The following is a 71,223-nucleotide window of genomic DNA, read 5'->3' on the forward strand; positions in this document are numbered from 1 at the left end:
GATGTGCATGTCTTTGGACTGGTTTCCTCCCACAGTCCAAAGGTGTGCACGTTAGGTCAATTGGCCATGCTAAATTGCCCATAGTGTTCAGGGATGTTTAGGTTAGGTGCATAAGTCAGGGGCAAATGTGGAGGAATAGAGTAGGGGAATGGGTCTGGGTGGGTTCTTCTTCAGAGGGTCAGTTTGGGCTAAAGGGCCTGTTTCCACACTGTAGGGATTCTATGATTCTCAATACCTTTATTCACCCATTGCTTCTTAATCTTACCTGCCTCATTCTAACAGGAACAGAACTACTCTCAACTCTCATCATCACATTCTTGACAACCTCTCTCCCCGGACCTTGCTGAGTTTCCCCAGCAACTTTCCATCTTTGGCTTTCGGTATACTTGCCTCATGCTCCAACGGTAGATCACGGGTCTCGTCTCTTCCTCTGGCTTCCTGTGATTCCGATCCCAATCCTGCAAGAGACCCGTCAACATTAGGAGAGGAGACCAGGCCGACAGCGGGAGGTGTGACAGCTGACTGGAGTTGGCCCAACTGCCCTGCCTCTTAATAATACAGGAGTCCCCCATCCTTTGATCAGATCCCAAACCGTCCCTCAGTCATTGCGGAGCCCGAGGGTTGAAGGAGCTGGGAAAGCAGAACACAGTGACTCAGTGGTTAGCATTGCTGCCTCATAACACCAGGGACACGGGTTCGATTCCACCCTTGGGTGACTCCACTCTGTGGAGTTTGCACGTTCTCCCTGTATGTGCATGAGTTCCCTCCAGGTTCTCTGGTTTCCTCCCACGGTCCAAAGAAAAGATTTGCAAGGATATTGCCAGGGTTGGAGGACTTGAGCTACAGGGAGAGGTTGAATAGGCTCGGGCTGCTTTCCCTGGGTCGTCCGAGGCTGAGGGGTGACTTTATAGAGGTTTTACAAAATCATGAGGGGGCATGAGTAGGATACATTGACAAGGTCTTTTCCCTGGGGTAGGGGAGTCCAGAACTAGAGGGCATAGGTTTAGGGTGAGAGGGTAAAGATATAAAAGAGACCTAAGGGGCAACATTTTCACGCAGAGGGTGGTACGTGTATGGAATGAGACCATAAGAGACCATAAGATATAGGAGTGGAAGTAAGGCCATTTGCCCATCGAGTCCACTCCGCCATTCAATGGGCATTTCAACTCCACTTACCCGCATTCTCCCCGTAGCCCTTAATTCCTTGAGACATCAAGAATTTATCAATCTCTGCCTTGAAGACATTTAGCGTCCCGGCCTCCACTGCACTCTGCGGCAATGAATTCCACAGGCCCACCACTCTCTGGCTGAAGAAATGTCTCCGCATTTCTCTTCTGAATTGACCCCCTCTAATTCTAAGGAGCTGCCAGAGGAAGTGGTGGAGGCTGGTACAATTGCAACATTTAAAAGGCATCTGGATGGGTATATGAATAGGAAGGGTTTGGAGGGAGATGGGCCAGCTGCTGGCAGGTGGGACGAGATTGGGTTGGGATATTTGGTCAGCATGGATGAGTTGGGCTGAAGGGTCTGTTTCCATGCTGTACATCTCTATGACTCTATGTGCAGGTTAGGGTGGATTGGCCATGCTAAATTGTCCAAGTTAGGTGGGTCAACTATGGTAAATGTAGGGCGGGTGGGATGCTCTTCAGAGAGTCAGTACACACTCAAGAGACCCAGTGGCCTCTCTCTGCATGGATTCTATGAAGATTTGGCTGGAGGAATAAATGCTTCGACTATTTTCTTAAGAGCAAGGGTTTGGAAAGCTGAAACACAAAGGGACATGGGAGTCCTAGTTCAGGATTCTTTTAAGGTTGACACGTAGGTTAAGGTGGCAGTTAGGAAGGCAAATGCAATGTTAGCGTTCATTTCAAAAGGGCTAGAATACAAGTCCAGAGATGTTATGAGGCTGTATAAGACTCTGTTCAGATCACGTTTGGAATACCGTGAGCAGTTTCGGGCCCCGTATCTAAGGAAGGCTGTGCGGGCCTTGGAAGGGAGGGTCCAGATGAGGTTTACAAGGAAGATCCCAGGGATGAAGGGCTTGTCATTTGGGAGCAGTTGAGGACTCTGGGTCTGTACTCAATGGGGTTTGGAAGGATGGGGGTGGGTGGAATCTGATTTGAGAAGGGGTTTCCACCAGTTGGAGAGACTAGGACCAGAGGGCACAGCCTCAGGAGTGAAGGGATGGACTTAGATGAGGAGGAATTTCTTCAACAGAGGGTGGTGACTCTGTGGAACCCATTGTCACAGAGGGCTGTGGAGGGCAAGTCATTAAGGCAGAGGTAAATAGATTCTGAGGAGGGTCACTACATCAGAAACCTTAACTGTTTCTCTCTCTATAGCCCCTGCTAGACCCTGCTGTGCTTCTCCAGCAATTTCTGGTTTTTGTTTCTGATTTCCAGCATCCAGAGTTTTTTGACATTTCAGATAGGTTCTGAATTGGTAAGGGGGAATCAAGGATTACAGGGAGAGGGCGGGATAATGGGGTTGGAAAACATATCAGCCATGATTGAACGGTGGAGTTGATTTGGTGGACCAAGTGGGCCAATTCTGCTCCTATATCTTGTGGTCAGAAGGTAACCATGACTCCAGGGATTAGTGGAGAACATTCAGTCCCTAAGATCCATTCTATCATTGAGGTAGATTTCTGCCATTGATGCCCAGAGTGAGGAAGGGGACACGGATTGGCATGTCAAAAGTCCTGCTCAGTTGAGATTTCCTTCTCAACACCGTGAGGTTTTCAAGGAGAATGGATAGGCTGGTTGATAGAATTTTCCAAGGAGTGGGAATCCCTTGCTGAGAGATTCCCTGAGCAACCATCTACCTAACAGCAGTGGGACTGTTCGAACTCCCCGATTTGAAAGGATCCTCTCGGAGGGTGGGAGACAGAAGGGGTGTTGGGTGCATTGTTTGGAGGAATGCTCAGTTCTCAGGGAGTTGTCTTGGAGTTCACAACATCAGGTGAAATGACAACCAGAAATCCCGGTCTAATGTTCCAGACCAGGATTTGTCCTGGAGATGTTCAGAAACCCCTCCTACCACCGCTCCAATGCCCGCAAAACGCATGAATTGGCTGCAATGATTGACTCACGAACACACACACCAGTCAGTCTCCTGCCTCTGACCAAGAGGAGTGAAGTAACCAGTGTGCACAGGAAGATCCCAGGGAGCAGCCAAGCTGCCATCGACGCCAGCCATTTCCCATTGCTGTAAAATTCAGGAGGTCCTTCACCTGGAAAGGAGGAAGAGCCATCAGATTAGACACAAACCGGCTCCAGGAAAAGGCTTTCTCCCAGCCTCTCCTTGCACATTGATGCCCTGAACTGGATTCAAATCCTGCTTGAGGTTTCGTTCCAGAGAGTGCGCTGAGGGAGGATTTGGAGGAGCAGAGAGAGGTTGAAAGAAAGGCAGTTATGTTTCCTACCTGTGAACCCCCATCTCTCTGTTTCCTTCCCCTCCAACCCTGACTTCAACCGTCATCCTCTCTGTTTCTCTCTGTCTGTCTCTCTGTCTCCCTGTCTCTCACTTTCTCTCTGTTGCTCTCTGTCTCTCTATCTCCCTGCCTCACTGTCTCTGTCTCTCTATTTGTGTCTCTCTCTCTCTGTCGCTCTCTCTCTCTCTCTCTCTATCTTCCTGTCTGTCTGTCTGTCTCTCTCTCTCTATCTCGCTGTCCGTGTCACTCTGTCTTTCTCCCTCTCTCTGTCTCTCGCTGTCTATCTGTCTCTGTCTCTGTCTCCCTCTCTTTCTTGCGCTCTCTCTCTCTCTTGCTCTGTGCTGTCTCTCTCTGTTTCTCTCTCTGCCCCTCTCATAGAGTCACAGAGTCATACAGTACGGAAACAGACACTTCGGTCCAACCAGTCCATGCCGACCAGATATCCCAAACTAAACCAGTCCCACCTACCTGCTACTGGTCTATATCTCTCTAAAACTTTCCTATTCATGCACTTATCCAAATGTCTTTAAAATGTTGCAACTGTACCCACTTCCACCACTTCCTCAGGAAGTTTGTTCCACACATGAACACCCTCTGTGTAAAACATTGCCCCTCGTGTCTTTTTAAAATCTATCTCCGCTCTCCTTAAACATATGCCCCTTCGTCTTGAAATCCCTTACCCTAGCAAAAAGACACATACTCTCTCTCTATCTTACTCTTGTCTCTCTCTTTCTTGCTGCATCTCTGTTTTTCTTTCTTACAGTCACACAGCACGGAAACAGACTCTTCGGTCCAACCAGTCCGTGCTGAACATAATCCCAAACCAAACTAGTCCCGCCTGCCTGCTCCTGGCCCATAAACCTCTAAACCTTTCCCAATCATGTACTTATCTAAATGTCTTTTAAGTGCTGTAACTGTACCCGCACCCACCACTTCCTCTGGACGTTCATTCCACATCCGAACCACTCTCGGTCTAAAACAGTTACCGTTTAAATCTTTTTTAAAATCTTTCTCCTATCACCATAAAAATATGATAGGGTTAGGATATTGGGCTGAATGGGCCTTTTCCTATGCTGTAGACCTGCACAGATGGGCTGAAGGGTCTCTTCCTCTGCTGCCGACCTGCACAGATGGGCCAAAAGGCCTCTCCGTATGTTGCAGATCTCCACAGATGGGCTAAAAGGCTCCTTCCTGTGTTGTACACCTCCATAGATGGGCCGAAGGGCCCCTTCCTTTGCCGTAGACCACCACAGATGGGCCTCTCCCTATACTGTAGACCACAGATGGGCCAAAGGGCCCCTTCCTTTGCTGTAGATCACCACAGATGGGCCTCTCCCTATGCTGTAGACCACCACAGATGGGCCGAAGGGCCTCTTCCTGTGCTGTCATCCTCCACAGATAGCCCCTAGTCTTGAAATACCCCACCTTAGGGAAAAGACACACACTCTCTCTCTCTCTCACTCTCTCTCTCTCTCTCAAGACTGGCACTCAGTGCATTCCTAAGGGAATCCTACCCTATTGGACCCATCTTTCAGTCTGTAACAATCTCCATTCACGACCTGCCTGCTCTCCTTACCTGGTCTGGTCTACACATGACTCTAGACTTCACAGCCAATGTGGTTGACTTTTAAGTGTCCCTCTGAAAGATTTTCCATTCAGGGGCAAACAGGGGTGGCCAATAAATGCTGGCCCAGCCAGTGACACCCCCACCCTGTGAATAAATTAAAACAGAATCTAATCCGCTCCTGAGTAATTGCTTGTAGAAGTTTCTCTACCACTGAATTTAAACTGATTGTGTTTGAGGGAAGTGACTAGAGTTGTGGAGGTCAGCAGCACAGAAAGAGACCCTTCGGCCCATCTATGGAGGGCTACAGCATAGGGAGAGGCCTTTTGGCCCATCTGTGGAGGGCTACAGCTCAGAAAGAGACCCCTCGGCCCATCTGTGGAAGGCTACCGTATAGAGAGAGGCCCTTTGGCCCATCTCAGGAGGGCTACAGCACAGAAAGAGACTCTTCGGCCCATCTGTGGAAGGCTACCATATAGGGAAAAGCCCTTCGGCCCATCTGTGGAGGGCTACAGCACAGCAAGAGACCCTTCAGCCCATCTGTGGAGAGCTACACTATAGGGAGAAGCCCTTCGGCCCTTCTGTGGAAGACTACCGTATAGGGAGAGGCCCTTCAGCCCATCTGTGGAGGGTTACAGCACAGCAAGAGAGCCTTTGGCCATCTGTGGTGATCTAGAGAACAGGAAGACACCCTTCGGCCCATCTGTGTAGTCTATACAAAACTAGAGTTGTCAGCCATCTGTGGAGGATAACAGCACAGGAAGAGGCCCTTCAGCCCATCTATGGTGGTCTACAGCATTGGGAGAGACCCATCAGCCCATCTGCAGAGGGCTATAGCATAGGAAGAGACCTTTTGGCCAATTTGTGAAGGTCTACAACATAAGGAGAGGCCTTTCAGCCCATCTGTGCAGGTCGACAGCAGAGAAAGAGAACCTTTGGCCCATCTGTGCAGGTATACAGCATAGCAAAAGGCCCATTCAGCCCAATATCCTAATCCCATTTTGCAGCACACTTGGCCCACAGCCTTGGCCTCCCAAGTGCACATCTCAACACTTCCTCAAGGCCTCTCCCACCCTTACAGGCAGCAAGTTCCAGACTCCCCGCTGTCCCCCCAACACCCTCTGGGTGAATCCCACCACCTTTTCTTCGGCGCTCGGGGATAACTGAAAAATCATCAATATCCACCCTCACTTCCTTCAAAACCCTCGGACACGGCCCAACGGGTCCCGGACTCCAAAAGGTATACCTGACGCCTCAACGATCAAAACAGTTCCGTTCCCCCGTCCTGTCTTAATCGGGACCGGTCGCTCAATCTGAAGGTGACAGTAATATGTCCCGTTGTCCTTCAGCTGGGTGCTGTTGATGTGCAACATGAAGAGTCCCGAGTTCCAGTTGATGGAGGCGCTGATCCTGTGGTGCCTACAGTTTTCAATATGGCTGTAGTTTTGCATCTTACAGGAGAGGATGGTGTCGTCCTCATTTGCCCATTCAAAGAACGCTTCAGCGATCTGCTGTGGGGTGTCAAGGCTGCAGTTTACATGGACATCAGCTCCTTCTTTCACAGTGAGAATTGAGGGAGTTTGGGAAATCAAGACGTCAGCACAGGCACCTGAAAACATAAGAACATTAGAATGTAAGAACTAGGAGCAGGAGTAGGCTGTCTGGCCAGTCGATGCTGCTCGGACATTCAGTGTGGTCATTTTTTTTAACATTACATTACAGTGTGGAAACAGGCCCTTCGGCCCAACAAGTCCACACCGCCCCGCCGAAGCGTAACCCACCCATACCCCTACATTTACCCCTTACCTAACACTACGGGCAATTTAGCATGGCCAAGTCACCTGACCTGCACACATCTTTGGATTGTGGGAGGAAACCGGAGCACCCGGAGGAAACCCACGCAGACACGGGGAGAACGTGCAAACTCCACACAGTCAGTCGCCTGAGTCAGGGCTGATCTTTTTTGTGGACCCAGCTCCACTTACCCGTCCACTCACCCTAACACACCCAGACACATGCACAGACCAGCTATTCAACAACAATCATCCTAACACCCACAAACGGGGCTGCATCAGCACATTATTTAAACGAGCCACAACACAATCACAAAGGCCAACCTCCCATCTATAGAATCCATCTCCCAGGCCCACTGTCAAGGAAAGGCTGCGAGCATTATCAAAGATCCAGCCCACCCTGGCAATGTTTTTCTCCAACCTCTAGCCTGAACACATGCACCAGCCGGTTTCGGAACAGTTTCTACCTTACTGTAGTTAGAATACTGAATGGATTCAGAAACTCTTAACATTCGCCTGTACCTGTGTTTTGTTTTTGCCACTGTTTACCTATTGTTTACTTATCTATGTTACTTAACTCTGTGATCTGCCTGTATTGCTCACAAGACAAAGCTTTTCACTGTGCCTCGGTACACGTGACAATAAATTCAATTCAATTCCAACACACTGCGGCACCCAGGAACAATGAGATGAATTATAAAGTGCATTTTGCTTCAAGCCTGGTAGTTTAACCAATTGATTTGCATCTGGAACACAATGCCTTAATACTTGCGTTTAAAATTTTTAAAAAGTTAGAGTCTTGACCACCTTCTTAATATGTTTTGAAAGGGTTTAGTCTGGTCTTTAACAGTGGTGAGGATGTGTAACTCCCTATCCAAAAAATGTATTCAGGAACAATGGGTATGCGACAAGCACAGTCCAAATCTAAACAAGAAGACACAACACTCCCAGAGACTCTAGCCACACTATCATACATTAAAAACATCTCAGAGATGATGACAAGACTACTCCAACCCATATGCATCGTGGTAGCCCACAAACCTACCAGCACACTGAAACAGCTCCTGATTAATCTAAAGGACCCCATACCAACAACCAGCAGAATGAACGTCATATACAAAATACCCTGCAAGGACTGCAAGAAACATTACACTGGACACTAGCCATCAGGATACATGAGCACCGACTAGCCACCAAAAGACACGATCGTTAGTATCCTTACACACAGAGGATGAGGGACTACAGTTCGACTGGGACAATATAACCATCCTGGGATAGGCTGGACAGAGACACGCTTGGGAATTCCTAAAGGCCTGGCATTCAAACGGGAACTCCATTAACAATACGTCGATTTGGACGCCATATACCAACCATTCAGAAAAGCGATTATCACCCACCAGAACAGCGCAGTGAGTAATACAGCGCAGTACAGGCCCTTTGGCCCTCAATGTTGCGCCGATCCAAGCCCACCTAACCTACACTAGCCCACTATCCTCCATATGCCTACCCAATGCCCATTTAAATGCCCATAAAGAGGGAGAGTCCACCACTGCTACTGGCAGGGCATTCCATGAACTCACAACTCGCTGAGTAAAGAATCTACCCCTAACATCTGTCCTATACCTACCACCCCTTAATTTAAAGCTATGCCCCCTCATAATAGCTGACTCCATACGTGGAAAAAGATTCTCATGGTCAACCCTATCTAAACCCCTAATCATCTTGTACACCTCTATCAAGTCACCCCTAAACCTTCTTTTCTCCAATGAAAACAGCCCCAAGTGCCTCAGCCTTTCCTCATACGATCTTCCTACCATGCCAGGCAACATCCTGGTAAACCTCCTCTGCACCCGTTCCAGTGCCTCCACATCCTTCCTATAGTATGGCGACCAAAACTGCACACAATACTCCAGATGCAGCCGCACCAGAGTCTTATACAATTGCAACATGACCTCAGGACTCCGGAACTCAATTCCTCTACCAATTCCTTGCATGGGACTGTACAAAACACTACATAGGACAAACAGGAAGACAGCTAACGATCCGCATCCATGAACACCAAGTAGCCACGAAACGATACGACCAGCTATCCTTAGTAGTCACACACACAGATGACAAGCAACATGAATTCGACTGGGACAACACTACTATTATAGGACAAGCCAAATAGAGAACAGCCAGGGAATTCCTAGAGGCATGGCACTCATCCACAGATTCAATCAATAAGCACATCAACCTGGACCCAATATACCGGCCACTGCAACGGACAGCTGGAACTGACAACCGGAAGCGGCAGATTCAAACCACTACAAATGCCGGAGGAAAGATCACAGAAGCGCTTCACAGGAGGCTCCCAAGCACCGAGACAGGGGACGTCTGCAACACAAATTTCCAGCTCGGCGAACAGAACCACAACAACGACCACCCGAACTACAAATCTTCTCACAAACTTTGAACTCAGAAAAAGAGCTGTTTAATCCTACTGTTTGCTTCCTGTCTGCCAAACTGTTCTTTATCCATTTCAATAGATTATCCCTAATCCCGTGCCATCTAATTGTGCATACAATATCCAAAATCTGAGTAAGGTGAGGGGTGGGGGGGGCGCGGGTGACTATTTCATGCAGAGGGTGGTGCATGTTTGGAATGAGCTGCTAGAGGAAGTGGTGGAGGCTGGTACAATTACAACAATTAAAAGGCATCTGGGTGGGTATATGAATAGGGGAAAGTGAGGACAACAGATGCTGGGGATCAGAGCTGAAAAACGTGTTGCTGGAAAAGCGCAGCAGGTCAGACAGCATCCAAGGAGCAGGAGAATCGATGTTTCGGGCATAAGCCCTTCTTCAGGATTCCTGAACACGGGCTTATGCCCGGAACGTCAATTCTCCTGCTCCTTGGATGCTGCCTGACCTGTTGCACTTTTTCAGCTGGGTATATGAATAGGAAGGATTTAGAGGGATATGGGCCGGGTGCTGGCTAGATTAATTTCAGATATCTGATTGGCATGGATTAGTTGGACCGAAGGATCTGTTTCTGTGCTGTACAGCTCCATGACTCTGAATTTCAGATTTAAATTCAGGTAATAGTGGGATTTGAACCTGCGAACCCTCAAATAGAAGATCAAAGGCTAATGGCATTTCTTAAAATCCAGATTAAAAGCAGTGTTTGATTTATTGTTATCACATGTACCTGAGTACACAGAAAAGTTTTGTTTTGTGAGCAGTGCAGGCAGATCATAGCAAACAGTGACATTCAGATCATCAGGGGTTCAGACAGAGTGAGGCATACAAGTTTACACCTGCACAGAAAGTGTACAAAGATCAGTGTTAGTTGAAGTTAAGAAGCTCCAGACAGAAGCCTAATAAGAGGCTGTTCTTGAACTGTTGGGAGATGTGCTCAAGCTTCTGTTGCAACATGCAACCGTTTAAGAATAGCTATCTTGTTGCAAACAGTTCAGGATTGGCCATACACACTGACTTAGCCAGTGACACCCGCATCCTGTGACTGACTGAGAAGTCAAAGGCTCAACACAAGGATTTGATAACACAGGAGAGATTGATTAGACTGGGACGATACTCATTGGGACCTGTGGAGTGAGGGGGTAGTCTTCACGAGACATGTTAAATTATGGAGGGAACAGAGAAGATAGAAGCAGGGAAGTTGTTTCCACTGGGGGGTGAAACTCGAATGAGGGGGTGTAGCCTCAGAATAAGGGGGAGCAGATTTGGGACTGAGTTGAGGAAGATCATCTACACCCAGAGGCTTGTGAATCTGTGGAATTCCCTGCCCAGGGAAGCAGTTGAGGCCGACTCGTTGAATGTTGACAGATAGATTTTGGAACAGGAAAGGAATTAAGGGTGAGCAAGCAGAGCTGAGTCCATGAGAAAGATCTAGCCATGATCTTATTGAATGGCAGAGCAGCGACAAGATGGCCTCCTCCTGCTCTTAGGTCTCATGTTCTGAGACCGGCTTTCAACTGAAATCGATTGCAATAAAAATCCGCCAGCGACTTTGATAGGCTTTGAAAACTCCATCGGCACAGCAATTGAACCAGGTATTATCCACCCAACAGAGTGCAACTGGAATTTCCTCACAGCGTTCTTACCTTGAAGATCCAAGGCCAGAAAGACGAGCAGGGCGGTGAAAGTATTTAAGACGGCTTCAAATCCCATTTTGGCTGAATTGGAGGGTTATCTGCCTCTGTTCCTGCCACTCTGCAGCTTTTTAAACTCTGCGCTGCATCCTCTCAGCGACTGAGATTGGACAGGATGTGGGTAGGTTCCCTCAACTGAGCGTTGCCGAGACATTAAACGTGAGATTTCGTAATAACTGCGCTTATGTTATTGTGTTCAGTAAGGCCGGGACATTGCAAATCATGAACTTTACATTTGATAGCACACATAGTGTGAGTTAGCAATCACACAGCTGGCTTGCAAAACCGTGAGAATGCATTCCGAAAACAGCCCGTCCAGCTCAAATCTTTCTTCGTCTTATACCTCAGCTCCAACTACACACACCTTCCCCCCCACATCCCCGATTAGGTGGGGGTGAGCTGGTACACTCTGTACAATGTAGGGGACACTTCCACGGTGTTGTTAGTGAGAGAGATCCCAGACTTGGATGACAGTACTGGAGGGGGAACTGTGAAGGAGGATGCGGAGGGCGCTCAGCGCGGATTCGGACAAATTGAGTGAGCCAGCAAAAGCACAGCAGACGCCATGCAATGTGGATCACCCGTGAGGCTATCCACTTTGGTGGCAACAAAGGAGAAGGCAGATTATTACCTGAATGGGGATGGATCAGGAAGGGGAGACGGGTGACGAGACCTGGGTGTCTCGATACACCAGTCGCTGAAAGTGAACATTGCAAATACAGCAGGTGGTGAAGGAGGTAAATGGGATGTTGGCCTTCATAGGTCCGAATACAGAAGCAGATATGTCTTGCTGCAATTGTACAGGGTCTTGACTATTGTCTACTGTGTACAGTCCAGTCTCTATACCACACTGGGAGCACTGTGCATAGTCCAGTCTCTATATCACACTGGGAGCACTGTGCATAGTCCAGTCTCTATATCACACTGAGGGCACTGTGTACAGTCCAGTCTCTATATCACACTGAGGGCACTGTGCATAGTCCAGTCTCTATATCACACTGGGAGCACTGTGCATAGTCCAGTCTCTATATCACACTGAGGGCACTGTGTACAGTCCAGTCTCTATATCACACTGGGAGCACTGTGTACAGTCCAGTCTCTATATCACACTGAGGGCACTGTGTACAGTCCAGTCTCTATATCACACTGAGGGCACTGTGTACAGTCCAGTCTCTATATCACACTGGGAACACTGTGTACAGTCCGGTCTCTATATCACACTGGGAGCACTGTGTCCAGTCCGGACTCTATATTGCACTGTGTACAGTCTGGTCTCTATACCACACTGGGAGCACTGTGTACAGTCTGGTCTCTATATCACACTGTGTACAGTCTGGTCTCTATATCACACTGAGGGCACTGTGTACAGTCTGGTCTCTATATCACACTGAGGGCACTGTGTACAGTCCGGTCTCTATATCACACTGTGTACAGTCTGGTCTCTATATCACACTGGGAGTACTGTGTCCAGTCCGGTCTCTATATTGCACTGTGTACAGTCTGGTCTCTATATCACACTGTGTACAGTCTGGTCTCTATATCACACTGAGGGCACTGTGTACAGTCTGGTCTCTATATCACACTGGGAGCACTGTGTACAGTCCGGTCTCTATATCACACTGGGAGCACTGTGTACAGTCCGGTCTCTATATCAAACTGGGAGCACTGTGTCCAGTCCGGTCTCTATATTGCACTGTGTACAATCCGGTCTCTATATCACACTGTGTACAGTCTGGTCTCTATATCACACTGAGGGCACTGTGTACAGTCTGGTCTCTATATTGCACTGTGTACAGTCCGGTCTCTATACCACACTGGGAACACTGTGTACAGTCTGGTCTCTATATCACACTGTGTACAGTCCAGTCTCTATACCACACTGGGAACACTGTGTACAGTCCAGTCTCTATATCACACTGTGTACAGTCTGGTCTCTATACCACATGGTGTATGGTCCCATCTCCATATCTCACTGAGAGCACTGTGTACAGCCTGGTCTCTATATCACACAGAGAGCACTGTGTACAGTCCGGTCTCTATATTACACTGTGTACAGTCTGATCTGTATACTAAACTGTGTACAGTCCGATCTCGATACCACACTACGAACACTGTGTGCAGTCAGGTCTCTATACCACACTGGGAACACTGTGTGCAGTCAGGTCTCGATACCACACTGGGAACACTGTGTGCAGTCAGGTCTCGATACCACACAGAGAGCACTGTGTACAGTCGGGTCTCTATATCACACAGAGAGCACTGTGTACAGTCGGGTCTCTATATTACACTGTGTACAGTCTGATCTGTATACTAAACTGTGTACAGTCCGATCTCGATACCACACTAGGAACACAGTGTACAGTACGGTCCCAATACCACACTACAAACACAGTGTACAGTCAGGTCTCGATACCACACTGGGAACACTGTGTGCAGTCAGGTCTCTATATCACTCTGGGAACACAGTGTACAGTCCGGTCTCGATACCACACTGGGAACACTGTGTGCAGTCAGGTCTCTAAACCACACTGGGAACACTGTGTGCAGTCAGGTCTCTATACCACACTGGGAACAGTGTACTGTCCAGTCTCAATACCACACTGGGAACACTGTGTGCAGTCAGGTCTCTATACCACACTGGGAACACAGTGTGCAGTCAGGTCTCGATACCACACTGGGAGCACTGTGTACAGTCAGGTCTCGATACCACACTGGGAGCACTGTGTGCAGTCAGGTCTCTATACCACACTGGGAACACTGCATATATTCTACATTATGGAGGTGGTGGACCTGAGGATTGTGACTCACTTGCATGAACTGAGTTGTTAAGCTGATTACAAAATGATTGACCAGACTGGCGCTCTGTCCTCTTGTTACTGGGATTACTGGGGAGCTGGTTCAGTCGAGAATCAGGGCCAGACTATTCAGGTGAGACGTTAGGCAGTATGTCCAGACACAGAGGTTGGGAGAGGTTTGGAACTCTCTTCCACAAACACCAATGGATGCTGAGTCAGTTGTTCATTCAATGATCGTATTCATTGGGGAGGTATCAGTCTTGTCTTATTATCTTGTTAATCCAAAAACCCAGGGAATTTTCTGGTTCAACTGCACCACAAAGAGTAGAGTTTGAATTCAGTAACTAAAAAAGATCTGGAATTAATATGTCAATGACGACCATGTGTTGATTATCAGGGTAAAACCCCTTCACTAATGTCCTTTAGGAAAGGAAACAGACATCCTTACCTGGTCTGGCCTATACGTGACTCCAGACCCACAGCAATACAGTTGACTCTTAACTGCCCTTTGGGTAATTAGGGATGGGCAATAAATTCTGGGCGTAGCCAGTGATGCCCTGTGAATGAATAAAAAATATTAAATCAGAGATTGATAATGTTGTGTTAAGCTAAGGGGATATGGATCAAAAAGTGGAGTTAGGCCAGGGATCAGCTGGTGAATGTTGGAACAGGCCTGAGAGGCTAAATGCCCCCTCCTTCTAATCATGCCAGACCTGCTGAGTTTCTCCAGCAGTTCTCTATTTATGTTCCCGATCCCCCGCAGTGTTTCGCTTCTGGGAGAAGGGGTGAGATGAAGAGGAGGTGAGGAGACACTGGACCAGGGGTGGGCACAGTGGCTCAGCAGTTAACACTCCTGCCTCACAGTGCCAGGGACTCAGGTTCAGTCGACTGTTGGGCTGGGGTTTGCACGTTCTCCCCGTGTCTGCGTGGGTAACCACCGGGTACTCCGGTTTCCTCCCACACTCCAAAGATGTGCAGGTTAGGGTGGATTGACCATGGGAAATTGCCCATAGTGTCCAGGGATATATAGGTGCATTAGTTAGGGTAGGGGAACGGGTCTGGCTGGGTTACTGTTCAGAAGGTTGGTGAGGGCTTGTTGGGCCGAATGGCCTGTTCCCATACTGGAGGGATTCAGATGGTGGAATGGCCTCTTTCTTGAGCTGCACAGTCCTTGCGGAGGGAGATCATGCAGATTCTGTCAGCAGTGGACTGCTTTTACACCCACAACTAAAGGTGCTGTCACCAAAGGTCTGGTCAGATGCAACTTTCAGTAAATCTCACAACGAGTTTTTTTAACACACGCAAGGTGTGAGTTCTGATTAACACCAACTACAGAGTGGGAAGCAGTCTCATGTAGAATTGTTCCATTCGCAGCAGTTAACTTCTCAACCACTGTTGAAGTGTGAGTGCTGGTTGCAAAGAAAAATAACTGGTAAATGAAAAAGCCACAGATTAGGCAAAACGACTTGAACATGATACTAATCACAGGGTCGGTGTGGACTAGATGGTCCAAAAATGGCTTGCTCTCACATTGCTGGCTCTATCCAGCAAGGCTGGGAGGACTAGCCATTAACAGTTCGCACATTGGATGCAACTCAGAGCAGACTCCAGAGACAAAGAATGTCTTATGAACAGAGACGGAGTGGTGTATACTGTCTGGTATTTAGAAGAAGGAGAGAAGATATAACTGAAGTCTATAAGATGCGAAAGGGGATTGACAAAATTGATGTAGAGAGGGTGATTCCCTGTGTAGGGCGATCTGGAACGAGAGGTCACAGTTTTGGGACAAGGGATAGCAGATTTAAAACAGAGAGGGGGAAGAATTACTTCTCTCAAAGGGTGGGGAATCTGTGCAATTCACTCGCCCAGAGTGCTATGGAAGCTGGGTAAATGTAAGGAGGAGACAGATTTTTAATTAGTAACAGGTTAAAGGGGCTGTGGTGAGCAGGCAGCAGTGTGGAATTGAGGCCAAGATAAGATCAGTCCTGATTGTGTTCGAGGCAGAGCAGAATTCGAGGGGGTGAATGGCCTCCCCCTGTTCTTACTTCTTAATGTTCCTCCTGAAAGCTTAACTCTTGAACCCTCTGATTATCATCAGTTACTAGTGTAGCTGAGAATTAAAACTCAGTGGACACAATCCAGAGACTTCCTGAGGGGAAGAGAAAGGAAATAGAGAGGAGAAAAGACTTTGAATTGGTATAGCGCCCTTCCGGAACTTTGTTTTGTCAACCATTCCATGCGATTGCTGTCAAGACCCCTATCCCTAACCGCAGCCCCTTGGAACCGAGTGGACCATCTTAGAGGGCAGTTATGTGTTAACGCCTTCAGGTCTGGAGTCACGTGTAGGCCCTGAGGGGGTGAGGGAGGGTGGATTTGCCTCCTGAATGGGAGGGCCAGAAGGTGGGGGGGTGACTTTTACGAACATTGACAGTGCAGTCGCCGTCAGGTTGGGTTTTAATTCAGGGCCTTACGCTCCAGAAAGAGTCAGGAACCAGATCCGAAGTCTTGGTACCGCCGCGGCACTGGGAACCGTCGTCATCTGCACAGCAAGATCCTACAGAGGGGTAATGTGACAATGGCCAAATCGTCAACTCTTGTGTTCTCCGTCCCTCTGGAGAGAGGTGGCTATTGGCGGGGGGACATTAATTCCCTTGTTTATCCTTGACATTTTCCCATGTTCCTCTGAGCCAAGTTGATCTTGCCCAGGGAATGCCCTGTGTGCCTCTGTCTGAGTGTATTTCATCTGTGCATCCCTTGCTCACTGTGGTCTGCTCGTAAACAATTCTTGTCACTGTACTTTGATATGCGTGACAATCAATCAATCAAGTTTACCTTCTCGCACCCCCATCCCCCCACCCCTAAGCTCTGCCACAGAGAGGGATTCGAACCTGCGACTCTGAAGCAGGAGTAGCTGAAATGGCAGAAAATGTCACAAGGGGCAAGGAGGCCCTGAGGGCAAGGACAATCTTCCCAGCGCGGGACGGCATGGTGGCTCTGTGGTTAGCACTGTTGCCTCACAGCGTCAGGGACCTGGGTTCGATTCCAACCTTGGGGTATCTGTCTGTGGAGTTTCACATTCTCCCCGTGTCTGCGTGGGTTTCCTCTGGGTGCTCCGGTTTCCTCCCACAATTCAAGGATGTGCGGGTTAGGGTGGATTGGCGGTGCTAGAGTATGCAGGTTAGGGTGAATTGACCATGTGACAGTGTGCAGGTTATGGTGGATTGGCCATGCATTAGTGTCCATGAGTGTGCAGGTTATAATCACAGAGATGTACAACGCAGAAACAGACTCTTCAGTCCAACTTGTCCATGCTGACCAGATATCCCAACCCAACCTAGTCCCACCTGCCACCACCCAGCCCATATCCCTCCAAACCCTTCCTATTCATATACCTACAGGTTAGGGTGGATTGGCCATGCTAAATTGCCCATAGTGTCCAGGGATGTGTGAGTTAGGTGCATTAGTCAGGGGTAAATGTAGAGTAATGGGGCAACGGGTCTGGGTGGGATTCTCTTCGGAGGGTCAGTATGGACTTGTTGGGCTGAAGGGCCTGTTTCTACACTATAGGGACTCTATGAAACTTCCAAGATCTGCGGTATAGCTGCAGTGGGGCCCGTCGCTGTTCCTTCTCTCGGTGTTGCTCCAGACTTCAGCTGGAGTTCCTCCAGCCAACCTTCTGCTTTCCCCGAGACAGAAAAAAAACTGCAGATGCTGGGATCCAAGGTAGACAGGCAGGAGGCTGGAAGAACACAGCAAGCCAGGCAGCATCAGGAGGTGCAGAAGTCAACGTTTCTGGTATTGACCCGTCTTAAGGACTCCCAAGATGCAGTGCGTGTGTGGCACGGAGCCGTGTCAGAATCAGTTAAAAGCTGAAACCTTTATTTCGACAACATGGTGATGATCAACCTCCTCCGAACGGGCTCAGAACTGGAAACTGACTTGAGTGTCTTTGCGGAAGGATTGACTGACCTCTTCCTGTGCTGTAAACATCTGACTTATAAGAGAAGGCAGAGACTGCTTCCTCTCTCTGACATTTGGGGAAGCAGATTTGCATCCTCATCTGTGCTCAGCTCTCACCAGTTCTGCTGAAAAAGCCCCTTATTTTCACAAAATAACCATGACGAAGGTCAGCAGCAACAAGGTTAAGAGTTGATGGCGTCCCCGGTGTGTTGAGCCAGTGCTGTTTGTGGACCCTGTCGGTATAAGAACGCAAGAGATCAGAGCAGGCAGAGAACATTCGGGAGCGATAGGAGTCTGGAATGTGCTGCCAGGGGTGGTGATAGAGGCAGATACAATAGGGGCATTTCAGGGGCTTTTAGATAAACACATGAATATGTGAGGAATAGAGGGATGTGGACCACGTTCGTGTGTGGAATGAACTTCCAGAGGAAGTGGTGGAGCGAGTACAGTTACAATGTTTAAAAGATGTTTGGATAAGTAGATGAAAGGGAAATATTTGGAGGGATAAAAGCCAGGAGCAGGCAGGAGGGATTAGTTTAATTTGGCGTCGGGTTCAGCACAATATCGTGGGCTGAAGGGCCTGATACTGTGCTGTTCTGTTCTAATCCTCACCGCCTGGATGAACACATTTCTCTTTGTATCGGTTCCTGTCCCCCCCGCATCGTTGTCATACAGTCCCACAGCACGGAAACAGACCCTTCGGCCCAGCCAGTCCGTGCAGACCAAAATCCCAAACTAAACTAGTCCCCACCTGCCCTGCTCCTGGCCCAAATCCCTCCAAACCTTTCCCGTTCATGAACTTATCCAAATGTCTTTTAAACATTGTACCCGTATCCCCCACTTCCTCAAGACGTTCACTCCACACACGAACCACTCTCTGTGTAAAACATTTGCCCCCCCACGTCCTTTTTAAAATCTTTCTCCCTTGTCTTGAAGTTCTCTACCTTAAGGAAAATACACCTGGCATTCACCTTACCTTTAACCCTTCTGATTTTACAAATCTCTGTGAAGTCATCTCCTATGTTCCAGTGAAAAACAAAATCCCAGCCTGTCTAGCCTTTCCTTATAACCAGCAACACCCTGGTAAATCTCTTCTGAACCCTCTCCAATATCCTTCCTACAACAGGGTGACCAGAGGTGCACAGTGCTTCAGAAGACACCTCACCAGCATCTTGTACAACTGAAACATAACATCCCACCTCCCACACTCAAAATTCTAAGTAATGAAGGCAAGCGTTCTAAACGCCTTCTGAACCATCCTGTCTTACATATGATGCAAACATCAAAGAATTATGTACCTGAACCCCTTGATCTCTCTATTCTACAACACTAGCCAGGGCCCTCATTTTAATTGTACAAGCCCTGTCCTTGATTTTACCAAAATTGAAGGCATGGTTAGTAACTTTGTGAATGACACCAACATTGCTGAACAGGGAGGAAGATTATTTAAGATTACAAAGAGATCTGGATCGTTTGTGTCAATGGGCAGAGTGGCAGATGGAGTTTAATTTGGATAAATGCAAAGTGTTGCATTTTGGTAAAACAAACGAGGGGGGGGGGGCTTGTACGATTAAAAGTAGGGCCCTGGGTAGTGTTCTAGAACAGAGAGGGACCTCGGGATTCTGGTACATGATTCTTTGATGTTTGCCTCACATGTAGACAGGGTGGTTTAAGAAGATGTTTAGCAGGCTTGCCTTCGTTCCTCTGACTTTTGAGTGTAGGAGTTGGGATGTCACGTTGCAGTGGCACACAATGCAGGTGAGGCATCACGTGGGGCGGCAGGGTGGCTCAGTGGTTAGTTAGCACTGCTGCCTCACAGCATCAGGGAACCAGGTTCGATTCCAGCCTCGGGCGACTGTCTGTGTGCGGAGTTTGCACATTCGCTCTATGTCTGCATGGGTTTCCTTTGGGCACTCCAGTTTCCTCCCACAGTCCAAAAATGTGCAGGTTAGGTGAATTGGCCATGCTAAGTTGCCTCTAGTGTTCAGGGATGTGTAGGTTAGGCGCATTAGTTAGGTGCAAGTGTAGAGTAATAGGGTAGTGGAATGGGTTGGGATAGGCTACCCTTTGGAGGGTCGGTGTGGACTTGTTGCGCCAATTGGCCTGTTTTCACACCGTCAGGATTCAATTCTATTCAATTTAAATGACAAACAAAGGTGGACCCAGCACCAATCTCTGTGGCACACTATTGGTACCAGGTCTCCAGTCTGGAAAGTGATCCTCCACCACTATCCTCTGTCTCTTATTATCGAGCCAATTCTGTGTCCAATTGGCAAACTCATCCTGAATCCCATGTGATCTAGCTCTCGAACTGGTGGACTGTGCAGAAGCTTGTTGAAGGCTTTACTGAAGTCCAAGTGACCAATATCTACCGCTCTGCCCTCATCTATCTTTTCGGTTACTTTCTCAAAAAGCTGAATGACAAGAAGTGTCTTTAGGAAGGATTGGTCCTGTCATTTTTCTCCTGAATAGGGCTGCTGTAAATCTGGTTATGAGATGTCTGCACCATAGAAAGCAAAGTAAATAGCTTTGGAGCTTTTAAAGACAAAAAAAGCATGAGTGGGCAGAGTCAGGCTCACACAGACACAGTGTTTTCTTAGAATCATAAAACACCTAAGTGTTGAAACAGGCCATTCAGCCCAACAGCCCACACTAACCCTCTGAACAGTCACCCTCCCAGAACCACTCCCCTACCCCATTCGTGCATTAGCCATTTACCCCTGACTATGGGCAGCACAGTGGCACAGTGGTTAGCACTGCTACCTCACAGCGGCAGGGACGTGGGTTCAATTCCCACCTCAGGCAACCGTCTGTGTGGAGTTTGCACATGCTCCCCGTGTCTGTGTGAGTTTCCTCCGGGTGCTCCAGCTTCCTCCCACTGTCCAAAAAATGTGCAGGTTAGGGTGAATTGGCCATGCTCCATTGCCCATAGTGTTAGGTGAAGGGGTAAATGTAGCGCAATGGATCTGGGTGGATTGCTCTTCGGAGGGTCGGTGTGGACTTGTTGGGCCGAAGGGCCTGCTTCCACACTGTAAGTAATCTAACCTTAAAAAGAAAGTAATCTAATCTGATGCACCTTTCCGATGAAGGACTCCTGCCCGAAACTCCTGCTTCTCGGATGCTGCCTGAGCTGCTGTGCTTTTCCAGCACCACTCTAATCTTGACTCTAATCTCCAGCAACCGCAGTCCTCACTTTCGCCTAATGCACCTAACCCACACATCCCTGAACAATTTAGCGTGGCCAATTCACCCTAACCTGCACATCTTTATCAACCCTCCCTGAATCATTGGTCCACCTCAATGGCATATGGTGCCAGTGCTTTCAATGGGGGAATGGTTAACATTATGATAACATCTGCACATTCTCTCTGCTAATCTCCCAATCACTGCCACCATGTCTCTGAACTCCCCCACTCTACTTACTTTTTTTATGTATACACAGGCTGCGGGCAAGTGGAACAGGAGTAGGCCATTCAGCCCCTTGAGCCTGTTCCGCCACTTACTGGTCGTAACCTTACTCCCTATACCTGCCTTTGGCCCAGGTGCCTTCACACCTTTTGCTAAACAAAACTTTATCGATCTCAGATTTAAAATTAACAACTGATCCACTTGTGGAAGAGAGTTCCAGACCCCTCTGCCCCACTTTGTGTGTGGAATCACATGTTTTTTTTTCCAATAGTCAGTAATGATTATCATTAGATTTTCAATTTCAGGTTTTGTCGCCCAGTCCCTAATTGCCCCTTGAGAAGGCGGGGGTGATCTGCCTTCTTGAACCGCTGCAGTCCCCTGTGGTGTAGGGATCCCTAACACAGGGCCAAACAGCAAGGGATGCTGGGTACACTGGCCAAGTGAAACTCTCAAGTCATAAAACCCACACGCCAGACGCAGCATCTCTTAGGGAGGGAGTTGCAGGATTTTGGCCGATATATTTCCAAATTATTGTTTGTTACAGACATAAATGATACGGATGAAAATGTGGAGGGAGTATTAAGCGAATCTACAGATGGCACCAAGATTGGTAAAATGGTGAAAAGCAAAGAAGATGGTTGTAGGTTATAGGAAGATATGGATGGGTCAGTCAAATGGGCAGACCAGTGGCAGATTGTGTTTAAGCCTGATAATGTTTCCAGGGTTGGAGGATTTGAGCTATAGGGAGAGGCTGATCAGGCTGGGGCTGTTTCCCCTGGACCGTCGGAGGTTGAGGGGTGACCTTATAGAGGTTTACAAAATCATAAGGGGCATGGATAGGATAAATAGGCAAAGTCTTTTCCCTGGGGTCGGGGAGTCCAGAACTAGAGGGCATGGGTTTAGGGTGAGAGGGGAAAGATATAAAAGAGACCTAAGAGGCAACTTTTTCAGGCAGAGTGTGGTACGTGTGTGGAATGAGCTGCCAGAGGAAGTGGTGGAGGCTGATACAATTGCAACACTTAAGAGGCATTTGGAGGGGTATATGAATAGGAAGGGTTTGGAAGAATATGGGCCGGGTGCTGGCAGGTGGGACTAGATTGTGCTGGGATATCTGGTTGGCATGGTTGGGTTGGACTGAAGGGTCTGTTTCCATACTGTACATCAATATGACTATGACTCTAAGTGCGTGGTGATGCACTATGGACGAAGAAACAAGATGATGGAGTATTTAATGAATGGTAGGACACTGGGTCAGAATAGAGGGCTCTTGGGGTAATTATTCACAGATCCCTGAAGACAGCAGAGTACGTGAATCAGATAGTTAAGAAGACGTATGGGACATTTGCTATCCCCAGTTGTCGCATAGAGTATAAGGAGTAAGGAGGTAATATACAGAGTGTTGGTTAGGCCACAGTTGGAGGACTGTGTGCAGTTCTGGTCACCTCAGGACAGAAAGGATGGGATAGCACTGGGGGGCTTACAGAGGAGGGTCACCAGGATTTTCCCTAGGATGGAGACATTGAGCGACAAGGAGAGACTAGATAGGCTTGGGTTGTTTTCTCTAGAGCAGAGAAAACTGAGGGGAGACATGATTGAGGTGTGTAAGATTATGAGGGGTATGGTCAGAGTGAATAGAGAGCAGAAGTTCCCCTGGGTTGAGGGGTCAATCATGAGCGGGTGCATTTTTAAGGTAAGGGTCAGGAGATTCAGAGGGGATTTGGGGGAAACACCTTTTCCCTCAGTGGGTGGTGGGAATCCAGAATGCATTGCGTAGGAAGGTAACGAAAGAATATTTGGAAGAGTACTTTCTTCAAAGGTCACAACATTCAAGGGTATGGGACAAGTGCAGGAAATTGGGATGAGTGCACTTTTAGTGGCGGTTATTGTCAGTGCAGACTTGATGGGCCAAAGGGCCTTTTTGATGGGCCTTATCTATGATAAGTTGGGATGGTGAGGGGCTCAGAGGGGAACTTGCAGGGGGTTGTGTTCCCAAGTATCTGTTGCTCTTGTCCTTCTCGATGGAAGTGACCATAGGTTTGGAAGGTGCTATCTGAGGATCTTTGGTGAGTTTCTGCAGCGCATCTTGTAGACGGTACACACTGCTGCGACTGAGCGTTGGTGGTGGAGGGAGGGGATGCTTGTGGATATGATGCAAATCGAGCAGGGGCTGTTTTGTCCCTGGATGGTGTCGAGCTTCTTGAGTGTTGTTGGAGCTGCCCACCATCCAGGGGCAAGTGGGGAGTATCCCCTCACCCTCCTGAGTTGTGCCTTGTCGACGGTGGACGGGCTTTGGGGAGTCAGGGGGTGACCTACTCACCGCAGTATTCTAACTTGCATTTGTAGCCGCCGTGGAGAGTGTGGTGCTGGAACCTGAGGCACAGCAGGTCAGACAGCATCAAGGAGCAGGAGAATCAACATTTCGGGCAGAAGTCCTTCATCAGGAATCCTGAATCATCGATTCTCCTGCTCCTGGGATGCTGCCTGACCTGCTGTGCCTTTCCAGCGCCATGCTCTCGACTCTGATCTGCAGTCCTCGCTTTCTCCTTTGTGAGGACTGAAGATTCTGGGCAACGGTAGCCCCCCAGGATATTGATATTGGGGAGGTTTCATTGATGGCAACACCACTAACGGCATGGGCTGATGGTTCGAATCTCTCTTGTTGGGGATGGTCACAACCTGGCATTTGTGTGACATGAATGTTCTCTGCCACTTGTCCGCCCAAACCTGGACATCATCCAGAGCTTGTTGCATGTCAACATGAACTAATTAGGGAGAGGCTGAACAGGCTGGGGCTGCTTTCCCTGGAGCATTGGAGGCTGAGGGGTGACCTTATAGAGGTTTACAAAATTATGAGGGGCATGGATAGGGTAAATAGGCAAAGTCTTTTCCCTGGGGTTGGGGAGTCCAGAACTAGAGGGCATAGGTTTAGGGTGAGAGGAGAAAGATGTAAGAGACCGAAGGGGCAACTTTTTCACACAGAAGGTGGTCCGGGTATGGAATGAGCTGCCAGAGGAAGTGGTGGAGGCTGGTACAATTGCAACATTTAAGAGGCATTTGGATGGGTATATGAATAGGAAGGGTTTGGAGGGATATGGGCCGGGTGCTGGCAGGTGGGCCTAGATTGGGTCGGGATATCTGGTCGGCATGGATGGGTTGGACCGAAGGGTCTGTTTCCATGCCGTACATCTGTATGACTCTATGACTCTAAGTGGAGAGGTGTTGAATGGCTGGAGGAGGGAGGGGTTGGAGGCTGGGGTGCTCCAGACTGTACTGCGCCCAGTTCACTCAAGGTGGAATGGAAGATCCTTCAAAGCCGCACGGGTGGAGGAGATTTACCTGGATCAGTTCAGGAAATTGGGGATTCTGATCATACATTGGAGGAACTAGGGTTGGTCTCCTCAGGGAAAAAGGGGCCAAGGGGAGATTTGATTGAGGCCTGGCCAAGACTACGACCTTGCGAAGATATAGCAGAGAAAATAAAATGTTGATTACTGGCCTGAACTCAGAGGAAGGGCTGCAATGGAGATACAGAGAACAACTTCCAATCAGCAAGAAATCATGGCCTGGAAGTGAGGCTGGTTGGAGGACTATGGAAGTGATGGAGTTTGAGAAGAAATTGGGAAGGGACACGGGGGAAGGGGACTGACTCGGTCGCTCAGTAGGGGGACAGCCTGGGAGTTGACGGCCCAGTTGGCCTCTGTTGGCAAATGATGGCGCAGTTGGGGGTGGGGGTGGGGAGGGGACAGGGCTGATCGCACAGGCGCTCCGATCAAACGTACCCATGATGTTGACCCTGGCTCGGGCACACACCTCCTTCCCGCCGTTGTCCAGGCAACACTCGATGGCACCCCCTGGCCACCTGAAGGAGAAGCCCGGCACGCGGAAGCTGGCCAATCCATCGGCCTCTTCCAGGATCAGGACGGGGTGCTCGGAGCGGGCTCCTCCGGCTGCCCCCGCTCTCCGCAGCTCGAAGCGGCGCTGCTCGGTAGAGTTGTGGATCCCGCAGTTCACTCCCAGATTCTCAGTGGTGATACAGTGCAGGTTCAAGCCCCAGTGAAGACTCAGCTCTTCCCCATGTTTCGCTCTGACCTCGGAGCGCACTGCCCAGAAAACATTGGTGTCTGCAAAGACAGGAGAACAACAGCGTCACAGCAGGAGGGACTCAATACATCCGCATGTGGGAAGCAGAAGAGAATAGATGGGAGGACTATCCATCTCCCACCGCCATTTTTATTCTTGACATGGTCAATCCTAAGCTCCCACATCCCCCCATTCATTCAGATCAATCTGCCAATGGAGCCTCTGGGAGGGAGAATCCCAAAGACATTCCTCCCATTGTGTTCCTTACCTCCTGTCAAAGAATCATACATAAATTCATAAGATATAGGAATGGAATTAGGCCATTCGGCCCATCAAGTCTGCTCAGCCATTCCATCATGGCTGATTCACTCCTCACCTCCATTTTCCTACCTTCTCCCCCTATCTCTTCGACACGTTACCAATTAGAAATCTGTCAAATTCCTCCTTAAATTTACTCGCTGTCCCAGCATCCACTGCACTTTGGGATCGCGAATTCCACGGATTCACAATCCTTTGGGAGAACTCGCTTCTCCCCAACTCTGTTTTCAATTTGCTTCCCCTTTATCCTAAGACTATGATCTCTCGACTCAGAATGCCCCCACAAGAGGAAGCATTCACTCCACATCTACTTTATCCACACCTTTCATCATCTTGAATATCTCAATTTGATCTCCGCTTATACTTCTAAGTCACATAGAGCATAGGCCTAGACTGTTCAATCTCTCTCCATACGACAAACCCTTCATCTCTGGGATCAATCTAGAGAACCTCCTCCGAAATGCCTCCAATGCCACTGCATCTTTCCTCAAACCAAGAGACCGAAACTGTGCACAATACTCCAGGTATGGTCTCACCAGTTGCTTGTACAGTTGCAACAATGCTTCCTTACCTTTATATTGCATTCCTTTAGCTATAAAAGCAATTCATTTTCTTTATTATCTGCTTAGCTGCATGCTAGTTTTCTGGGACTCATGAAGAAAGACACCCAGAAACTTCTGCACCTGACCACTCTTAAGTCTCTCCCCATTTAGATAATAGGTCATCTTCCCATTTAACCAACCAAAATGCAGGACCTCACACTTATCCACGTTACACTTGAATAAAGATTCGTGCACTTTGTGTCTTTCACTGTGTTTTACACCTGCACACACACACACACACACACACCACGGGTGCTGGGGAATAAAAATAAGCACTACCGCACTTAGGCGGTAGTGTGGGGGTTTAATAAAAAAAAAGAAACAGGAGTGTCAGAGCTTCTGAAAAAAAAAGAGAAGAGAAAAAAAAGAAAAAAAAAGATAAAGAAAAAAAAATCCACGTTACACTCCATCTGCCACATTTCCGCCCGCTCTCCTAACCAATCTATATGCATTTGTAAGATTCTTATTTCCTCATTGCGATTTACTGTCCAGCCTATTTTAGTTGGTAACGTGGATTGTAAATAGCTGGAGAATCCAAGGACCGAAACCTTTGGCACAGAAACAGACCCTTCAGCCCAACTTGTCCATGCTGACCTGGTTTTGCCAAACTGAACTAGTCCCATTTGCCTGTGTTTGGCCTACGTCCCGCGAAAAGCTTTCCTATTCATGTATCCATTCAAATGCCTTTTAAATACTGTAATTGTACCAGACTCCAGCATTTCCTCTGGCAGCTCATTCCATGCACACACCACCCACCATAAATTTAGATAAATTTGTCTAAACAATTTATCATTGTTTCGATAAATGGCAGACGACAGTGGACCCAGAACTGATTCTTACAACACCCTGCTGGTCACAGACCTCCAGTCTGATAAACAAGCCTCCTGTCTCCTACCATCAAGCCAAGTCAGTATCGAATTGGCTTGCTCTCCCCAGATCCCCTGTGATCGATCTTTGCTAAAACGTTGCCCTTTTCACCCAATGCCTCTGCCCTCTAGTTTTGGACTCCCCACCCTGGGGGAAAAGATCTTGGCTATTTGTCCTATCCATGATTTTATCAACCGCTATAAGGTCACCCCCTCAGCCTTCTATGTTCCATGGGGAAAAAAAAAGTCCCAGCCTATCCAGTCTCTCCATATTGCCCAAACCCTCCATTCTCAGTAACATCCTTACATATCTTTTTTGCACCCTTTCCAGTTTAATAACGTCCTTCCTGTAGCAGGGCAACCAGAATTTCATGCAGTACTCCAAATCTGACCCCACTAACACCTTGCAAAGCTGTAACATGACGTCCCAACTCCTATACTCAAAGCTCTGACCAATGAAGGCAAATTTCTTCTTCGCCACCCTGTCTACTTTTGATGCCACTTTCAAGGAACTGTGTGTCTGCACCTCAGGTCTCTCTCTGTTCAATAGCACTCCCCAGGGGCCCACCGTTAACAGTGTAAGTCCTGACCAGATTTGTCCTACCAAAATGTAACACCACACATTTAGAACATAGAACATAGAACAATACAGCGCAGAACAGGCCCTTCGGCCCTCGATGTTGCGCCGACCTGTGAACTATTCTCAGCTCGTCCCCCTACACTATCCCATCATCATCCATGTGCTTAGCCAAGGATTGTTTAAATCTCCCTAATGTGGCTGAGGTAACTACATTGGCAGGTAGGGCATTCCATGCCCTCACCACTCTCTGAGTGAAGAACTTGCCTCTGACATCTGTCTTGAGTCTATCACCCCTCAACTTGTAGTTATATGCCCTTTTATCGAAAGTAAACTCCATTTGCCATTTCTCAGCCCATTGCCCCAGTTGATCAAGATTCCGTTGTACTCTTAGAAAACCTTCTTCTCCATCCACTGTGCCGCCAACTTTGGTGTCATCCGCAAAATGACTAACCATGCCTCCTATATTCTCATTGAAATTGTTTCGATAAATGGCAAACGGCAGTGGACCCAGAACTGATTCTCGCGACACACTGCTGGTCACAGGCCTCTAGCCTGAAAAACAAGCCTCCTGTCTCCTACCATCAAACCAAGTCAGTATCGAATTGGCTGGCCCTCCCCAGATCCCCGTGACTGATCCTTGCTAACAAGTCTACCATGTGGTATCTTGTCGAAGGCCTTTCCAACAGGTCAGGCAGCATCAAAGGAGAAGGGGAATCGACGTTTCGGGCATAAGCCCTTCTTCAGGCTTATGCCCGAAACGTCGATTCTCCGTCTCCTTCGACGCTGCCTGACCTGCTGCGCTTTTCCAGCAACACATTTTTAAACTCTGATCCCCAGCATCTGCAGTCTTCACTTTCTCCTGGAAGGCCTTTCCAACCACCCATTTCCACCACTCTGCCTTCACCAATTTGCTCGCTTCTTCAAAAAAACTCAAATCAAGGTTACTTCCCCCATACAAAACCATGCTGACCATCCCTAATTAGTCCTTGCCTTTCCAAATGTCGATTCTGTCCCTCAGAAAGCCCTCCAACAAATTACCCACCACTGATGTCAGCCTCAACTGTCTATAGTTCTCTGGCATTTCTGAAATGATGGCACCACATTAGCCACCCTCCAGGCCTCTGGCACCTCACCCGTGGTTGTCAATCATACAACTACCTCAGCTAGGAGCCCTGCAATCTCTTCCCGAGCTTCCCACTATATCCAGGGGATACACTTGATCAGGTTCCAGGGATTTTGTCGACATTCATAGGGATTCTACACTGGCAGAAGGAGAGATGGACTGGGTTAGGATTGTATTCCCTGGAGTTCAGAAGAATTGAGGGGGGAAATCTCATAGAAGCCTTGAAAATTCCAACAGGCAGGGGGCAGAAAGGATAGTCCTGGTAGTGGTGGACAGGTTATGTTGAGACATGAGAGGTAAACAAGTCAGGACTGAGGTGAGGAGAAATGTCTTCACCCAGAGAGTGGGGAGCTTGTGGAATTCTCTGTCACAGAATGTGGTTCAGGCCAAAACATTATGTTTTCAAGATAGATGGGGGCAAAAGTATCCCTACACTGTGGAAATAGGCCATTAGGCCCAACAAGTCCACAATGAACCTCCAAAGAATAAGTCACCCAGACCTATTCCCCTATTAATCTACTTTTACCCCTGATTAATACACCTAACCTGCACACTCTGGGCCATTTAGCATGGCCAATCCACCCTACACTGCACATGACAGGAGGAAACCAGAGCACCCAGAGGAAACCCATGCAGATACCAAGGGAACGTGCAAACCCCACATAGACAGTCACCTGAGGCTAGAATCAAACTGGGGTCCATGGCACCGTGAGGCAGCAGGGCTAAGCACTGAGCCACGGTGCCACTCGCAGTGGGGCAAGAGTAGGGAGGTGGCTTGGTGGCTCATTGGTTACCACTGCTGCCTCACAGCATCAGCTTCCCAGGTTCGATTCCAGCCTTGGGTGACTCCCTGTGTGGAGTTTGCACATTCTCCCCGTGTCTGCGTGGGTTTCCTCCGGGCGCTCCAGTTTCCTCCCACACCCCAAAGATGTGCAGGTCAGGTGAATTGGCCATGCTCAATTGCCCATAGTGCTAGGTGCATTAGTCAGAGGGAAATGGGTCTGGGAGGGTTGGTGTGGACTGGTTGGGCCGAAGGGCATGTTTCCACACTGTACGCAATTGAGCTCAACATTCAGCCAAAATCCTATTGAATGGCGGAGCAAGCTTGAGGGGCCAAAAGGCCTCCTCCTACTCCTATTTCTACATTTCTATTCGACAAAGGCCGCTTACCTTGACTGACATCCAGCGAAACCATGGAGCAAAGTTTGCTCTTCTGTTGGGGGTTCGAGCGGACGAAACAAAGGTAGGTGCCACTGTCGTTCAGCTTGGCATTCCAGAGAGTCAGGTTATGATTGGGATCCAGCATGGTCCTGTTCTTGTACCAGGCACTTTGGCGATTGCCCATGGAGTCTTCTGGCTGCCCATGCACCACCAAGTCACCGCCAGTCGATTCTTTCTGCCAGATGATGCTGGTGGGCTCCGCCACACCAGGAGCTTGGCACGGCAGGACGACTGAGTTCCCACATGTAACCCAGGCTTTGGAGACTACATTCCGGCACAGTGCCTGTCCTATGGGACAAAGTGACTCTGATTATGACACCCGCTCCCCATCACCCCGGCCACAGGTAATCTCGTTGGAAAGTAGCAGATTCCTTAAGGGTCAACGTTGAGGGGATGTTTCCCCCTGGTGGGAGAGTTTAGGGCCAGAGGGCACCATCCCAGAGTCAAGGGGTGCCAACTTCAGACTGAGCTCAGGAGGAATTTCTTCGCTCAGAGGGTCAAGAGTGTGAGGAGTTGCAGTGAGGAAGAACTGCATACTCTAAGGGTCGGTGTTGAGGATGCGGGCACTGTCGGAGGGTAAGCGCTGAGGGAGCAGGCACTTTCGGAGGGTCAGTGCTGAGGGAGTGCCGCACTGTCAGAGTGTCAGTGCTGAGGGAGTGGACACTGTCAGAGGGTCAGTGCTGAAGGAGTGCTGCACTGTCGGAGGGTCAGTGCAGAGGGAGTGCTGCACTGTCAGAGGGTCAGTGCTGAGGGAGTGCTGCAGGGTCAGAGGGTCATGCTGAGGGAGTGCCGGACTGTCAAGGGGGTCAGTGCTGAGGGAGTGCCGCACTGTTGGAGGGTCAGTGCTGAGGGAGCGCTGCACGGTCAGAGGGTCAGTGCTGAGGGAGTGGGCACTGTCAGAGGGTCAGTGTTCAGGGAGTGCCAGACTGTCAGAGGCTCAGTGCTGAGGGAATAGCAGTGTTGGAGGATCATTGCTGAGGGAGCACCACACTGTCGGCAGGTTAGTGCTGATGGAGTGGTCTATAAAATTCTAACCAGACTAGACAGGGTAAACACAGAGAGGCTGCTTCTGATGACCGGGGGCAGCCTAGAGATCACAGTCTAAAGGACTTGGGGTGGGACTAAGACGAGGGGAAAAGTCTTCACCCACAGGGTGGAGACTGTGGAGTATCCTGCCATAGAAAGTGGATAGGCCAAAATATTGTGTTTGCTTGAAGGAATTAAATATAGTTCCACGGGCTAAAGTGAGAAAAGGTTATTGAGTTTGAGGGTCAGCTGTGATCACATTGAATGGCAGAGCAAGCTCTATGGGTCAACTGACCTTCTCCTGTTGTTATTTACCCTGCTTCCATTTTGTAGAGGGAGCTTTACTCTGTATCTAACCCCATGCTGTCCCTGTACTGGGAGTTTTTAGAACATAGAACATAGAACATAGAAGAATACAGCGCAGTACAGGCCCTTTGGCCCTCAATGTTGCGCCGATCCAAGCCCACCTAACCTACACTAGCCCAATAACTTCCATATGCCTACCCAATGCCCGTTTAAATGCCCATAAAGAGGGAGAGTCCACCACTGCTACTGGCAGGGCATTCCATGAACTCACAACTCGCTGAGTAAAGAATCTACCCCTAACATCTGTCCTATACCTACCACCCCTTAATTTAAAGCTATGCCCCCTCGTAACAGCTGACTCCATACGTGGAAAAAGGTTCTCATGGTCAACCCAATCTAAACCCCTAATCATCTTGTACACCTCTATCAAGTCACCCCTAAACCTTCTTTTCTCCAATGAAAACAGCCCCAAGTGCCTCAGCCTTTCCTCATACGATCTTCCTACCATACCAGGCAACATCCTGGTAAACCTCCTCTGCACCCGTTCCAGTGCCTCCACATCCTTCCTATAGTATGGCGACCAAAGCTGCACACAATACTCCAGATGCAGCCGCACCAGAGTCTTATACAACTGCGACATGACCTCAGGACTCCGGAACTCAATTCCTCTACCAATAAGAGATGGGGGACAGTGTAGAGGGAGCTTTACTCTGTATCTGACCCCATGCTGTCCTGTCCTAGGAGTGTTTAATGGGTGGACAGTGTAGAGGGAGCTTTACTCTGTGTCTAACCCCGTGCTGTCCCTGTCCTGGGGGGTGTTTGATGGGGGGGACAGTGTAGAGGAAGCTTTACTCTGTATCTATGCCGATGCTGTCCCTGTCCTGGGAGTGTTTGATGGGGGACAGTGTAGAGCTACCTCAGCACTTGCAGTGAATCTTAAAGAGGAGGACTCTCCCTCTCTCCCTCCATCTCTCTCTCTCCTTCTTCTCAATCTGATTCTCCCATTCTCCCTCTGTCCCTATCTATCTCTCCACATTCTGTCCCTCTTTCTCCATCCTCCTGCTCCATTTCTCCCCTTCTCTCTTTCCCTGTCCTCATGTCTCTCTCTCTCTCTCTCTCTCTCTCTCTCCCTCTCCCTCTCAATCTCTCTTACAAGTCACCCCTAGTCTCTCTCTCTCTCTCTCTCTCTCCCTCTCCTTCCTCTCTCTCTCTTCCTCTCTGTCTCTGTCTCTCTGTCTCTCTCTCTCTCTGTCTCTCTCCACCCTCCCTATCTCTCTCCATCCCTCTGTCTCCCTCACTGTCTATCTCTCTCTCCCTCTGTCTCTACCTCTCTCTCTCTCTCTCTCTTAGTCATAGAGTCACAGACCCTTCGGTCCAATACGTCCATGCTGACCAGATATCCCAACCCAATCTAGTCCCACCTGTCAGCACCCGGTCCATAACCCTCCAAACCCTTCCTATTCATCTACCCATACAAATGCCTTTTAAATGTTGCAATTCTACCAGCCTCCACCACATCCTCTGGCAGCTCATTCTATACACGTACCACCCTCTGCGTGAAAACATTGCCCCTTAGGTCTCTTTTATATCTTTCCCCTCTCACCCTAAACCTACACCCTCTAGTTCTGGACTCCCTGACCCCAGGGAAAAGACTTTGCCTATTTACCCTATCCATGCCCCTCATAATTTTGCCTCTATAAAGTCACCTCTCAACCTCCGACACTCCAGGGAAAAGAATCCCAGCCTGTTCAGCCTCTCCCTGTAGCTCAAATCCTCCAAACCTGGCAACATCCTTGTAAATCTTTTCTGAACCCTTTCAAGTTTCACAACGTCTTTCTGATTGAAAGGAGACCAGAATTGCATGCAATATTCCAACAGTGGCCTAACCAATGTCCTGTACAGCCACAACATTACCTCCCAACTCCTGTACTCAATGCTCTGACCAATAAAGGAAAGGATACCAAATGCCTTCTTCACTATCTCATCTACCTGCAGCTCCACTTTCAAGGAACTATGAGCCTGTACTCCAAGGTCTCTTTGTTCAGCAACACTCCCTAGGATCTTACCATTAAGTGTATAAGTCCTGCTCTAATTTGCTTTCCCAAAACGCAGCACCTCGCATTTAGCTGAATTAAACTCCATCTACCACTTCTCAGCCCATTAACCCATCTGGTCAAGATCCTGTTGTAATCTGAGGTAACCCTCTTCGCTGTCCACTACACCTCCAATTTTGGTGTCATGTGCAAACTTACTAACTGTACCTCTTATGGTCGCATCCAAATCATTTATATAAAATGACAAAAAGTAGAGGACCCAGCACCGATCCTTGTGGCACTCCACTGGTCACAGGCCTCCAGTCTGAAAAACAACCCTCCACCACCACCACCCTCTGTCTTCTAACTTTGAGCCAGTTCTATATCCAAATGGCTAGTTCTCCCTGTATTCCATGAGATCTAACCTTGCTAATCAGTGTCCCATGGGGAACCTTGTCAAATGTCTTACTGAAGTCCATATAGATCACATCTACTGCTCTGCCCTCATCAATCCTCTTTGTTACTTCTTCAAAAAACTCAATCAATTTTGTGAGACATGATTTCCCACGCACAAAGCCATGTTGACTATCCTTAATCAGTCCTTGCCTTTCCAAACACATTTACATCCTGTCCCTCAGGATTCCCTCCAACAACTTGCCCACCACCGAGGTCAGGCTCACCGGTCTATAGTTCCCTGGCTTGTCTTTACCGCCCTTCTTAAACAGTGGTACCATGTTTCTGATGAAGGGCTTTTGCCCGAAACGTCAATTTTACTGCTCCTCTGATGCCTCCTTAACTGCTGTGCTTTCCCAACACCACTAATCTAGAAAGTAATACCACGTTTGCCAACCTCCAGTCTTCAGGCACCTCACCTGTGACTATTGATGATACAAATATCTTAGCAAGAGGCCCAGCAATCACTTCTCCAGCTTCCCACAGAGTTCTTGGGCACACCTGATCAGGTCCTGGGAATTTATCCACCTTTTCCCATTTCAAGACATCCAGCACTTCCTCCTCTGTAATCTGGACAATTTGCAAGATGTCACCATCTATTCCCCTGCAGTCTATATCTTCCATATCCTTTTCCACAATAAACACTGATGCAAAATACTCATTTAGTATCTCCCCCATTTTCTGCGGCTCCCTATAAAGGCCACCTTGCTGATCTTTGAGGGGACGTATTCTCTCTCTAGCTACCCTTTTGTCCTTGATATATTTGTAAAAGCCCTTTAGATCTTCCTTAATTCTATTTGCCAAAGGTATCTCATGTCCCTTTTTTGCCCTCCTGATTTCCCTCTTAAGTATACTCCTACTTCCTTTATACTCTTCTAAGGAATCACTCGATCTATCCTGTCTATATCTGACATATGCTTCCTTCTTTTTCTTTACCAAACCCTCAATTTCTTTAGTCATCCAGCCTTCCCTATAGTTACCAGCCTTCCCTTTCACCCTGACAGGAATATACTTTCTCTGGATTCTCGTCATCTCATTTTTGAAGGCTTCCCATTTTCCAGCCGTCCCTTAACTTGCGAACACCTGCCTCCAATCAGCTTTCGAAAGTTCTTGCCTAATACCGTCAAAATTGGCCTTTCTCCAAATTAGAACTTCAACTTTTAGATCCTTTTCCATCACTATTTAAAAACGAATAGAATTACGGTCGCTGGCCCCAAAGTGCTCCCCCACTGACACCTCAGTCACCTGCCCTGCCTTATTTGCCAAGAGTAGGTCAAGTTTTGCACCCTCTCTAGTCGGTACATCCACACACTGAGTCAGAAAGTTGTCTTGTACACACTTAAGAAAGTCCTCTCCATCTAAACCTTTAACACTATGGCAGTCCCCTGTCTTTCTTACCCATTTCGAATATATTAGGCATCCAGAGCAGCATTAACAGAAGGTGAAGGCAGGAGCAGGCGATGTGGTTCATGTTGTCTACGTTTCTGAGCCTGAAAACAAGACATTTCCAGACGGGTTATGCTTCAGGCCATTGGACTGTGGTTCAAGGGAAGGCCATTTGCGCCATCACCTTGCTGCTACATGCAGGACACAGATCGGGGTTCACATACCGTAGCTGCCAACCTCCCCACTGCCCATCACACTCGGTTCCTTCACATGCCAAAAAAAAAACCCTCCCGGTAATGGGCGCACAGCAAGATCCCAGGCGTGCAGGGGGCTCTCACAGGGGAGAAATATCTGGGATGGGACGGGATGGAGGAGTTAGGGGGCAGGATCGGGGGGGGGGGGCGGTGGGGAAGGGGGGGGGAGAGGGATCCAGGGGAGAGACGGGTCCGGGGATCATGGGGGAGAGGGGTCTGGGGTGGGGGGGGGGAGGTGGAGGCGTCCAGGTGGAGAGGGGTCCAGGGTCGGGTGGGAGAGGGGTCGGAGGTCCATGGGGGAGAGGGCCTGGGGTCCAGAGGGAGAGGGGTCTGGAGGGGAGAGGGGTCTGGGGTCTGATGGGAGAGGGGTCCGGGATTCGGGGGGAAAACGGGTCTGGGGTCCGGGGGAGGGGGTCAGGAGTCTGGGGTTCAGGGGGAGAAGGGACGGGGTCTGGGGAGAAAGGGTTCAGGGTTGTGGTCTGCAGAGGAGGTAGAGAGGTATGGCCGGGGGAGGGCATGGTCTGTGGAGGGGGAGAGAGAGGTCCGAGGGGGAAGAGGGGTCCAGAGGGAGGGGGGGGTGTGGTTTGGGGGGAAAGAAGGGTCCGGGACCAGGAGAGGGGTCCGGGGTGGGGGCAGCGAGAGGAGTCTGGGGGGGGAGAGTGGTCCGGGGAGGGAGAGGGGTCCAGGAGGGGAGAGGGGTCCAGGGAGGGAGAGGGGTCGGGGGGGAGAGGGGTCCAGGGGAGAGGGGCTCAGGGTCCTGGGGGGAGAGGTGTCCGGGTGGAGAGAGGGGAGAGGAGTCGGGGGTGGAGGAGAGGGGTCTGGGGTCCAGATGGGAGAGGGGTCCGGGATTCAGGGGGGAATAGAGGTCCGGGGTCCAGGGGGGAGAGGGGTCTGGGATCCGGGGGAGAAAGGACGGGGTCTGGGGAGAAAGGGGGTGGGATCTGGGGATGGGGTGCAGATGTCCGGAGGGAAAAGGTTCCGGGGTCTGGTGGGGGGGAGAGGGGTCAGGGGTCAGGGGTCAGAGGTCTGGGAGGGAGAACAGTCAGGGGTCGGGGTCCGGGGTCAGGTGTCCAGGAGGGGAGAGGAAGAACAGGGTCCGGGGAGGGGTGAGAGAGGTCCAGGGGGTGGGGGAGAGGGGAGAAAAGGGCGAGAGGGGTCCGGAGGGAGAGGGGTGGGGTCCAGGGGGGTGGGGAGAGGGGTGGGATCCGGGGGGGAGAGGGGCCAGGGTCCAGGAAGGAGAAGTGTCGGGGAGGTTAGAGGGGTCCTGGGGGGGGGGTGAGGTGACCGGGGGGGCGGGGGGACAGAGGGAAAAAAAGGTCCGGGGCCAGGAGAGGGGTCTGGGGGGGAGAGGGGTTCAAGGTCCATGGGGGAGAGGGGCACAGTGTCCAGAGGGGAGAGGGGTCTGCAGGGGAGAGGGGTCTGGGGTCCGGATGGGAGAGGGGTCTGGGATTCAGGGGGGAAGAGGGATCCGGGGTCCAGGGTGGTGATGGGTCTGGGATCCAGGGGGAGAAGGGACGGGGAGAAAGGGGATGGGGTCCGGGGAGTGGATAGAGATGTCGGGGGGAGAAGGTTACGGGATCCGGGAGGGGAGAGGGGTCAGGGGTCTGGGAAGGAGAACAGTCAGGGGTCAGGGGTCGGAGTCTGGGGTCAGGTGTCCGGGGGGGGGCGGGGAGAGGGAGGACAGGGTCCGGGGAGGGGTCTGGGGGAAAGAGGGGTCCGTGGCCAGGAGAGGGGTCTGGGGTGGGAGCGGGGAGTGGGGTCGAGGGGGGAGAGGGGTCTGGGGGGAGAGGGATCAGGGGTCCGGGGGGTGGGGAGGGATCCAGGGTGGGAGTGGAGTCTGGGGTTTGGGGGGAGTGGTGTGAGAGGCGCTTGCAAAATTGGTTGTTTCTGCAAAAATCACAAGGCTGAATCATGACAGGGTGTATGTTAAGCTAGATATGCTTGCACAAACAGCTACAAGTAGCTGCATCTTGCTTCTGCAGAAGTTGCAAGGCAGAATCAAGAAATATACCAAGAAATAACTACCCGAAAAGGGAGGTGGTCGACTGGTAGAAACAGATGTATTGACATGACGGTTGCAATTGTCACACACATAGGGAGCTAGTATGAACAAGATAACCAAATAATACATAAAATGAATATGAGTGGGGGGGGGGGGGGGAGGCGAGTGGCTTAGAGTAGTTTAGAGTAATAGGAGATGTAAACAGAGGCAATGTGAAGCTAGAGCTTGTGATAGGCTATGCGCAGCTGCAAAAGCAACCAGCAGCATAAAAGGGGACCGAGAGACTCAACTGAACTCTATAAATTGTAATGTAACCTCCTGATCGGGGTGCCTACTTTGTGGTCACCCGGGCTTGCAATAACTTATGAATAAAGACTGCTTCGGAACTTGAATCGGATTGAAATTATTGAACAGTGACATTTGTTTCTTACAGTAGGGTCTGGGGCCCGGGGCTGTGGGGCGGGGGAGGGGGAAAAGGGGTCAGGTTGGGAGAGGTGTCCGGGGTGGGAGAGATGTCTGGGGGGAGTGGGGTCAGGGTGGGAGAGGGGTCTGGGGTGGGGGGTGGGGGTGGAGAAGGGTCCAGGGGTGGTGGGGTCCTGGGGGAGAGGGGTCAGGGTGGGAGAGGGGTTCGGGGGTGGGAGAGAGGTCCAGGGTGCGGGGTGGGAGAGAGGTGTCATCGGGGAGAGGGGTCCGGGGTGGGGGAGGGGTCCGGGGTGAGTGGGGTCAGGGTGGGAGAGGGGTCCGGGGGTGGGAGAAGGGTCCGGGGCGGAGGGGAGAAGGGTCCGGGATCCGGGGAGAGCGCGATCCAGGGGGAGAGGGGTCAGGGTGGGAGATGGGGCCAGGTGTGGGAGTGGGGTCCAGGGTGCGGGTGAGGGAGAGGGGTCGGGGGGGAGAGGGGTCGAGGGGGAGAGGGGTCAGGGTGGGAGAGGGGTCCGGGTGGGAGAGGGTCTGGGTGGGAGAGGAGTTCGGGGGTGGGAGAGGGGTCCAGGGTGCGGGGTGGAGGAGAGGGGAGGGGGGATGGGCTGGGGGAGAGGGGTCTGTGGGTGGGAGAGGGGTCCGGGAGGAGTGGGGTCAGGATGGGAGAGGGATCCGGGGTTGGGAGAGGGGTCTGGTGGTGGGAGAGGGGTCCGGGGTGTGGGGGGGGGGGGGGGGGGAGAGAGGGGTCGGTGGGGGGGAGAGGGATCAGGGTGGGAGACAGGTCCGAGGGAGTGAGGTCAGGGTGGGAGAGGGGTCCGGTGTTGGGAGAGGGGTCTGGGGGGAGAGGGGTCAGGGTGGGAGAGGGGTCCAGGCGGAGTGGGGTCCGGGGGTGGGAGAGGGGTCCGGTGATGGGAGAGGGGTCTGAGGGGAGAGGGGTCAGGGTGGGGGAGGGATCTGGGGTGGGAGAGGGGTCAAGGTGAGAGAGGGGTCCAGGGTGGGAGAGGGGTCTGGGGTGGGAGAAAGGGGTCTGGGGTGGGGGAGAGGGGTCAGGATGGGAGAGGGGTCCATGGGTGGGAGAGGGGTCCAGGGTGGGAGAGGGGTCCAGGGTGGGAGAGGGGTCTGGGGTGGGGGAGAGGGGTCAGGATGGGAGAGGGGTCCATGGGTGGGAGAGGGGTCCAGGGTTGTGTCGGGGGGGGGGAAGAGGTTGGTGGAGCAGGGTTGGGGAAGAGGGGCGGGGTTTGGGGGCAGGGCTATGATTGGACAGGTGGGTGAGGAGTAGACAGAGGGGCGGGGTTTGAGGGGTCTGTGGGGTGGGGTCTCATGCGCGATGTGCTGCTGCCTCGTCTCCTGAACAAGGAGGGGGCTGAGCAAGTGCTCACTGTCTCAATCCCATTGAACTGATGAGGGGGGGGGGGGGGTGCAGTGGGAGGCTTCAGCAATGCTGCTGGTCCCTTACACACAAGTGTGTGTCTGCTCAGAAACAAATTCTGAGACAGTGAGTGGGAGCAAGGCAGGCACAACGAGGAGAAAGGAAACTTCAGAAAACTCCACGCCCCAGAGATTAGATTCCCTACAGTGTGGAAACAGGCCCTTCAGCCCAACAAGTGCACACCAACCCTCCGAAGAGTAACCTACCCAGACCTATTCCCCTACACTTACCCCTGACTAATTAACCTAACACTATGGGCAACTTAGCATGGACAAATCCACCCTAAGCTGCCCATCTTTGGACTGTGGGAGGAAATCGGAGCACCCGGAGGAAACCCACGCAGACACGGGGAGAAATGTGCAAACTCCACACGGACAGAATCAAACCCAGGTCCTTGGTGCTGTGAGGCAGCAGTGCTGACCACTGTGCCAGAGAAGAGTCATTGAATCAATTAACTGAATAATCAATTATCTGAACTAAATACTGCCCACCCATCTCGTTCAGATAATCAAGGTTCCCCTGTAGTTAGTAAGTTTGAAGATGACACCAAAATTGGAAGTGTTGTGGACAGTGAAGAAGGTTACCTCAGATTACACTGGGATCTTGATCAGATGGGCTAACGGGCTGAGGAGTTACAGATGGAGTTTAATTTAGGTGTACAGCACAAGAACAGACCCTTCAATCCAATGTGGTACAACATTTTGGAAAGGTAAGTCTTAGCAGGTCTTAATGGTAAGGTCCTGGGGAGTGTTGCTGAACAAAGAGACCTTGGAGTGCAGGTTCATAGCTCCTTGAAAGTCACAGGTCGATAGGATAGTGAAGAAGGTGTTTGGTATGCTTTCCTTTATTGGTCAGAATATTGAGTACAGGAGTTGGGAGGTCATGTTGCAGCTGTACAGGACATTGGTTTGGCCACTGATGAAATATTGAGTGCAGTTCTGGTCTCCTTCCTATCAGAAGGATGTTGTGAAACATGAAAGGGTTCAGAACAGATTTACAAAAATGTTGCCAGGGTTGGAGTGTTTGAGCTATAGGGAAAGGCTGAATAGTTTGGGGCTGTTTTCCCTGGAACATCGGAGGCTGAGGGCTGACCTTATAGAGGTTTATAAAATCATGAGGGACACGGATAGGATAAACAGACAAGGTCTTTTCCCTGGTGGGGGACTAAATGGCGTAGGTTTAAAGGGGATGTGACTATAGTTTTTAATGGTTGTTGGTCTCCGACCGGTGCCTGTGTCGTCACCTTTGTAATCGTTTCTACGTATTTTATTGATTGCAAAGTTGTTCAAACCTCCACGCGGTTCCCCCTGGAAATGACCTGTAAGAGGAAGCTCCAAACAGAGGAGTGGTTTTAACTTGTCCAGAGGTTATATTAGCATGGTTTTATCACTGCTTTTATCATTGATTTTATCACTGGTTTTACCTTTGGTTTTAACCTATGCTGAGGAGAAAGTGAGGACTGCAGATGCTGGAGATCAGAGCTGAAAATGTGTTGCTGGAAAAGCGCAGCAGGTCAGGTAGCATCCAAGGAGCAGGAGAATCGACGTTTCTGGCATGAGCCGTCATGTCCGAAACGTCAATTCTCCTGCTCTTTGGATGCTGCCTGACCTGCTGCGCTTTTCCAGCAACACATTTTCAGTTTTAACTTATGCTGTATGCCACTGATAGTTTTACTATTTCCTTCTGTTGTAAGAGCATTACTCGGACCAGGTCGGCTAATACGATCAGAGAAAAGATACGAGACGGCTGGTGACCACTCGATCAATGATAGAAACCTAGTTTTGGCAGTGGCGATTATGTCTAACTCCAAAATTTCCCGGTTGGGTGGGAGACCGGGAAAATAACCGCCCCGCACGGTTGTTATTGGCGGCACCGTGTGCTAAGTGTGTTAGCCAAACATGGACTAGACAATCCGTTTTGACACAAACAGAGGAGACCCTAAGAGTTAGTCCGGCAAAGCTGCCCTCTGGCAGGCACAAGGAAGCCAATAAGGAAGTCCAGAGTAATCAGGACCAAATTCGAATGGAAGGACTCTTAGAGAAGGCCCCTCTAGAATCTGGTTCGTTTAACAGCCGGACAATTTTTAATTCGAATTTTAAAGGGTCATTTGATTTTAGTCAGACTGGAGAACTAGAGATCAACAAGGAGAGGAGTGAGAGTAGAATTATTCATCCGGTTATTAATGAGGAAGATAAATTAGAGATAATAATAAAATACCCGTTAGATAATTTTAAGTGTAAATCTTGTAATAATATTTATAATACTACGGGAATGTTTAGGAAACATCTAAAATTATGTAAAAGGATTAAAGTGGTAAGAATAAAATGTAGTAAGTGTGGCTGGGAAAGCAACTATCACGCAGTCGCATGTCACTATTCCAAGTGCAATAGTAATAGTAGTAATAACAATATTAAAGAGAGGGAAGACGAGAAATCATAACAATGTGAAATGTGCCCATTGAAATGTACAACAGCTAGAGGATTGGGACAACACGAGAGGCACGTGCATCCCAATCTGAGAAACGATAAGAGGAAAAAAGAGAATGAAGAGAATAAAGATAACTTAGAAAAAGGAGAGCAAGGTAAAAGAGGTATATGGTCTAATTCTGAAATTAAAATATTACAACAATTAGAATTAGAATTTAGAGGTTGTAAAAATATCAATAAACTTATTGCGGAAAAATTGGAAACTAAAACAGCAAAACAGATTTCCGATAAAAGGAGCTTGTTAAATAGACATAGTAAAAGTCACGAAAAAGTTGCGGGCATAAATCAGGAAGTGGTCCTTTGTAATAATAATAAAAGTGAAAGTGAGAGTAGTGACCTGGGTATAGATACTGTAATAGAGGAGATAGGAGTTGGTGAGTATAGTCATCAAGGTAATAATGATATTAATGGGAGCGTAGGATATAAAGATAGATCACTTACAGAATTAGTCGAGATAATAGAGGATAAAATAAGCAAAAGTAAAGGTATAATGAAGGACTACGATCGTATTATGGATATGATAGTCAGTAAACTAGAGAATAATAATGAGAATAATAAGTCAAAGAAATTGAAATATGAAAATCAAGTAGGTACTAAGCAGAAGGATAGTAGACAAGAAGGTAATAAGAAGGTAAATAACGCTAAGAGAAGATACAGTAGAAAAAAAGGTAAAATCCCAGATATAGTTAAGATAAGTAGAACAGTGCTGATTCCCAAAGTAAGTGATAGAGGACGGATTAAAAGATATTAATAACTGGAGACCAATCATGATAGGTCCAATTATGCTTAGGCTGTTTACAAAAGTTATAGCCAATAGATTAAGTAGAGTTATAAACCTAAATGAGAGGCAAAAAGGTTTATGGCAGGTGTGGCAGGGTGTGAAGAAAATATTAAAATCCTGGAGAATATCATAAATGGAGCTAAGAAGAATAAAATTGATTTAGCAGTGGTATTCATAGACCTAGCAAAAGTCTTTGACACCGTAGGACATAAATTAGTAATAAGTGCTCTTAAAAGAATTCAGCTCCTCCCAACATTTATTAAATTAATTACAAATTTGTATGAAAATAATTTTACTCAAATTGAAGGTTTTAATTGTAAAACTGGTAAGATTAAAATTTTAATATAGTTATGGACCCCCTTATAAGCACTATCGAAGAAAGAAAAAGAGGATTTTATTTTAGGTCAAGATAGAGAGAGCTATCATTGTGCAGCTCTAGCGTTTGCCGATGAGATAGCTCTAATTAGCCAATCCTATGATGGAATGGCATACAATTTAAAACTGGTTGAGAAACTTTGTAATAATATGGGGATGGAGGTCAATATAAGAAAATCAAAAGGGTTTTACTTTCCTTATGAAAACAAAACGTCTATATATAATGATACGGCAAATTGGAAGTTCAACGAGGGTAATATACAATTCATAGATCCAGGAAGTACTGATAAATATTTAGGAGCAAAAATAGACCCATGGATTGATGTAAGCCAATCGGATTGGGAAAACCAACTAGGTAGATGGATTGAAAATCTTAAAAGATCCCTTTTAAAACCTGTTCAGAAATTGGAACTTTTAAAAATTTATTTTATCACTAGATTATATTATTATCTAATTTTATTAGAGGTATCATTAAACTACCTCAATAAACTGGATAACATAACTAAAAATGCAATCAAAGAAATATTACATCTCCCACAATCCATCACGGATGGGCTATTATATACAAAATCCCGGGATGGCGGCTTTGCGGTGAATAGATTGTCAACATTTTGAGGAAATACGAGACGCTATACAAATCCGAGGATGAAATCCTACATGCCTCGTTTTCATTCGCAGGTGGTAGTATAGCCACAAAAATGCATAAGCTCAGCAAATTGAAAATATTAGAAAATATCTGGAATCCAAGTATAAATCGACAATTGGGAGGATCTGATATTATCAAGGAAGAGAATGATGGAATAGAAGAATTTAGCAATAAAAATGATGGTAACTGGAGATCTATGGAACTTCAGAGATGGATGGCCTTGCCCTGTCAAGGGGCTGGTACCCACTATTTTAAGAATGATAATATCTCTAATAACTGGTTGACAAAAATACAACACATGAAGACGTCCAAAATAATAAATTCGATCTTATTACGAATGAACCTATATCCAACATTGGCGTTGCTAGCGTATGGAAGGCCGTTTAATATCAAGAGTTGCCAGAGATGTAATGATAATTCTGAAACAATTACACATATCTCAGGATGGTGTCCCTATGTTAAAAATATGGGGATAAAAAGACATAATAGGATAATGGAAGAATTAACTGAGTTTATTAAGAAAAAAGGATGGATAATATACATGGAACCACGTATTTAAGATAATACCGGGAAATTATGGATACCAGACTTAATTTTTAAAAAGGAAAATCAGATTATCGTGGTCGATGTAACAATTGGAACAGACCTACAAATTAACTCACTCGAACAGGCCTGGGAAGAAAGAAAAACAAGTACAGACATCTGGAAAAGGAAATATTGGAAAAGGAAGAAAAATATCCTTTTATGGTTTTGTGATGGGATCCCGAGGAAAATGGTTCGAGAAGAACAATGAACTAATGAAAGACCTCGGGATCGAAAAATTTAAATTTTTTTGCTCTGAACATCGCAAACCTTGCTTTATCTTTGACTCTCGAGCTTTTAAGGATTTTTATGGACTCTTAAGACTCTCTAGTTGACATAATTTAATAACTTTTTAATTTTGATTGTTTTTAATCAAGGTTTTGGGTTAATTTTAATTAGTATTGATTTTAACTAGTATATTTAAAAGTTTAATGTTTTATTAATAAAAATTAGAGTATTTTAAGTCACATAGTAATTGGTGGTGGGTAATTATGGTGTTAAGAATTAAAGTGCACGCGACATACGACAGATGATGAGTGGTAACATAATCAAACGGTTGAAAAATCCAGCTCATCCCTCGCCTTGTTGATATTCTGGTCCACATTATTTTAACCCGTTCCCTTAAGGTCATCTGGCTGTGGTTAGCTAGATCGGGGTATCCATGCGTTGACGAGTGATGGTAAAACTCAAAAAGGACACAATCCATTTGTATGGTGAGTGCATGAAAACGTGAGAGGGAAAAAATTTAAAGGGGACCTAAGAGGCATCTTTTTCATGCAGAAGGTGGGTGCGTGTATGGAAAGAGCTGCCAGAGGAAGTGGTGGAGGCTGGTACAATTACAACATTTAAGAGGCATCCGGATGGGGACGTGAATAGGAAAGATTTTAGAGGGATATGGGCTGAATGCTGGCAAATGGGACTAGATTAATTTAAGATAACTGTGAACACAGATTGGACTGAAGGGTCTATTTTCATGCTGTACAGTTGTCAACAATTGTCAGTTGTTCCCATTAAACTCTTAGTTACAGACACTTTTTGTTGAATCCAAATTCCACCACCTGCCATAGCAGGAATTGAACCCTGATCTCCAGATCATGAAATATAGCTTTAGATTAATAAATCAAGATGATAATAAGACTGAGCTACTATCACTACAAGGGAGCAGTTGAGGACTCTGGGCCTGTATTCAATGGGGTTTAGAAGGATGGCGGTGGGTGGGATCTGACTGAACGTTGCAGAGTACCAAAATGCCTGGATAGAGTGGATGGAGAGACGTTTCCACCAGTTGGAGAGACTTGGACCTGCAGGCACAGCCTCAGGGAGAAGGGATGGACTGAGATGAGGAGGAATTTTTTTCAGCCAGAGAGTGGAGACTATGTGGAACTCATTGCCGCAAAGGGCTGTGGAGGGCAAGTCATTGAGTGTCTTTAAGACAGAGAGAGAGAGAGGTTCTTGGTTGTTAAGGGAATCGAGGATAACAGGAAGAAGGGGATTGAAAAACATATCGGCCTTGATTGAATGGTGGAGCAGACCCGACCGGCTGAACAGCTTAATTTTGCTCCTTTATCTTCTGGTCTTCCATCCCAAAGTGACACACTGGAGAAATTGGTACCTGTTGCTGGGGAGAGGACAATTGACCAGGCATTTTCGACAGATGGGACAGCAGGGGGCAGTGTCTGAGGAGAGTAGACCCAGAGGAACTGTTCACATTGGAGAGAGGATCGTGAACCAGAGGCCATGAGATTTACAGCGGGGGGAAGGCCGCAAAGCAGAGATTACGGAAGAATAAAACCTATCCCTGAGATGAGGGGGGTTAGCATATGGAATGAAGGGCCTCAAAGTGTGGCTGGTCAGAGAGGATTCCAGTCAGGAAATTCGCCTACGGACACAGTGTTCTGGGAAAGGGGACAACAGAGTGGCGGAGTTGCACTTAGCGTGAGCTAGTATGGACAGGGCAGGCCGAATGACCTCCATCAGAACAAACAACAGCAGGCCCTTCGGCCCACCAAGCTTATGCCAACACCTGACACTTTTATAGAGTCCGACAGCATGGAAACAAACCTTTCGGTGCATCCAGTCCATGTCGACCATAATCACAAACTAAACCAGTCCCACCTGGCTGATCCTGGCACATATCCCTCCAAACCTTTCCTATTCATGTACTTCTCTGAATATCTTTTAAACATTGTAACTGTACCCACATCCACCACTTCCTCAGGTAGATCATTCCAAGTGCAAACCAACCTCTGTGTAAAAAATTTGCACTTTGTGACTTCTAAACCTATCGTTTAAAATGTGCCCCCTAGACTGGAAATCCTAAGGAAAAAAACACCTGCCATTCACCCTATCTACGCCCCTTCACTTTTTTAAACCTCTTTAAGGCTAACTCTCAACCTACTGTACTCCAATGAAATAAGTCCCAGCCTATCCAACCTCTCTTTATAACTCAAACCTTCATACCCGACAACATCCTGGTAAACCTCTTCTGAACCCCTCTCCAGCTTACTAATATCCTTGCTATAATGATGTGAACCAAAACTGGACACAGTACTCTAGAAGAGATCTCACCAACATCCTGTACAACCTCAATGTGACGTCCCAAATCCTATACTCAAATGTCTTAAGACTGAAGACAAACACGCCAAATGCCTTTTTAACCCCTGTCTAAATGGGATGCAAACTTCAAAGAATTCTATACCTGAGCCCCCTAGGTCTCTCTGTTTGGCCCCACTAACTAAGACCCTTGTTTGTAAACTAAAAGACTTTTGCCTCTGTATCCCCCCGTCTGTTCATATATTTGTCAAGATGCCATTTTAATGTTGTATCTGCCTCCACCACCTCCAGGCATTTACCACCCTCTGTGTAAAAAAACCTGCCTCTCACATCTCCTTTAAACTTCCCCTCTTTTACCTTCAACCTAGTGATTGAGCTTTTGACCCTGGTGAAGAGGAGGGGGGGGGGGGGGGTGGAGATGGGGTTGGGAAGGAAAAAAATAACCAGTCTATCCACACCGACACAATTTTGTAAAGCTGTATTTCCTCCCCCCCTCCCCCACCCCCACCCCCACCCCCCCCCCACCCCCCAACCTAAGCCTCTGATTCTACCCTGGTGCAGCTGCTCTTGGAGTATCACATACAGCTCTGGTTGCCGCACTATAGGAAGGTTGTGGAAGCATTGGAAAGGGTGCAATGAGATTTACCAGGATGTTGCCTGATACAGAGGAAAGGCTGAGGGACTCGAGGCTGTTTCCTTTAGATTGAAAAAGGTTGAGAGGTGACTTAATAGAGACGTGCAAGATGATCAGAGGATTAGTTAGGGTGGACAGTGAGAGTCTTTTTCCTCAGTTGGTGATGGCTAGCACGAGGGGACATAGCTTTAAATCGAGGGGCGATAAAAATATATAGGACAGATGTCAGGAGGCACTCAGAGAGTAGTGAGGGTGTGGAACGCCCTGTCTGCAACAGTAGTAGACTCGCCAACTTAAATACACATGTGGATAATAATGGAGAAGTGTAGGTTAGATGGGATTCAGATTGGTTTCACAGGGGGGGTGTAACATTGAGGGCCGAAGGGTCTGTACAGCCCTTAGAAGATTGTGAAAGCACAGCAGGCCCGAAATCTCAGTTCCGCTCTGAACCTGGGTCTTTCATTTGAAGAGAGTCAAGCTGTCTGGGGACTGAGTGGGGGATGGGGGATGGGGGGGGAGCAAATGGTGGAGGGAGACAGCATCCTCCCAGTTACAATTAATTGTCCACCGCAAGGCTGTTTCTCTGTCAGTTAGATGGGCTTCAGATTGGTTTCACAGGTCAGTGCAACATTGAGGGCTGAAGGACCTGTAATGTTCTGTGTTCTAAGATTGTTAAAGCACAGCAGGCCCGAGAGCTCTGCTCTGAACCGGGGACTTTCATTTGAAGAGATTAAAGCCGTCTGGGGAAGGGGAAGGGGAGGGAGACTGTAGTTACAAATGATCCTCTGCCTTAAGAGTATTTCTCTGACAGTAACTTGAGCCTCTGAGGTCGAAGGGATCCCCACCGTGATAACTACTGAACAAGAGATAGAGATAGCTACGCCTCCAAACAACCAAACTGCCACACCGGCAGGCATTCAATCTTTGCCATCCCTGTGCCTGTGTGTGTGTGTGTGTGTGTGTGTGTTAAGTAACTTCACTCACGCAGACACACACTCACAGACACTTCCTCCTGCGCCCACCCACACAACAGGCTCCCCATCCACCCTCCACTCATTGCCACAGCACTTTTGTCGGTTCTTGGCGATCGAAGTTTATTTGCGCTCTCTGACAATCCCAGCAGAGATGTCTTTACTCAGTGGGGTCCGGTGCAGTCTCTGATGGTCACTGGTTCAGAGGGAAGCAGTTCAGCGGCACAGAGAACACTCAGCGGGATTCACCAGGACGCACTTACCACGAGGGCTTATGCAGAGAGAAAGGCCTTCAAGCATCCTGACACAGGATGTGAGTCATCTCTTTCATCATGCGCACTGTCATAGAGACATACAGCACAGAAACAGATCCTCCCGTTTAACACATCCATACAGAAACAGTTATCCTAACCTAATCTAGTCCCATTTGCCAGCACCCGGCCCATATCTGTCCAGACCCTTCCAATTCATGTACCCATCAGATGCCTTTTAAATGCTGTAATTGTATCAGCCCCCATCACTTCCTCTGGCAGCTATTCCATACACACACCACTTTCTGCATGAAAACGTTGCCCCTTAGGCCCCTTTTCTATCTTTCCCCTCTCACCCTAAACCCTCTAGTTCTGGACTCTCCCACTCCAAGGAAAAGACTTTGTCTATTTATCCTATCCATGCCCCTCGTAATTTTATAAACCTCTATCAGGTCACCCCCTCAACGCTCCAGGGAAAACAGTTCCAGCCTATTCAACCTCTCCCGATAGCTCAAATCCTCCAACAGCCTTGTAAATCTTTTCTGAATCCTTTCAAGTTTCACATCATCTTTGCGATAGGAAGGAGCCCAGAATTGTACGCAATATTCCAACAGTGGCCTAACCAATGTCCTGTACAGCCACAACATGACCTCCCAACTCCTATACTCAATGCTCTGACCAATAACGGAAAGCATACCAAACGCCTTCTTCACTATCCTATCTACCTGTGACTCCACTTTTAAGGAGTTATGAACCTGCACTCCAAGGTCTCTTTGTTCAGCAACACTCCCTAGGACGTTACCATTAAGAGTATAAGTCCTGCTAAGATTTGCTTTCCCAAAATGCAGGTCCTCACGTTTATCTGAATTAAACTCCATCTGCTACTCCCCAGCCCATTGGCCCATCTGGTCAAGATCCCGTTGTAATCTGAGTTAACCTTCTTCGCTCTCCACTACACCTCCAATTTTGGTGTCATCTGCAAACATACCAACTATATCTCCTATGTTCACATCCAAATCATTTATGTAAATGACAGAAGGTAGTGGACCCAGCACCGATCCTAGTGGCATTCCACTGGTCACAGGCCTCCAGTCTGAAAAGCAACCCTCCACCACCCTCTCTGTCTTCGACCTTTGAGCCAGTTCTGTATCCAAATGGCTAGTTCTCCCTGTATCCCATGAGATCGAACCTTGCTACCCAGTCTCCCATGGAGAACCCTGTTGAATGCCTTACTGAAGTCCACATAGATCATGTCTACCGCTCTGCCCTCATCAATCCTCTATGTTACTTCGTCAAAAAACTCAATCAAGTTCATGAGACATGATTTCCCATACACAGATTTTTAAAAAGTCTGGAATCAAGAGTCTAATGACGACCATGAATTCATTGTCTATTGTAAAAACCGATTCTGGTTGACTGATGTCCTTCAGGGAAGGAAACTGCTATCCTTACCTGGTCTGGCCTACATGTGACTCCAGTCCCACAGCAATGTGGTTGACTCAACTGCCCTTTGGGCAGTTAGGGGTGGGCAATAAATGCTGGGCCCAGACAGTGATAACCTTCATCCTGTTGACCCTCAACTGCCCTCTGGGTAATTAATGCTGGGGGCTGAAAATGTGTTGCTGGAAAAGCGCAGCAGGTCAGGCAGCATCCAAGGAGCAGGAGAGTCGACGTTTCGGGCATGAGCCCTCCTTCAGGAATGAATCATGCCCGAAACGTCGACTCTCCTGCTCCTTGGATGCTGCCTGACCTGCTGCGCTTTTCCAGCAACACATTTTCAGCTCTGATCTCCAGCATCTGCAGTCCTCACTTTCTCCTAATTAATGGTGGGCCCAAGCAGACACAGGGAGAATGTACAAACTCCACACAGACAGTCACCCGAGGCTAGAATCGGACCTGAGACTCTGGTGCTGTGAGGCAGCAGTGCTAACTATTGAGCCACTGAGGAGAGTGGAGTGGATAGGTGAGAAGGAAGATGGACAGGTAGGACAGTTTATGAGAGCGGTGCCGAGTTGGAGGGCTGTGTCTGGGATGAGTTGGTGAGGGGGGGGGTGGGGGAGGGTAGGTATGGAAACTGGTGAAGTTGATGTTGATGCCGTGTGGTTGGAGGGTCCCAAGGTGGAAGATAAGGTGTTCTTTCTCCAGGCGTCGGGTGGTTTGGATTTGGCGGTGGAGGAGGCCCAGGACCTGCATGGCCTTGCAGGAGTGGGAGGGGGAGTTGAAGCGGTTGACCTCAGGGCAGTGGGGTTGTTTGGTGCATGTGTCCTGGAGATGTTCTCTGGCGCCAACTTGCAGAAAGTTTCAGGGAACATCTCTGGGACACCAAACGACCGCACTGCCCCGTTGGCTGACCACTTCAACTCCCCCTCCCACTCCGGCACGGACATGCAGGACCTGGACCTCCTCTACCACCAAACACTGGCCAGCAGACACCTGGAGGAAGAACGCCTCATCCTGTGCCTTGGGATCCACCAACCTCACGGTATCAACGTCGATTTCATCAGTTTCCTCATCTGCCCTCCCCCCACCTCATCCCCGATCCAACCCTCCAACTCGGCACCGCCTTCTTGAACTGTCCCACCTATCTATCTTCCTTCCCACCTATCCACTCCACCCTCCGTTCCAATCTATCACTATCACCTCCCACCCACATCTACCTATCACCTTCCCAGCTACCTTCCTCCAAACCCACCCCCACCCGCCTACTTATTTCTGAGCCCCCTTTCCCCCACCCCACCCTACACACGTTCCTGATGAAGAGTTTATGCTCAATACATTGACTCTCCTGCTCCTCAGATGCTGCCTGACCTGCTGTGCTTTTCCTGTAATACATTCTCGACTCTGATCTCCAGCATCTGCAAGTCCTCACTTCCTCCTGTGTCTGTGTGTGTGTGTGTCTGTGGGTGTGTGTGTCTGTTTGTGTGTGTTTTTGTATGTGTGTTTGCATATGTGTGTGTGTATGTGTGTGTGAGATTGTGTTTTTGTATGTGTTTGCATATGTGTGTGTGTGTGTTTGTACGTGTCTGTGAGTGTGTGTGTGAGCATGTGTGTTTGTGCGTGTGTGTGTGTTGAGTGTGTGACCATGTCTGCATATGTGTTTGTATAAATGTGTGTGTACTTGTGAGTGTTCATGTGAAAGTGTTTGTGTGTGTGTGTGTGTTGAGTGTGTGACTGCGTCTGCATATGTGTTTATATATATGTGTGTATGTGCTTGTGAGTGTCCATGTGGAAGTGTTTGTATATGCGTGCGTGTGTGTGTGTGCGTGTATGTGCTTCCGCGTGTCCATGTGAACGTGTGTGTGGTATAGTCACAGACACCTACAGCACAGAAAGAAACACCTTTCAGCCCATTGAGTCTGCACCAGCCATCTGCCCTTGGCCCACAGCCTTGAGTGCTTTAGTTTTGTAACTGCTTATCTGAATCTGAAACTCCAGCTGCTGGGACCCAAAGCAGACAAGCAGGAGGCTGGAAGAACACAGCAAGCCAGGCAGCATCAGGGAGGTGGAGAAGTCAATGTTTCTTTACCCGATACATTGAGCTCTCCACCTCCTGATGCTTGCTGTGTTTTTCCAGCCTCCTGCTTGTCCATCTGAATCTGTTTGATCCATTCACAGGATGAAGGTGTCGCTGTCTGGGCCCAGCATTTATTGCCCACTCCTAACTGCCCAGAGGGCAGTTGAGTCAACCACATTGCTGTGGGACTGGAGTCACATGTAGGCCAGACCAGGTAAGGATAGCAGTTTCCTTCCCTGAAGGACATCAGTCAACCAGAATCGGTTTTTACAATAGACAATGAATTCATGGTCGTCATTAGACTCTTGATTCCAGACTTTTTAAAAATCTGTGTATGGGAAATCGTGTCTCATGAACTTGATTGAGTTTTTTTACCAAGTAGCAAAGAGGATTGATGAGGGAAGAGCAGTAGACATGATCTATGTGGACTTCAGTAAGGCATTCAACAGGGTTCCCCATGGGACACTGGGTAGCAAGGTTCGATCTCATGGGATACAGGGAGACCTAGCCATTTGGATACAGAACTGGCTCAAAGGTCGAAGACAGAGGGTGGTGGTGGAGGGTTGTTTTTCAGACTGGAGGCCTGTGACCAGTGGAATGCCACAAGGATCGGTGCTGGGTCCACTACCTTCTGTCATTTACATAAATGATTTGGATGTGAACATAGGAGATATAGTTAGTAAGTTAGTAACTGGGGTGCTCTGGTTTCCTCCCACAGTCCATAGATGTGCAGGTCAGGTGAAGGGCTTTTGCCCGAAACGTCGATTTCGCTGCTCGTTGGATGCTGCCTGAACTGCTGTGCTCTTCCAGCACCACTAATCCAGTATTTGGTTTTCAGCATCTGCAGTCATTGTTTTTACCTTGTTGATTTTAACCCTACTGCGAATCCTCTTGCAAGGATGCCTGCCTTGAAGAAGTTTTCCTCCTCTCTCTACAAGAATCTCAGGGAATCCCTCTCCCACTGCAACTCCCAGGTCATTTCCTCTGCTCTGAAGCTCTTCAACCATGTTGTGAAACAAACTCGGTACCACAGCCACATTTGCTTCAAACTTCCAGCTCAGCACTGTCTCCTTGACTTTTCCGGACTTGTCCTACCTGCCTATCTTCTTTTCCACCTATCCACTCCACCCTCTCCTCCTTGACCTATCAACTTCATCCCCTCCCCCACTCACCCATTGTACTCTATGCTACTCTCTCCCCATCCCTACCCTTCTCTAGCTTATCTCTCCACGCTTCAGGCTCACTGCCTTTATTCCTGATGAAGGGCTTTTGCCCGAAACGTCGATTTTGCTGCTCGTTGGATGCTGCCTGAACTGCTGTGCTCTTCCAGCACCACTAATCCAGTATTTGGTTTTCAGCATCTGCAGTCATTGTTTTTACCAGGTCAGGTGAATTGGCCATGCTAAATTGTCCCGTAGTGTTAAGTGCATTAGTCAGAGGGAAATGGGACTGGGTGGGTTACCCTTTGGTGGGTCGGTGTGGACCCACCGAAAGGCTTGTATCCACACTGTAGGGAATCTAATCTAACCTACCACCATCATCCCCCACCTCCATCTACCTATGGCATTCCCAGCTACCTTCCCCCAATCCCAGCTTCCTCCGATTTGTCTCTCAGCCCCCTTAGCCGCACCACATTACTGAGGAAGAGCTTACGCCCGAAATATCTACTCTCCTGCTCCTCGGATGCTGTGCCTTTCCAGCGCCACACTTTTCAACGTGCACACATCGTTAGTAGGAGATTCTTGACGGGAAACGATTTGCATTTTTAAATCGCAGTACTGAAAATGAGCCATTTTTAAATCCATTTCTGAGCAGGGCTGTGACCACAACACAGCCACTGAGAGAGGGAGCAGGAAATACAGTCAGGGTGAAACACATACTGAGCACAATAAAGAGAGAGAGAGAGAAATAAACAGTAACTGGGAGTGAGAAACAGAGACTGGGCATAGAGAGGGCGCAACTGATTAAAAAGGTGAAGTAAGTAATGGAGATAGGCAGATTTGAAAATAACAGAGGCGGGGGCGTAAGACATAGATGGACAGATACACAGAAAGACAGTTATAAGGGGGAATTCAAGTCACAGAGAGAGAGACATGAACAGAGAGACAGCAAGACAGAGAGCGTGCAATACAAGAGAGAATTCCCATCACAGAGAGGAGAGTGAGAGTGATGGAGACAGTTTGAGACACAGAAAGAGGGAGAGAGACAGGAGACAGTTTGAGATACAGAGAGAGGGAGAGACAGATACAGGACAGAGAATGGAGGGATACAGCATGGAGTTCACACCTGAGAGAGAGAGAAAGACGGACAAGATGGGAGCCTGACCGGAGAAAGTTTGAGACAGAAGGAGGGAGTAGGATAGTGGAAGGGAGAGATAATGCAGAACTTTGAGACACAGGGAGAGAGAGAGAGAGAGAGAGAGAAATGAGACAGAGAGAGGGAGGGAATGAGAGAGCAGGCGATAAGCTGTGAGAGAGGGCTACAGAGGGGCAAGGTGTGGGGTGAGAGAAGAAGAGGGAGGGAGCGAAAATGAGAGAGAGGGATGGAGTGAGAGAGACAGACAGAGGGGGAGAAAGGGTTATTGAGGGAGGGAGAGAGAAAGAAGGAGGGAGCAGGAGTGAAAGAGGGAGAGAGATGGAGGGAGAGAAAGCGAGAGTGAGAGGGAAGGAGGGAGTGAGAGTGACAGAGACAAAGGGAGGGGGAGAGAATGAGAGAGAGTGAGAGAGAGAGAGCGAGCGAGAGAGAGAGTGAGAGATAGAGAGTGGACGACAGCGAGAGAAAGAGAGCCAAGCCCTGGTAGCATCATAGTTGAGGGGGTGAAAAAGCTGATCAACTCTGTCACAGTCTGGGAAATGGAGCAGTATATGTTTTCTCCCTGCTTAGTTTTGCTGTTTATTGACTCACTGTTCAGAGTCTGGAGAGTGACTGAATAAGGCTGAGAGAGAGAGAGAGACGTTCTAGCCAATAACCTGTGACATGCTGGGCCTTGATCTTTGAGAGCAGGATTATACCATGTCTGGGTCACCCACAGAGTCAGGCAGCCTGCTGTGAGGGGCTGCTGGTAGCTAATGCATGAGACCAAACCATCGAAGGACTGGCCTTCCCCTGGGGAGCTGGTGCTGGGCAGTGTCACAGGCCAGGCTGTTGGGCTGTAGAGATATTAACCACAGCACTGCTGCTGTAATGCAGCTCCCAGTCAGGCAGCTCTCAAAGCTGCTGAGCTGAGACAAGGTGATGTCTGTCTGTCAGTCCTCAGCTAACCCTTCACCACAGTACCTGAGACGCACCATCTGCTACACACACACACATATACACAGAGAGAGAGCAAGGACGGCATAGGCTGGAGATTTGGAGTCGAAAAGTGTGCCGCTGGCAAAGCATAGCAGGTCAGGTAGCATCCGAGGAGCAGGAGAGTCAACGTTTCAGGCATAAGCCCTTCATCAGGAATGTTCCCATGCTGTATGAATCTCTGAGGGCGGTTCTGATGAAGAGTCACTGGGCCCGAAATGTTAACTCTGCTTCCTTCCCACCAGACCTGCCAAGTTTTCCCCAGCAATTTTCTTTCCCTGTCCCATCCTATCCAGTCTCTCTTCAGCCCTGGTCAATCTCCTCAACACCTTCTCTAACGGCTCGGTGGTTATCACTGCTGCCTCACATTACAGGGACCCGGGTTCGATTCCAGCCTAGGAAGACTGTCTGTGTGGAGTTTGCACATTCTCTCCGTGTCTGTGTGGCTTTCCTCCGGTTGCTCCGATTTCCTCCCACAATCAAAGACGTGCAGGTTAGGATGGATTGGCCGTGCTAGATTGCCCATAGTGTTCAGGGATGTATAAGTTGGGTGCATTAGTCAGGGGTAAATGTAAAGTAATTGGGTAGGGGAATGGGTCTGGGTGGGATACTCATCAGAGGGTCGGTGTGGACTTGTTGGGCTGAAGGGCCTGTTTCCACACTTTGGGGATTCTATGATGGTGATTCTATTCTATGCAAATCCTTCCTATAGCGTGGTGACCTGAACTTCGCACAGTGTTATACACAACTCCGAGGTCAGCTAGGTAGATCCCATAGAAGTTCCCTCATTGCGACCTGCTAACCTGCTCCAATCAGAGACCCCTGGCTGACAGATATAAACAGAAGTGTAGGGTGGCACAGTGGCTCAGTGGTTAGTACTGCTGCCTCACAGCACCAAGGTCCTCAGGTTCAATTCCAGCCTTGGGTGACCGTCTGTGTGGAGTTTGCACATTTTCTCTGTGTGGGTTTCCTCTGCTGCTCCTACCACATCCCAAAGATGTGCAGGTCAGGTGAATTGGCCATGCTAAATTGTCCAAAAAGAAAGAAGATAAAACAGGAGTGTAAAATGTACGCACATAGAGTCATAAAGATGTACAGCACAGAAACAGAACCTTCGGTCCAACTTGTCCATCCCAACCAGATAGCCTAACCCCCTAATCTAGTCCCACCTGCCTGCACCCGGCCCATATCCCTCTAAACCCTTCCTATTCATATACCCATCCAAATTTTTCTTAAATGTTGTAATTGTACCAGCCTTCACCACTTCCTCTGGCAGCTCATTCCACACACGTACCACCCTCTGTGTGAAAAAGTTGCCCCGTAGGTCTGTTCTAACTTGTTTGTTCTTCACTGTGTCCTATACCTGCCCACACATGACATGGGTGCTGGGGAACAATAAGAACAAAACAAAATGAAAAACAGGAGCGTCACACATCCTGTTCCCGCTGAGAGCCGACTCTGAAGGAGCTGAATCAAGGTGACCTGGAGATTAGATACTGGCCTCCGTGGAGTTATTCCAGTGACCATGAGATAAAAGCACACTCCTGAAGAAATTCGCTTGCAACATTAAAAAAAGAAAAGGGAAAGAAAACAATCAGGAGTGTCAGGAGTTCTGTTCACTCAAGGAGCCAGCTCTGTGCTAGCTGGATCAATGACATGTACTATACACGTGTGACTAAAGGGTGACTTGGTGACAGGATGCCAGTCCCAGTGCAGTTATTTCATCAGCTTAACCTCAAATAAAAGGTAAATATTTAGATTAGATTACTTACAGTGTGGAAACAGGCCCTTCAGCCCAACAAGTCCACACTGACCCACCGAAGCGCAACCTACCCAGACCCATTCCCCTATACCTAACACTACAGGCAATTTAGCATGGCCGATTCACCTAACCTGCACATGTTTTTGGACTGTGGGAGGAAACTGGAGCCAACCCACACAGACACGGGGAGAATGTGCAAACTCCACACAGTCAGTTGCCTGAGGCGGGAATTGGACCCAGGTCTCTGGCACTGTGAGACAGCAGTGCTAACCACCGTGCCACCCACAAAGAGATGTTGTGGAGACTTTGCGGCTGGTAGTGTGGCCGAGCGGTCCAAGGCGCTGGATCCAGGTTCCAATCTCGAAGGAGGTGTGGCTTTGAATCCCACCACTGCCATTTCAGAGGTGGCACGGAGGCTCAGTGGTTGGCACTGCTGCCTCACAGAGCCAGGGACCCGGGTTCAATTCTCCGCCTTGGGTGACTGTCTGTGTGGAGTTTGCACATTCTCCCCCGTGTCTGCGTGGGTTTCCTCCAAGTGCTCCGGTTTTGTCTCACAGTCCCAAGATGTGCAGGCCAGGTAAATTGCCCGTCCTGTTAGGTGCACTAGTCAGAGAGAGATAGGTTTGGGTGGGTTACTCTTCGGAGGGTCGGTGTGGGCTAGTTGGGCTGAAGGGCCTGTTTCCACACTGTAGGGAATCTAACCTAATCTGAAACAAACACAGAGTGCTGGAGAAACTCAGCAGGTTTGGCAACATCTGTAGGGAGAGAGACAGAGAAGAACAGTTTTGAGGCTGACCCTTCTTCAGAATTGATAGGGGTTGGAAACTTTACATGCGTGTTTCTTGGAGGGATGAAGGGATGATAGTGAGGCCCAATGCAAAAGACCCAGGTCTGTTAATGACGGAGAAACAGATCGAACGTGGATGTGAGTTAAAGTGTGGATGGAAGAGAATGGGTTCAATTTATTGATAGCAAACTAAACTAGACAAGACTGGGGTTGGGGGGTGGGGTAGACTGGGGAACAAGCAGAATGTGAAGTTGTGGAGTTGAAGACTGAGTCTAAAAGGCCGTAAAATGCTTAAACTGTACAACACCTCCAGCTGTGTTGTGTGTGTGTGTGTGTGTGTGTCCGTCTGTCTCTCATTGAATCTCTCTATGTCTGTGTGTGTGAGTAAAGGGGAGAGTGTCTGTGTGACAGTCAGAGAGAGAGAGTGTGAGTGGGTGAGAGAGTCTCTGTGTGTGAGAGAGGGTGGGGTGTGTGGGTGTGTGTGTGTGTGTGTCCGTCTGTCTCTCATTGAATCTCTCTATGTCTGTGTGTGTGAGTAAAGGGGAGAGTGTCTGTGTGACAGTCAGAGAGAGAGAGTGTGAGTGGGTGAGAGAGTCTCTGTGTGTGAGAGAGGGTGGGGTGTGTGTGTGTGTGTGTGTGTGTGTGTGTGTGTCCATCTGTCTCTCATTGAATCTCTCTATGTCTGTGTGTGTGAGTAAAGGGGAGAGTGTCTGTGTGACAGTCAGAGAGAGAGAGTGTGAGTGGGTGAGAGAGTCTCTGTGTGTGAGAGAGGGTGGGGTGTGTGTGTGTGTGTGTGTGTGTGTGTCCGTCTGTCTCTCATTGAATCTCTCTATGTCTGTGTGTGTGAGTAAAGGGGAGAGTGTCTGTGTGACAGTCAGAGAGAGAGAGTGTGAGTGGGTGAGAGAGTCTCTGTGTGTGAGAGAGGGTGGGGTGTGTGTGTGTGTGTGTGTGTGTGTCCGTCTGTCTCTCATTGAATCTCTCTATGTCTGTGTGTGTGAGTAAAGGGGAGAGTGTCTGTGTGACAGTCAGAGAGAGAGAGTGTGAGTGGGTGAGAGAGTCTCTGTGTGTGAGAGAGGGTGGGGTGTGTGTGTGTGTGTGTGTGTGTGTGTCCGTCTGTCTCTCATTGAATCTCTCTATGTCTGTGTGTGTGAGTAAAGGGGAGAGTGTCTGTGTGACAGTCAGAGAGAGAGAGTGTGAGTGAGTGAGAGAGTCTCTGTGTGTGAGAGAGGGTGGGGTGTGTGTGTGTGTGTGTGTGTGTGTCCGTCTGTCTCTCATTGAATCTCTCTATGTCTGTGTGTGTGAGTAAAGGGGAGAGTGTCTGTGTGACAGTCAGAGAGAGAGAGTGTGAGTGGGTGAGAGAGTCTCTGTGTGTGAGAGAGGGTGGGGTGTGTGTGTGTGTGTGTGTCCGTCTGTCTCTCATTGAATCTCTCTATGTCTGTGTGTGTGAGTAAAGGGGAGAGTGTCTGTGTGACAGTCAGAGAGAGAGAGTGTGAGTGGGTGAGAGAGTCTCTGTGTGTGAGAGAGGGTGGGGTGTGTGTGTGTGTGTGTGTGTGTGTGTGTCCGTCTGTCTCTCATTGAATCTCTCTATGTCTGTGTGTGTGAGTAAAGGAGAGAGTGTCTGTGTGACAGTCAGAGAGAGAGAGTGTGAGTGAGTGAGAGAGTCTCTGTGTGTGAGAGAGGGTGGGGTGTGTGTGTGTGTGTGTGTGTCCGTCTGTCTCTCATTGAATCTCTCTATGTCTGTGTGTGTGAGTAAAGGGGAGAGTGTCTGTGTGACAGTCAGAGAGAGAGAGTGTGAGTGGGTGAGAGAGTCTCTGTGTGTGAGAGAGGGTGGGGTGTGTGTGTGTGTGTGTGTGTGTGTGTCCGTCTGTCTCTCATTGAATCTCTCTATGTCTGTGTGTGTGAGTAAAGGGGAGAGTGTCTGTGTGACAGTCAGAGAGAGAGAGTGTGAGTGGGTGAGAGAGTCTCTGTGTGTGAGAGAGGGTGGGGTGTGTGTGTGTGTGTGTGTCCGTCTGTCTCTCATTGAATCTCTCTATGTCTGTGTGTGTGAGTAAAGGGGAGAGTGTCTGTGTGACAGTCAGAGAGAGAGAGTGTGAGTGGGTGAGAGAGTCTCTGTGTGTGAGAGAGGGTGGGGTGTGTGTGTGTGTCCGTCTGTCTCTCATTGAATCTCTCTATGTCTGTGTGTGTGAGTAAAGGGGAGAGTGTCTGTGTGACAGTCAGAGAGAGAGAGTGTGAGTGGGTGAGAGAGTCTCTGTGTGTGAGAGAGGGTGGGGTGTGTGTGTGTGTGTGTGTGTGTGTGTCCGTCTGTCTCTCATTGAATCTCTCTATGTCTGTGTGTGTGAGTAAAGGGGAGAGTGTCTGTGTGACAGTCAGAGAGAGAGAGTGTGAGTGGGTGAGAGAGTCTCTGTGTGTGTGTGTGTGTGTGTGTGTGTGTCCGTCTGTCTCTCATTGAATCTCTCTATGTCTGTGTGTGTGAGTAAAGGAGAGAGTGTCTGTGTGACAATCAGAGAGAGAGAGTGTGAGTGGGTGAGAGAGTCTCTGTGTGTGAGAGAGGGTGGGGTGTGTGTGTGTGTGTCCGTCTGTCTCTCATTGAATCTCTCTATGTCTGTGTGTGTGAGTAAAGGGGAGAGTGTCTGTGTGACAGTCAGAGAGAGAGAGTGTGAGTGGGTGAGAGAGTCTCTGTGTGTGAGAGAGGGTGGGGTGTGTGTGTGTGTGTGTGTGTCCGTCTGTCTCTCATTGAATCTCTCTATGTCTGTGTGTGTGAGTAAAGGAGAGAGTGTCTGTGTGACAGTCAGAGAGAGAGAGTGTGAGTGGGTGAGAGAGTCTCTGTGTGTGAGAGAGGGTGGGGTGTGTGTGTGTGTGTGTATGTGTGTGTGTGTCCGTCTGTCTCTCATTGAATCTCTCTATGTCTGTGTGTGTGAGTAAAGGGGAGAGTGTCTGTGTGACAGTCAGAGAGAGAGAGTGTGAGTGGGTGAGAGAGTCTCTGTGTGTGAGAGAGGGTGGGGTGTGTGTGTGTGTGTGTGTGTCCGTCTGTCTCTCATTGAATCTCTCTATGTCTGTGTGTGTGAGTAAAGGGGAGAGTGTCTGTGTGACAGTCAGAGAGAGAGAGTGTGAGTGGGTGAGAGAGTCTCTGTGTGTGAGAGAGGGTGGGGTGTGTGGGTGTGTGTGTGTGTGTCCGTCTGTCTCTCATTGAATCTCTCTATGTCTGTGTGTGTGAGTAAAGGAGAGAGTGTCTGTGTGACAGTCAGAGAGAGAGAGTGTGAGTGGGTGAGAGAGTCTCTGTGTGTGAGAGAGGGTGGGGTGTGTGTGTGTGTGTGTGTGTCCGTCTGTCTCTCATTGAATCTCTCTATGTCTGTGTGTGTGAGTAAAGGGGAGAGTGTCTGTGTGACAGTCAGAGAGAGAGAGTGTGAGTGGGTGAGAGAGTCTCTGTGTGTGAGAGAGGGTGGGGTGTGTGTGTGTGTGTGTGTGTGTGTGTCCGTCTGTCTCTCATTGAATCTCTCTATGTCTGTGTGTGTGAGTAAAGGAGAGAGTGTCTGTGTGACAATCAGAGAGAGAGAGTGTGAGTGGGTGAGAGAGTCTCTGTGTGTGAGAGAGGGTGGGGTGTGTGTGTGTGTGTGTGTGTGTGAGAGAGAGCAGGATTGTGTGGACTTGTGTGTGTATGAGAGACAGAGTGAGAGAAAGAGGGAGAGAGAGAGAGAAAATGTGTATGTATATGCACATGGGAGTGTGTACGTGGAACAGACTTTGTGTACGGGCATGTCTGTGAGAGACAGAGTATGTGTGTGTGTGAGAGAGAATGTGTATATGAGAGTGTGTGTGTGTGTTGGAGAGTTTGTGTGTCTGTTTATGTATGCTGATATATGTGTGTGTGAGAGACTCTCTCTCTGCAAGTGTCTTTCTCTGTGTTTCTGTCTATTGTTCTCTCTCTCTCTCTCTCTCTCTCTCGTTCTTGCCCTGGCCCTGGATTGTCCTAACTCTGGTATATCTGCCTCTTGCTCAACACAGGAGGCCCAAGTGTCTCTGAATGACGTGGACATTTGACTATGTACTGAGTGGGAGTCAGTGACGGCAAGATGGGAACAGGAGGACTGTGTGAGATACAGCCTGAGACTGAGAGAGTGAGAGCCATTCATCAGACAATAGCACACTATTCTGACTGTGCGTAAGAGGGTCCGATAAAGCTGATAAAACACATATAAAAAGGTGTCACTTGTGAACGCTTTACTAGCAGTGGAAGACTTTCCGTCGATGAGGAGAGCAGTGCACTTTGCAATTACGTTGGAAATAGGAAGAAAATAACTTTCGGTTTCAGCTTGGGTCATTCACAAGGGAAGCCAGGAGAGGGAAGAGTCTTGTGTCCCTTAGTGAGTGAAATGGGTTTGAAGTTGATCAAACCCGTGAGGGAGGAGACGGAGCAGACGAATTGGAGACAGAGGCTGCAGCAGTTCAAAGGCTGGCACGTGCCAACTCCTGCCAATTTAGACCTCCTCCTGGACCTGCCCCCGGTGCCCATGGAGGTGCAGCTCTGCCACGCCTGGAGTCGCTGGGACCGCTCGCCCAACATGTGCCAGCCGGAGGGTGCCACGGTCTACAGTGGGCTGACGGTGCGCCGGAAGCGGGTGCAGGACAGCACGGACTGCGCCCGCGGCAGCGTGGGTTACAGCCGTGGGCTCCACGTCTGGCGGGTGCGCTGGCCCCCTGGGGAGAGGGGCAGCCACGCGGCGATAGGGGTGGGCACTGCCCACGCCCCCCTGCACCATGACAGCTACCGGGTGCTCCTGGGCGGAGAGGATGGAGAGTCCTGGGGCTGGGAGCTGGGGGCGAACCGGCTACACGGTGGGGGCAGGGACGGCCGCCGGTACCCTGAGGTGGCAGAGGAGCCGTTGCCCGTGCCCGAGAGCTTCCTGGCCGTGCTGGACTGCGACGGCGGGACCCTGAGCTTCCTGGTGGACGGTGTGTACCTGGGAGTGGCCTTCGACGGGCTGAAGGGCAAGACGCTGTACCCCATGGTGAGCTGCGTCTGGGGCAATGCCAGCATCACCCTCACCTACCTGAATGGCCTGGAGAGTAAGTGAACAACAACAGCAACGAGTCACACGTGCACTTTGGCGTAGCGCTAACATCTCTGGGCTAGGGCGCATGAGGTCAGATCCTGCAACTAGTCCTACAGGAAGGAGACAGGCCGTTCAGCCCAAACTGGATCATGCCAACCCAAATGTCCATCCACGCTAACCCCCTTTCCCTGCACTTAGCCTTTTCTATTGAAGTTTTTGTTCAAATGCCTTTTAAATGGTGTTACTGTACCCGCCTTAACCACTTCCACTGGTAGCTCATTCCAGATGCGTACCACCCTCTGTGTAAAAAGGTAACCCCTCAGGTTCCCTTTTATTCTTTCCCCTCCAACATTAAACTGATGCCGAGAGTGTGGTGCTGGAAAAGCACAGCAGGTCAGGCAGCAATCGAGGAGCAGGAGAATTGACGTTTCGGGCATAAACTCTTCATCAGGAATGAGCTTCATTCCAGATGAAGGGCTTTTGCCCGAAACATCGACTTTCCTGCTCCTCGGAAGCTATTCGCCCTACCCATGCCCCTCCTAATTTCATAAACCTCTATAAGGTCAACCCCTCAGCCTCCGACGCTCCAAGGACATCAGCCTCAGTGTATTCAGCCTCTCACTATTGCAACAATCCTTCAACCCTGGCAACCTCCTTGTAACTCCTTTTCAACGAGTGAGGGTGGAGAGTGAGCGAGAAGGGGGATTGTAGTGAGGATGGGGAGTGAGGAGGAGGGGATTGTAGTGAGGGTGGGGAGTGAGGGTGTGGGGATTGTTGTGAGGGTGGGGAGTGAGGGTGAGGGGATTGTAGTGAGGGTGGGGAGTGAGGAGGAGGGGATTGTAGTGAGGGTGGGGAGTGAGGGTGTGGGGATTGTTGTGAGGGTGGGGAGTGAGGGTGAGGGGATTGTAGTGAGAGTGGGGAGAGGGGGAGAGGGGATTGTAGTGAGGGTGGGGAGTGAGGGGGAGGGGATTGTAGTGAGAGTGGGGAGAGAGGGGTAGGGGATTGTAGTGAGGGTGGGGAGTGAGGAGGTGGGGATTGTAGTGAAGGTGGGAAGTGAGGGGGTGGGGATTGTAGTTAGGGTGGGGAGTGAGGGTGGGGAGTGAGGGTGAGGGGATTGTAGTGAGGGTAGAGAGTGCGGGGGATGGGGATTGTGGTGAGTGTGGGGAGTGAGGGGGTGGGGATTGTACTGAGGGTGGGGAGTGAGGGTGAGGGGATTGTAGTGAGGATGGGGAGTGAGGTGGTGGGGATTGTAGTGTGGGTGGGGAGTGAGGGTGTGGGTATTGTTGTGAGGGTGGGGAGTGAGGGTGAGGGGATTGTAGTATGGGGAAGGAGTGAGGGTGAGGGGATTGTAGTGAGGGTGGGGAGTGAGGGAGTGGGGATTGTAGTGAGGGTGGGGAGTGAGGGTGTGGAGATTGTGAGGGTGAGAGGATTATAGTGAGACTGCGGAGTGAGGGAGTGGGGATGGTAGTGAGGGTGGGAGTGAGGGTGAGGGAATGGTAGTGAGGGTGGGGAGTGATGGGGTGGAGATTATCGTGAGGGTGGGGAGTGTGGGGGTGGAGATTGTAATGAGGGCGGGGAGTGAGGGGGATGGGATTGTAGTGAGGGTGGGGAGTGAGGGGGATGGGGCTTGTGGTGAGTGTGGGGAATGAGGGGGTGGGGATGGTAGTGAGGGTGGGGAGTGAGGGGGATGGGATTGTAGTGAGGGTGGGGAGTGTGGGGGTGGAGATTGTAATGAGGGCGGGGAGTGAGGGGGATGGGATTGTAGTGAGGGTGGGGAGTGAGGGGGTGGAGATTGTAGTGAGGGTGGGGAGTGAGAGGACTGGGGATAGTAGTGAGGGTGGGGAATGAGGGTGAGGGGATTGTAGTGAGGGTGGGGAGTGAGGGTGAGGGGATTGTAGTGAGGGTGGGGATTGTACTGAGGGTGGGGAGTGAGGGTGAGGGGATTGTAGTGAGGGTGGGGATTGTACTGAGGGTGGGGAGTGAGGGTGAGGGGATTGTAGTGAGGGTGGGGAGTGAGGGTGAGGGGATTGTAGTGAGGGTGGGGATTGTACTCAGGGTGGAGAGTGAGGGTGAGGGATTGTAGTGAGGGTGGGGATTGTAGTGAGGGTGGGGAGTGAGGGTGAGGGGATTGTAGTGAGGGTGGGGAGTGAGGGTGAGGGGATTGTAGGGAGGGTGGGGATTGTACTCAGGGTGGGGAGTGAGGGTGAGGGGATTGTAGTGAGGCTGGTGAGTGAGGGTGAGGGGATTGTACTGAGGGTGGGGAGTGAGGGTGGGGATTGTAGTGAGGGTGGGGAGTGAGGGTGAGGGGATTGTAGTGAGTGTGGGGATTGTACTGAGGGTGGGGGTGAGGGTGAGGGGATTGTAGTGAGGGTGGGGATTTTACTGAGGGTGGGGACTGAAGGTGAGGGGATTGTACTGAGGTTGGGGAGTGAGGGTGAGGGGAATGCAGTGAGGATGGGGAGTGAGGGTGAGGGGATTGTAGTGAGGGTGGGGAGTGAGGGTGAGGGGATTGCAGTGAGGGTGAGGATTGTACTGAGGGTTGGGAGTGAGGGTGAGGGGATTGTAGTGAGGGTGGGGAGTGAGGGTGAGGGGATTGCAGTGAGGGTGAGGATTGTACTCAGGGTGGAGAATGAGGGTGAGGGGATTGTAGTGAGGGTGGCGATTGTATTGAGGGTGGGGAGTGAGGGTGAGGGGATTGTACTGAGGGTGGGGAGTGAGGGTGAGGGGATTGCAGTGAGGGTGGAGGGGTGTTGTGTTGGATATTTGGAACGAGCCCTTCCTGAACTGTTCCCTTTCTCCTTCCCTCAATCCAGGACAGCCGCTCCGTCTGGCTGATCTCTCCCGGCGGAGAATCCGTCAGTCGCTCGGACAGGACCGGATCTCGGAGGTTGCTTCGTTACCTCTGCCTCCCATCCTCCAAACCTATCTCCGACATTCCTGAAAGTGGGAAGAGAGGACGGACAGAGAAAGACACAGAATTGTCAGCTGGAACTCAGCTTGTTAGTTATGTCATATAAACCTTCGTCTTATACCTCCCCAGGCCCAGGTTGTCTGGACTTTGACAGGTTTTTAAGAAATTCTTGGATCCCGGCCATCGTGAGGGGAGAGTAACTGCGGCCATTCCTCCCTGTTGCTCAACCATAGCCCATTGTGGACTCTTTCTATCCCTCAATTATCTTAAACTGAGTTCACAATCACTCATTGACCAGCAGCCTATGAATGCACAACACCATCTCTCTTGCTCTCTCTCTCTCTGTTTCTGAGGTGCACTTTCTGTCTTTCACTTTGTGGGATATAGGTAAATTAATGTTACTTCTGCAATTCTGCAATTCCATCTTACAAAGTAAAATGAACTCACACCAGTGTGTAATTGTTTTAGCCAAGAGCTGAGTCAACAAGAATGGAAACGATGTGGAGGAAATATATAATTGTTTTTGTATTAGCTAAAACTGTATGTCAGAAGGTAGACATTATGGGCAAGTAGATAAGATGTTGTGAGGGGATGAAGTTAAGCTAGATACGCCTGTACAAACAGTAGGTATAAACATGTGCTTCCCACTTTTACGAAAACACAGGAACAAACCCCAATTAAAAGGGTCATAGGGATCAGAACGGCCTCGGGAAAGGCACAGATGAAGGGGGTAGATAATGATGAAGAAAGGATATGCCTAACAATGACCTATAGCAGGGTAAGGTCAAACAGCCTTGTGAGACCAGAAATAAGCATTTTATCACAGACAAGGCCGGATAAGGCAAGAGGCAAACAGGGGTAATGGGGGCCGGTCTTAGGGAAGTGGATGATGTAAGCAGGGGAGGGAGCAGTGTAAAACAATGGACATTAAATCATATAAATATTATGTATGAATTGAACCTGGGGTGTGTATGTCCTCTGCCTTTTAGACACGGGACATCACACCCACTTGCAAGCGTAAAATAAGTGACACAATTGATTCAGATCTTGTCTCGGACTGAAATTATTGAAGTGAGTGGGCTTTGTTTCTCACAATTGGGGGCTGTCCGGGATTTTCTTCCATCACCGGGGGGAGTGGCTGGCCTTGGACACTGGGAAGACGCGTCCCGTTCCCCATTGAGGAGCGGTCTCGTGTCCTGGTTTGGTCTGCTCCCTTGGGCGACTGGTACGAATCCCACAAGAGAGACATCTGAATCAGACAGTGATAGGAGCTCGATAGACAATACGGCACAAAGGGGCCAGGCAACTCTGTGCACAGACCAAGGTAAGAAACCTGACTTTTAAGTATTGCCTTGGTGGCCGGGATTGAGTTTTAGTAGTTAATAAGGGACTAACGAAGGAACTCAATATGGGTTGTGCCGTGGGTAAGGAAAAAGCCTCCGGGAAAACTAAAGAAGGAAAAAGCAATGGAATTGGAGGCGGGGTCCCTTACAACATACCTCCAGAAAGTCCTTTGGGGAGGATGTTGTGGAATTGGCAAAATAATACTTGTACAGGGGAAAAAGATGATTAAATATTGTTGCTTCATATGGACTAAGGAATCCATTCTTCGTCCCGCCTCTTTTGGCCAAAATTCAGGTCGGACAAAGACTGGGTTTGTAAATATCTGAATTTATTTGTCAATGAGTGAGAGAGAGAGAGAAAGAGAGAGAGAATGAAGAGAGCTGTACAGCTGGTAGAAAGTTTAACCCTTTGTGATTTGGTTTGAATGCACATTTGTTTGTTGGTGATTGAATGTTTGCGTTTTATTCCCTGGAGCTTGAGTTCCGGGACTGTTTTGAATCTGATTTTTATTATGGAAACTAAACATGATTTCTTTAAAGGTTAAGGATTCTATAGAGATTATGAAAAAAAAAAGAATGATAACTCCTGTTCTTCTTACAGGTCATGACTGTCTCACTATCAGTTTCTAACTAATCTCTTTTATCTTTACATAAAAGCGATTTATGGAGGACAGTTGAAGTTTCAGTTCAACATTAGATTGTAGTAAAAACAAGATCCTATGGTTAATATCTGTGACCTTGGATTCGGCCATAGTTCATGCATTAGAAGTTTTTTTTTAAAACTTGAATAGACAAATAATTTTAAGGCAGCTCTGATTATTTCACGACCTATAGTATTGTAATTGAGCAATGATTGGTCAGGACTACTTAAGAAAACTAATTTTGGATTTAAATTAAGGGACTAAAACTGGGTGATTACAGTGGATTTCAAAATTGAGAACTGTATGCATTTTACATTTTGAATATTAAATACTGAATAAATGAATGTAAATATATAAATATATTTACAAGTTTGGAACAGGCTTTAAAGTTAGTCAAGCATGAATTGATGAATTGGTGTTTGAAGTTATGGGGAGCTAGAAATATTGCAATACTTCTTTAAAAAAAAAAGAAAAAGGGGAAGAACGTAATGACTTATCCCCTTCGGGAGGTACCAATAGGGGATAAAGAGATTGGGTTTGTAAGTGCCCCCCTCAGCAGTGGGGAGGTCAGAATATTTAAAAAAGAAATGAAGGTCCTGGTTGAGGATCCGGTAGGGTTGTCTGAACAAACTGATCAATTTTTGGGGCGCAGTCTGTATACCTGGGCTGAGTTAATGTCTATTTTGAATATACTATTTACTGGGGAAGAAAGGGGACTTATATGGGGAGCAGCCATTAAAATATGGGACAGGGAACATCCCATTGGAGATGGGGATGCTGGACAGGGAGAAGTGAAGTTTCCCCTCAGAGACCCCCAGTGGGAAAACCAAAATCCGGAGCATAGAGAAGAAATGAAGGAATTGAAAGACCTGATTCTAAAAGGTATAAGAGAGGCAGTTCCGAAGTCACAGAATTTGACTAAAGTCTTTGAAGTTAGACAGGAGAAAGATGAGACTCCTTCAGCTTTTATTTTGCAGAGATTAAGAGACTCAATGTGGAAATATTCTGGAATGAACCCTGAGAACCCAGTGGCACAGGGTCTTTTGAAAGTACATTTTTGTGACAAAGGAATGGCCAGACATACAGAGAAAGATACCGCAAATAGAAGGGTGGAGTGAAAAGCCATTAGATGAATTGTTAAGAGAGGCACAGAAAGTGTTTGCAAAGAGAGAGGATGAGAGACAGAAACAGAAGGTGAAAATGATGGTAGCTACGGTTGATGAGGTAGTTAAAGAAAAGAGTAGAACCAATAGTGACCAACTGGAGGGGCGGGTGGCAGCATGTAGGACAGAGAGGGAGAGGGAGAGGACAAGGGGGAGCGTTTGATGGAGGGTTCGAGCGACAGGGGCAGAGCTGGAGGTCTCCACAGGCAGGATGCTATTATTGCGGAAAGATAGGGCACTTTAAGCGGGAGTGTCCTGCTCTGAAAAGGGAAGAGAGGGCAATTCCGCTTATGAATTTTGATGAAGTATAGGGGTGTCAGGGGTTCCTGCCCCCGGGAACCCACCAGGAACCCTTGATAAACCTGAAGGTGGGACCCTATAGGGAAGAGGTAGTCTTCCTAGTAGATACGGGGGCAGCACGGTCATCGCTGAATTTTAAACCAAAGAAAGTAGGAATGTCAACACGGTCAATTACTGTTTCGGGGTTAAAAAGGGGAAGGATTTACTGTTCCAGTATTTGAACCTATGATGATAGAAGGTCCTAAGGATAGGGTCACAGGGGAACTGTTGTATATCCCTGATATAGGAAGTAACTTATTAGGGAGAGATTTAATTATCCTCTTAGGACTGGGGATTGGAATTCAGGAAAAAGAATTAGTTGTACAAAAGGCAATGTTGACAGAGGATGTGGAGAGAGAGATAGACCCTATTGTATGGGCTAGGGAAGGGAATTGTGGAAAACTATAGATCCCTCCCCTTGAAGTAAATTTTTTTAAAAAAAGGAAAGGGGACGTTGTCTGTGAGTGACAATATCCCATTTCCATAGAAGGTAAACGAGGACTGCAGCCAGTAATTGAAGGATTGATTAGAGATGGACTGTTGGAGCCATGTATGTCTCCTTATAATACCCCAATACTACCAGTGCGGAAATCCGATGGAACTTATCGATTGGTGCAGGATTTGAGAACATTAAATCGAATAGTACAGATCAGGCACCCAGTGGTGCCAAACCCCTATACGTTATTAAGTGAGATCCCTCATGACCACAAATGGTTTAGTGTGATAGATTTAAAGGATGCCTTTTGGGCTTGTCCCTTGGCAGAGGACGGTAGGAATTTGTTTGCCTTTGAGTGGGAAGACCCTAAGACAGGACAGAAACAGCAATACCGGTGGGCTGTGCTTCCCCAGGGGTTTATGGAATCCCCGGATTTATTTGGACAGATGTTAGAACAAATATTGGAGAAATTTAGCAGCCCCAAGGGGACTACCCTGTTGCAGGATGTAGACGACCTCTTAGTAACAGGAAAAAGAAGAGAAAGAGTAGTAGAAGCCACTAACAAATTATTGAATTTCCTGGGAGAGCAGGGACTGTGGGTATCTAAAAACAAACCACAATATGTGGAGCAAGAAGTGAAATACTTGGGACATTTAGTTAGTGAGGGAAAGCGAAAGATAAGCCGGGAACGGATAGAGGGAATAGTGGGGATGCCACTGCCCAGCACTAAACGGGAGTTACGCAAATTTTTAGGTCTAACGGGTTATTGCAGATTGTGGATTGATTCCTATGCACTGAAGACTAAGAAATTATATCTCAAACTATTAGAGGGGGAACCAAAATGTCTAAGTTGGGATGATGAGGAAAAAGAACTAGTTGAGAAACTCAAAAGAGATCTGATCCATGCCCCCGTGTTAGCCTTACCTTCTCTAGATAAACCTTTCCACCTTTTTGTTACCGTGGATAAGGGAGCGGCTTTGGGAGTATTGACCCAGAGGTGGGGAGGAATGAGACAACCAGTAGCATATCTTTCGAAGCTACTGGATCCAGTATCCCGGGGGTGGCCTGAGTGTGTGCAGGCTGTGGCTGCCACTGCACTGTTGGTGGAGGAAAGCAGAAAGCTTACATTTGGGGGAGCCCTAATAGTAAGCACTCCACACCAAGTGAGAACAATCCTAAACCAAAAAGCTGGGCGATGGTTGACAGACTCGCGGATTCTGAAATATGAGGCAATATTAATAGAAAAGGATGATCTAGTGTTGGTCACTGACAATTGTTTAAATCCAGCTGCCTTTCTTTGGAAAGGGGAAGGAGACTCTCCTCAGAATCCAGGGCACGATTGCCTTGACATTATAGAATACCAAACTAAGGTCCGCATGGACCTCAGAGATGTTCCATTTCATGCAGGGGTTAGACTTTTTATAGACGGATCATCCCGGGTGATTGAAGGGAAAAGACATAATGGGTATGCAGTCGTAGAGACGGGACAAACAGTAGTGTGGTGGAGGCA

General features: G+C 48.8%; 2 protein-coding genes across 2 annotated transcripts in view; one reads left to right on the forward strand and one right to left on the reverse strand.

Annotated features, from left to right (window-relative positions):
- Positions 1–14,251: 14,251 nt before the first annotated feature.
- Positions 14,252–48,515, reverse strand: LOC140492357 (uncharacterized). The gene is made up of 6 exons (XM_072591276.1): positions 48,491–48,515; positions 35,110–35,201; positions 29,843–30,181; positions 24,883–25,224; positions 17,612–17,928; positions 14,252–14,292 (listed from the first exon to the last, which is right to left on the reverse strand). Exons 2-5 carry the CDS (start codon positions 35,180–35,182, stop codon positions 17,840–17,842), a joined length of 843 nt encoding a protein of 280 aa, XP_072447377.1. The 5' UTR covers positions 35,183–35,201; positions 48,491–48,515; the 3' UTR covers positions 14,252–14,292; positions 17,612–17,839.
- Positions 48,516–61,377: 12,862 nt separating this feature from the next.
- The window catches only part of LOC140492513 (SPRY domain-containing SOCS box protein 4-like), a 13,557-nt gene continuing 3,711 nt past the window's right edge, over positions 61,378–71,223 (forward strand). The window contains exons 1-2 of the mRNA XM_072591432.1: positions 61,378–62,893; positions 65,694–67,115. Of these exons, the coding sequence (XP_072447533.1) occupies positions 62,200–62,893; positions 65,694–65,821 (822 nt within the window). The 5' untranslated portion in view covers positions 61,378–62,199 and the 3' untranslated portion in view covers positions 65,822–67,115. The remainder of the gene's footprint in view (positions 62,894–65,693; positions 67,116–71,223) is intronic.

This window comes from Chiloscyllium punctatum, chromosome 21 (genome assembly GCF_047496795.1).
Source record: "Chiloscyllium punctatum isolate Juve2018m chromosome 21, sChiPun1.3, whole genome shotgun sequence".
In the NCBI taxonomy this organism is placed as follows: domain Eukaryota; kingdom Metazoa; phylum Chordata; class Chondrichthyes; order Orectolobiformes; family Hemiscylliidae; genus Chiloscyllium; species Chiloscyllium punctatum.

Coding starts and splice junctions, on each gene's coding strand:
- LOC140492357 (XM_072591276.1), bottom strand. CDS start 35,182: ATGAACCACATCGCCTGCTCCTGCCTTCACCTTCTGTTAATGCTGCTC. Junction 30,182..35,109: donor GCCTAATATATTCGAAATGG/GTAAGAAAGACA, acceptor TTTGTCCCATAG/GACAGGCACTGTGCCGGAAT. Junction 25,225..29,842: donor TTCGCTGGATGTCAGTCAAG/GTAAGCGGCCTT, acceptor CTGTCTTTGCAG/ACACCAATGTTTTCTGGGCA.